We start from the raw sequence: 71,378 nt of genomic DNA on the forward strand, positions 1-71,378 counted from the left end.
TTTCTCTCGGTCTCTCACACACACAAACACACAAAACCTCACAGACTGTCCAGTGTCCACACAGACACTCATCCTCCACCCCCAGACACACACGCAACCTCACAGTCTATCCAAAGACAGACGCCCCCCCACACGCACAGGTCCTCACGGGCCTTCCACAAAGACCCTGTACCTGACTTATGCACCGTCCAATCATTAGCCTTTTCCTCAGCGGCATTACCCACTTTTCTAAAACTCGTCCCTGGTCTTCTTCAGGTCACTTCAGCCCGACCTGGTTTGGTTTGATTCGGTTCAGCCCAGTCTAACCTGCCTAGGCCACTTTATGAAAACCTGTCCTTAGTCCACTTTAGCTCACTTAAGCCTTCATCCCTTCCTGGCCCACATAGGTCCAGTCCAGGTTGGGTCAGTTCAACGCCATTTCACCTGCTGAGGCCAGCTCGTCACCCACTGGTCATCACTCCGCAGCCAACCAAATGCAGTTTTCGCCTCTACATACACTCATCTGCTGTTTATTAGGACCGGAGAGGATTCTGGTGCTTTGCCAAAACAGAGTTTGGTCTGACTCGGTTCTTTATTTACTATTATTTTTTTTATTGTTATTAATGCTGGTATTCATTCTGTACCACGTATTATTATTTTATTTATGTAAAAAAGCAAATGAATTCAGAAGAGACTAGGATAAGTATTTAAAAATAAGTGATTATAACTTTACCATATACGTTTTACCATATTAGTTAAGTTGCAGCTAGTTGATAAGTGTTAAAATCATGTAGATAAACTTTATTTTATTTAAAACTTTTTTATGTTGATTCCAATCCGGCTATACCTGTGCTAAAATACCACCGTATGACCCACTTGCTTCAGCATGGCAAAATAATATCCATGGATTTTGCATGCTAGAATTTCCTGAGCGTGAATGAGAAACATACCGTGTGCAATTAAATTTGCACACGTTTTGTTTCACCAGCCTTGGTAACTTACCAGTAGTGCATTGTAAAAGCTGAATGTGAATTTGAACATCTGGGAAAATTGATACTGGATCTACATATAATATAGAAAATGGATTATGTTGTTGCCCCGACAGGTACAATATAATAACTTCTGAATGAAAGTTTATGTGGAGCAGGTCAAATTGGACTTGGCCTATAGCCATGTGTTGACTGCAATAAACAATATGTCAGGTTTTTACATTCAGTATTTGCACAGATGAAATCCCAAATCTCCCTCAAGTCGCTTTGCTCTGCGTTGGCAGTCTTAGTCCTTGCATTCTGCCCACTATTCCATAAAATAATTAATGGTTTGCATTTAAAGAAACGCATCTTACTGGACAGTGGGTATGTGTCAGATAACAGGTTTGGGTGTATACCATATGTAGGCTATGTTTGTTTTTCTGCGGTGAATAGTTGCTGCTATGCTTTGCTCTTGCCATGCACTGCATGTGGATATGTACAGTATATGGTTGCAATTGATATGTGTGCCTGTTTGTGAAGAGAGTAAGATGTTCGACCCTTCAGCAGAATGTGTGCATCGACACTGCGAGAATTACTGCAATGAACCTTTTGAACTCCTGCCTAAGAGCAGACACTCAAAGATCAAATAAAATAATTCAGCTAAATCTGGGGTGTTTATGTTTACTTTCCAAAATAGCTTGGAACTTCTGGTGATACTGAACATGTGAAGTCATTCATTTGGGGCCTTTCAATGCCTGCCTTCTTTCGCTATTTTGCATGGAGAGTTCTGTTTAGATAGATAGATAGATAGATAGACAGACAGACAGAGACTTTATTCATCCCTAAAGGGAAATTACAGTGTTCCAGCAGCACAGACAAACACAGCATTCACAGATACATGCATACATACATACATAAATTGTTGAAAAAAATATTATTTCTCTCTCTGCTCAGGGGGGAGTCATTACAAAGTGCTATTGCAGTGGGTAAAAAAGTATTTATGTGTCTGTCATTAGAGCTTAGTTGGCGTAGCCTCCAACTGAAAACACTTTTTTTTGTTTGACCAGTAAGTTGTGTAGTGGATGTATTGTCCAATATATTTGACAGTTTGTGCAGCATCCTTCTCTCCACCACCAACTCCAGGGGCTCTAGAGCTGTCCCAAACACAAAGCCAGCCTTCCTTATGATTTTATTCAGTTTCTTATTGTCTCTGGCTGTAATGCTACTGCCCCAACAGATGACAGAAAATAAAATTGCACTTGCAACAACACTGATAAAACATCTGCAACATTTTGCTGCACACATTAAATTACCTAAGCTTTCTCAAGAAATAGAATCTGCTCTGACCCTTCTTGTAAGTAAGTAAGTATACTCTTTTGATCCCGTGAGGGAAATTTGGTCTCTGCATTTATCCCAATCTGTGAATTAGTGAAACACACTCGGCACACAGTGAACACACAGTGAGGTGAAGCACACACTAATCCCGGCGCAGTGAGCTGCCTGCTACAACAGCGGTGCTCGGGGAGCAGTGAGGGGTTAAGTGCCTTGCTCAAGGGCACTTCAGCCGTTCCTACTGGTCGGGGTTCAAACCGGCAACCCTCCGGTTACAAGTCCGAAGCACTAACCAGTAGGTAACCAGAGACAGAGCCCGCAGGAAAAATAGACCAATCAAAATGAACTCAACTAGGGTGACCAGATTTGGGTTTGTGAAAAAGAGGACACTTCAGTGTGTGTGGGGGGGGGGGGGGGGGGGGGGGGGCTGGCCTCAAAAGACTATTTTGAAAACATGAAAGTTTTAAATGTGCAAAAACAATAATTACAATAACAGCAGGGCTGTTGAGCTCTATACTCGCAAGATACATTTGGATGGCGACCCATCTTTAATGTTGCATAGCCTATCTCTAAATTTGATCCAAGGTGTTTCTGATAATACATGAATCTTTTACAGTAGCTCTATAATTTTGAACAATCTGTTTTAGAGCTTAATAGTCCTGACCTATGAAAACAGTTGTGTTGATGGGGACTGTTGTGGTATGTTGTCCATTTTCAATCTATCTATCAAACCATCTATTCAATCATGTCTGGTCTATTATTAGGCCTACCTCTTTTCAATCCATTATTATTAGATATTTCTTTTGTAAAGAAATAGGCCTACATCTATCCCTCATGTTATGCCAACATATTTAATTCACCTGAATATAGGCTGCAGTAGATAGAGGATTATTGACTTCTGCTGTTGTCAGTGTGCAGGCTATCCCTTAAGGCAGTTTAAAGGTTCAGCTAAATAAATAGCTCAGACAATGGCAGAAGTGCCGTTCGTCATGTTACAGTCTATGGTTATGAGGTTATGTGCCATCAAAATGATTTTGGAGACGTAATGTTAAGGTCGAAAAACTGTCACTTTAGCTGATGAGCTCTCACCCCTCGCTGCTTTGCTGAACATTGTGTACCTGTAGGTCGTTGGCACCTTTATTTGCGACCGACGCGTAAGTGCCTGCTTACTCAGCTTCATGTTGATATCGACCGAGACAAAAACATGGAAATTTACGTTTTAATTCGTCCGTGAACTTACACTAAACAAGGAAGTTTGCGCTATTGAGGTGACTGACAGACCAATTAAATGTTTGATATTACTATCGACTAATGACGGTAGCTAAGGTCAGGCTCTACACCCTACACTTTCCACTCAATGCAAAGCGAACTGTAGGGGGAGGCCGTGACTAGTATGTGAACGAAAGACAGATATATCCATGAATGAAAGAGAGAGCAATGCAAATTCGCTGTAAACATATTTGAGGCTAGAATAACAAAATCCCGGACGACTTTGAAATTCCGCCCGGACACATTTTTAGGTTTCAAAAAGAGGACATGTCCGGGCAAAAGAGGACGTCTGGTCACCCTAACTCAACCATGGAGGTATTATATATTCAACATCTAAAATTGTTGTTGAAAACATCTCTCGAAAAACAACCATTCACACGCGAGCCTCTACTGCCACCTGTTGTCAACATGCGTGACAACACTGCAGTAAACAAAGTTAATCTGACGGTCATAACGGTTAAATGAGACATGAGGTCAACATGTTAGGCTACCAAATAGGCATATTATATTACTTAAAAAAAGTTACGCTTTATCAAGTATTTGCTGTGCTGCAAATATGCTCGTTTTCATTCGATGCAGTGGGGGAAGCCAAACCAGTTGGACATGTTACGTAACAAGGGTTTGTGTATGACTTTCCTCGAATACGGGAGTTGTAGTTTATTTTGCACCAGACATAATGGATTTGGATGGACCGAAAGCAAGGGAAACTACGATTCCCATGAATCATTACGAGAGGGTACTCCCACACTAAAATAAACCATCGACTGTAATCCTTCGTTGTGGAGCCAGAGCTGATGCAGATCCGTACAATCCTTCTCTAAACTAAAGCTGCATTTGTAGACACTTTCATCCACGAAAATGGATAACTCAGGCAAAGAGAAGGAGGCCATTCAGTTAATGGCCGAAGCTGACAAAAAAATAACCAAATCCGGCTCATTCCTTGGAGGGATGTTTGGGTGAGAGAACTAATTTAACTGGGATATTAAAATAGCTATCCAGCTGCTAGCTAGCTAGCTAGCTATCCGTCACACGGATACTATTTTGTATGACAAAATGCAGATAGGCGGTGAACGCGTATGTGGATTTTGCTGTGAATAACTTTTAAAGATGTTACTCTAGAAGTGTAATTAGTGTTATAACGTTTGCGAACCTACCTTTTCTCTCGTAGTTAGCACTGCGACGTGTAACGCTAAAGTTAGCTGTCAAAGTAATAGCAGCTACTGATATTGTGGTTGTGATAGCAAGGTTGTCAACATAACATTACGCCTTCATGGGAAAATGGGTCTGCGGATGTTATTCTGTGATTATGTGCACACTGGCCTGCTAATGAATCCGCTTTAACGTTACCTGTTAGCTTGCTAACCTTGTCAAAGATGATGACCCAACATTGTCAGGTTGATCAGATCTAACCCAGTTTTATAAACAAGAACATTTATGACAACCTCTAGCATTAGCGTATTTGCAGTTGGCGATATACGTCGTTAGTTATCGCAAAAGCCTATATGCCTTTACCACAATGAGTAACACCTAGACACTCCTCAATCTAGCAGTGTCTGGCTCGCTCACTGATACCCTTGGCACATTAAATTGGGAACTGTCCGTTTTAAGCAACTAGCGTTTGTTCTAACCATAGACTGTAAAAGGTTCTAACATTGTTCCATCCATCAAGTATAGCTGACGCTAGCAAGCGCGATACAATGATTTCCTGTCGTCTTGAATGTGGACTTTCTATTTAGTTTATGTACACACTCGAAATATATCAACACCAGCCAGTAGCCTAATGGCATAGTTCACTTTAACGTACTTCCATCACTTCGTATGTACACCATGGATATAGTCAGGGGGCCTATGTGGTTTCTGTGGGTTTGAAATGTTAATTTTTTGAAATGTTAATTTTTTAACACCATACATTTCGCCTAAATAACTGGCTATGTTGAATAAAGTTCACAAAACACAAAACAAAAATTAGAAATAAGATCAATAACCAATCAGTTTCACCAAATACACATACTCCATTGCTGAAAGATCGCGAAAACATAACAGAATCACAGATGAGACACAGTCTACTAGACCCTATGAGACACTACACAGTCTAGACCCTATTCATACTTACCTTCTTAAAACTGCTCTCTCCTTCCTGGATAATGTTTTGCTCTAGATTATAAATAATTCAATGCTATCAGGGCATGTACCGCAGTCGTTTAATACATCTGTTATTAAGCCCTCCCTCAAAAAACCTAGCCTTGTATCAATACTGGTCCTCCTGGACCTCAGTGAGTGCTGCCTTTGACACCATAGACCATGACATACTACTTAGGCTTGAAAATTTGATAGGCATCAAAGACTCAGCACTCGCTTGGTTTAGATCATACCTTCAGGTCCATAATAAACCATCTACCCAGATTATGTTAAATACAGGGGCCCCAGTACTGAGCGCCTCAAGGCAGATGATACACAATTATACCTCTCCATAAAACCTGATGAATTAACCCTGTTAGCCAAACTTGTATAAGAGATATAAAGACATGGATGACAAATAATTTCCTTCTTTTGAACTCCGATAAAAACAGAAGTCATGGTTTTAGGTTATAAAAAGATGAGAGATATCCTACATCACAGACTACATAGTGATCTTCCACTGACCTCATCCACAAGTGTTAAAAACCTAGGAGTTATAATTGACCAGGACCTAGCACTAAATAATCACATAAAACAGATCACCAAAACTTCATTTTACCATTTAAGGAACATTTCAAAGATAAGGAAGTCCTTATTCTTACCAGATGCCGAGAAATTAATCCATGCTCTTGTCACCTCAAAGATAGACTTTTGCAATGCTATTATGCTGGCTGTAATAATACCTGTCTAAAGAGCTTACAGCTTATACAAAATGCAGCTGCTCACACACACACAAAAAATATGAACATATTTCCCCCATCCTAGCATCTTTAAACTGGCTACCTGTTAAAAGTCATTGACTTCAAAATATTACTTATATCTCTTGATTGGTTGCCTGCATTGAAATAGGGACACCTCATGAGCGAATCTTAGCATGCTGCAGATGCTCACTGTTACAGGTGGATTTGTAGCAGTTCCTGTGCCAAACTGCTTTGTTCTGTTACAATAACTGCACTGTAACATTGTAATTGTTGGCTGATCTGTGATCACCATCTCCATACTCTCTCATTGACAACAACAAGAAATTTGGCATATGTATCTAGTGATGGGTCATTCAACAGTCCACCCATATCTGCCACTGGATACATAGCCCAAAATCTGTTTCTTTAAGAATATGTGTGCCATCACCTGACTAACAGAAAGACACACCTCAGAATATAACCTAACTAGACTGTGCCACCATGAACTATGAAAATGTGCTTGCTCAAATGTAGAAGGCTAGAAGGTCACTAATATCACCAACCATGAAGGGCAAAGCACTACGTGCTTCAGGTTATTTGATATTCTAAATTCTATAACTGCCAGCTATCAACAGCCAACTGTCACTGCTAGTGTCTCTCTTTCTCTCTCTTACACACACACACACACACACACACTCACCTGTCTGTTTGTCTATCTGATTCTTTTACCCTTTCTTTTCTTCACACTTACATAGGCTACGGAAGGCCTTACAGACTTCAGCTGGTACTAGCTATGTAAAAGTCTATTAAATTTGATTTAACAGAGATCTCTGCACTTTGTGTTCTGAATGGGTGTAGACAAGAACTGGCAGAGCAGGCTAGGCCTACACTCAAGCTCACTAATAGGCATTAATTGATAGTATTGATAATTGAAGTATTCTTTTTTTAAGCGGACAATGCAATTTTGAGCATTTTAGGCACAATTTCTTGTTAAAGAGATCAATCATCAGCCTAAAATTTTTTTATAATGTTGTATTGTTGTTTATATGGTCCACTTTTGCACACTACCTTGTAGAATATATTTGCTTTTTGGCACCAAACCCTATGCTATAATACCAGCCATGTGAGGTTTATGGACAAAACACCAAATTTGACCTTTTCTGAAGTTGAACACATAGTGTTTGCTTCACATAACTTTCATTTTGTTGGCGGTTAATTAATAGTAAAGTGTTTTGACGCATTGATGTAACGTATCAGCAGATAAATTGGGCAAATACTGATACTGTAGCATTTTTCGCCATATAAGAGAATTTCATAATTTGTAGCAAACTGACAATGTGCTGCGGACCCCTGGGGGTCCCCGGACCCCACTTTGAGAACCAGTGTTCTAACTTAAGTCTTACGTTAGATTTACTTACTTACTAAGAGCAGAAACACCGCAAAGTACCCTGACATGTTAGTTATTCATGGTTATTCCCCCCCCCCCCCCCCCCCCCCCCCAGTAAGCTGATAGTGGGACCACCAAACCACTCTGTCCACTGTTAGGATCACAGTGTCTTATTTTTAGAATATTTACAGACAGGAACAAAGACATTGTGGCTTGCTTGACCTACTTGAAATGTCTTCAGGGAGTTTATGATCAAAGTGAAAGAATCTAGGGTGCCTAATAATATCAACATCAAATACTTTGATATATTTATTATTTCAAGTGTGTTTCCTAAAACTTGTGGATTGAAGTCATTTTACTCGAGTGTCTACCCTTGGCTTTAGGGTTTGGGTTGATGAATTGGGTGAATTTCCTATATCCTGCCAGCGACTTCAAGCAGAAACAGCCTGATGACACTGGCAGGTTTTTTTTTAGGTGAAAATAGCAATATGCCCCTGCCAAAACCCAGACCAGATCAGAAGCAAAACCAGAGCTAAAAATTTATCTTTTGAGCCCATTCACCCCCTTGGTTGTGCACTGATGAGGGTGAAGGGTTCCAAATTTTGTAGGCCAAATCAATAACTGATATTGCGTATAGGCCAAATCAGTAACTAATGTAGACTGACAGAAGCACTGGATTTAATTTGCTATGTGTAGAGAACAATCATTTATTCACAGACTGCTGGGGTTAGTCACAGAGAAGGATAGTCAGTCAACCTGTCAATCTGTGTTGGTTCAATGAAACAAATTGTAGACCTGTAGATAAAAAAAGTTATAGGGTAAAAGTTATGGGGTTACAACCATGATGTAGGCTAATTTGGTAAGCATGATCGGGTAATGTTCCCCATTGTTCATTGACATCTTATGTTGCATAGCATACATGCAACCTAATTGTTCTGTTTTGGAATGACATCAGTATTTTTTTAAAACCTTTATTTTACTGTGATAGTGCAGGGCGATATGTAGCAAAAAAAGGTGTTTGGAACATTTCATATAGATTTTTGCAAATTATGTTTTTTCACTTCTTCAGACCCTATAGTTTGCAAAACTACCTGTTTCCAATTTTTTCCCGGACTGCACAGGTCCAAAATCCAAGATGGCGGATATATCACCAAAAATTCCAAATAATCGCCTTTTTAAACATTTTAAATGGATATATGTTAGGTATTATCATTATATACATACATTTTCTAATAAAATTGAATTACTTAGGGAATAAATATGACCATGGGTGACATGAGATGTCATGATTATCAACCAGTGATGGGTGTAACCACCATTATGCTATTTATTGGCATACCCGGAAAAACACATTGACTGATTTAAAAGTTTCCTTCACATAACCTAATAATCATTTGAATTAAAGTAATGTTCTGCACTCACCCCAATAGATTATATTAGAGTAGATTAGATTCAACTTTTTGTCATTGCAGAGTACAAGTATGAAGACAACGAAATGTGGTTTGCATCTAACCAGAAGTGCAAAAAAGGAGAAAAGTGCAATGTGATATACAAAGTATAGACAGGTGGTGCATAGACAGGTCAAGAAATATAGTGCAGTGTTGACAGTAGTATACAGTTGATTTATATAAAGTAGAGAGGTTTAGAGTAATATAAATATGTGCAGTGTATTAGCAGTTACCTTATAAGAGCAGAATATGGCTATGTAATGTAAACAATATATGAACACCATACATGGGGGGGGGGGGGTCTGCCTCCTTGTTGTCCCTGTCAAGGTTGCCATGGTCGTGGACACCTCAACAGGCACAGGCAAGGAGGCATTGGACAGGGGTGGGTGGGGGTGGTTGTCACTGGGATGGAGAGCTAGACTTCAGCTGCAGGAAAGAAGCTTCCTCTGAACCTGCTGTGCGCCTTATGCAAGCATCGCTTGCCCTGGATGGCCTCAATGGAGGGGAGTGAGGAATGCGTTGGGCAGTTTTCACCACCCTCTGCAGTGCTTTTCGGTTGTGGGCAGAGCAGTTGCCATACCAAACTGTGACACAGTTGGTAAGGATACGCTTGATGGTGCAGGGGTATAAGTTCACCAGGATCTGAGGAGGCCGGTGGACCTTCTTTAGCCTCCTCAGATAGAAGAGATGCTGGTAAGCCTTCTTGATCAGGGTAGAGGTGTTGAGGGTCCAAGAGAGGTCCAAGAGATGTGGACACCCAGAAATCTGAAGCTGGTGATACACTCCACTTCAGTCCCATTGATGAGAATGGGTGTGTGTGCTAGCTTTAGACTTCCTGAAGTCCACAATGAGCTCTTTGGTCTTCAATAATTCTGTTAACAGGACTTGCAGGAAATTGTGGGAACATATGAATTTGTTGATTATATGCAAGCCTAATGCTGCCCACTACAGCCAAGTCTGCCTTCATCCATGAATTGTGACTGGTTTCAGAAACAGCATCCTCTGAACAATCTACAGAGAGTAGCTCAGTGCAATTAACACACATATTGGATAGCATCTTAATAGATGCCATGGCTGTTGTGCAGGAGATGGTTGTCAGGAAAGTGACATAAACTGTTGCCAAGATCTGGCAGAATGCTTCTTTGAAAATGTTGAAAGTAAGGCACGAGGCTACAATGACATATACTTATTATTTAACAACTATACCATCACAAACTCCATGAAAGACAGGACGAGACAGGTCCATACAATGGGAAAAGCACATGATAAGGGATACAAAATACAAGACTCTACACCAATCAAAGACTTTAAAGCTTTCCTGGGATCGAAGGAAACCAAAGCCAACCTCATCCTTTACCTTGGTCATAAAGCTGTTGAACTATGTAAACTGCCAGTCACAGTTCACACACACAAAGGTGGCAGTAGCAGTAAGTCATTTTGGCAAAACCCCATATATCTATATGTCACACAGATGTCTTGGTGCTTGCCCTTCGCAGGGTACCAGACATCAACAAAGACAGTCTCATTATCCTGGGCACTGGAGAACGTCGACAAAAGATACAGCCTAGAAATCTTGACGCACCCTAGCGGCAGCAAATGTAATTTGCAGTCAGGGTAGTCTAGCAACTCTCTGTTGGCTTGTGAGGTGGAAAAACCAAACTTCGCTCAGGGCAATCACATCGTGTATAGAGTCGGACCTATCGGGTATCCTATTGTATTGTAGGAAATTGAAAGTCAACCGTTTGTCCCGCCATTTACCGTTTATCCCGTGGGAATGGTGTCATTAACACACTTTGTAGGCTTGTAGTAGGTCCTCATCCATCCGTTTAACACTCTTTAAAGCGCCATGAGACATGTGTAATGTTTTGACGCTCTATAACTGAAATTAAATTGAAATTCTGAGAGCACACAGGCAAGCAAATGTTTGGGCACAAGATACAGTGCCTGCTCCAAAGATTCTTGACTCACTATCACTGGGATGGAGACAAATTGTTGATGGCAGACATCCCAAGTCTCCCGGAAGTTTCGGGAGTCTCCCGCATATTGATAGCGGCTCCCTGATGCCCGCAAATTAGATAAAATCTCCCAGAATCTAGAGCGAGCGAGCGAGCAAGAGCGCGCACGCAAGACCGAGACTTCAAATCACGTATGCATCTGAGTTTAGCGCGCACACGACAGAGAGAGAGAGAGAGAGAGAGGGGTGGTGCGCGTGTGCCTGAAGCAAGACGCATCCTGATTTGCATGTTTTGCTAAATCAACCAATCAGTTTTCAATGTAGTCAGGCTTTTATGTCTTTTATCCTGAACGAAATTAATCAGTTCAATGTATCTAGGAACAGGAGCGTCATGGCAGAGTCAGAGTGCCCCCAAAAAATGAACATTTAAGACCCATTTCACATTAGTGCTGCCGCGATTAGTCGACCTAATCGACCATGAAAATTAGTCGACGGCAATTTTTTTAGTCGAAGAGTCGTTCTACTATTGACCGCCTATTTATTTTTGGTCTCACACGGCTGTAATGTTATATTAACTCTATGTTATTAACTCTTGAAAAGTACAATGACTGTCTTTGGATGTTAAACAGGCTACTAAGACTTTGGCATGTTTTAAACACCACTATGCACGCAAGTGTTAACGCCAGCAGCAAAGCTGCGTGCCTGCCTGCTTTCAGCGCAATTAATTATTAGGCAGAGCTAAGTGGGGGGAGCTAAGGTAGTAGGTTACGCTAGTCCAGACTCTATAATATAGTAGCCTATTGTGGAAATTGAAATAAATGAAGTGAAGTGTCTCACGTTGACAACGCAACTGCATGTCATTACTGTAATTCATTCATACAAAAAAACGTTAAACCGAACATGCCGCCGCCCGTGATATCAACAATCAAGGTGCGCGTCATTTCCCATGGTCAATAAGTCACGACGCATATTTTTTTAGCGTTCAAGCCAACTGATAAAGTGAAGTAACCTATGTGGTAAGACGCGCAAAGTGCCTGTAGCCTACTTGTTTTGAACATGCTGATGTTAGGCTCATTTGCAAAGTCCTCAACTCCTGTCGCCTTTCAAAGTCCAGCGTTTCTCAAACTATGGGCCGCGCGGACCAGCACCGGCCGTAACGTGGACATTGGTCCGGAGCCGCGGAGTGAAATTATTCCCGGGGCTTCGTCTGATAATTTGCTGCGCAATTGATCAAGGAACCGCGGACCGACAGAAAAAGAAAACAAACTTTTCTGCAATCAGTATGAATTACTTGCTAATTTGGTGTCATCAAACATAGAGGCATACAATTAAATGGTGGTATGAGCGTTCATTCAATGCGCGAGAGAAACTGAAACCACTTGATAACGTTGGTAGCAAATCTCCAATTCAACCTATTGGAAAGCTATTTAATTATGAAACTACATTTATTAGAACAATGTGGATTTATGCAACTTCCATAAAAACAGAGCACAGACTATAATACACTATCTAGAGTATTGTATAGTCAAATTTGAATAACGTGGCCAAAAGCTTGTGGCATAATTAAATATGTAAATATTCTTTCCATTTGCCTACCAGTATATGATGCTTGCATGAGGGAAACATCCCAAAACGATGACACCCATATAATTGCTGTTGTTTTGAGAAGTATTTATCATGCAACCATGCAAAAGCAATGGAACTATTCTAATTATATTTTACATTAGTAAAGCAGTCCTCTGATGTGCATGTTTTCAAACTTTTTGTGAACAATGTTAGCACTTTAAACACTGGCTGCTTTGAAGTGCATGTATAACAATATAGCATAACAATAATAATTGTGATGTGATATAATGATAATTTGATGGGGGGTGGGTTCATGTAGGTGGGCCCTATGACCCCAAAGTATGCCATGACCGGGCCTCAGGTCAAAGAAGTTGTCTATGTCGATGGCAACACTGGCATACAAATAAAGTCTATCAAAGGTCTGACATTACTGTAGATCTGAAGGTAGCATTTTAAATGGGTGTTTTTTTTTTAATACATAATGTTTTTGAACAGTTTACTTACAGTAATACAGCTTCTAACAAAAGTAGGGTGATATATATTTTACGTTTTCCCTTTAGTTGAGTTCAAAATAAAAAGTACACAACAAAACACTTGATTTAAAAAAAAAATAGTCGTTTAGATTAGTCGACTAATCGAAAAATTAGTCGAAAGATTAGTGGTAGGAAAATTAGTCGTTAGTGGCAGCACTATTTCACATCAGACCACACGATGTGTAGGCCTACCCTTGTCTCATAAGAGTAAACAATAATGATACTGTAGTTGTATGCTGCACTGTTTGTAACAGTGACTTATTGCCCATGGCAGGTTAAATAATTGCAAAAGACATGTTGAGGTGAGTTGAACAAGTGTCATTTCATGTGCATATTATTCAGGCCTATACTAGATGGCTAGTTGCCAAGGCTACATGCCAAGGCTAGTTCCCAAAATCTACATATTTTATTATCAAAATTCCTATCTATAGGCCTTCCTTATTTGGTGTACTGACTACACATTATTGAACAAACATTCATCTGTATTTCAGTATCTAAGTATACCTATAGGCTACAATAATTCTTTTTTTTTTTCGGGATACCTCCCTGAAATGACTTTTTGCAGGTTGGGATGTCTGTGATGGGCAATGGGCTCCTGTTCTGTCAAAACTTCCACCAGCACCAGAGGCTGTTGTGAAGTGTTGTTGTCTTGCCAGCCAATGCAGTATAAGGTGTTCATGCAAGAGTAACAATTTACCATTCACGCAACTTTGCAGGTGTGAAGGCTCTGAGGAGACGTACACCAATATTAAAAAGACAGTGACAGTGGTGAGGATAAATACTTGAGTGACAATGACAATGTTTTGTTGAAATCTTCAATAATGAAACAAGATGCAGATTTTTTTCTCTTTTTTTCATTTTTTCCATTTTTTTCTCCAAATTTTTTGCCAAATGATGCAATACATCTTTTGAAAATAGTCTGTATCTCACTTGTCTACCTTATTAGATGTATATTTATCAAAAAGTTGACCACTTTAAGCCTTTATATTATTTTTCCGCATATATTGTCCGCCATCTTGAATTTTGGCACTGAAAATGAAGAAAAAAATTGGAAACAGGTTGTTTTGTATTCAATGGGGTCCTAGTCCTAAAAAACACCAGTTGCAAAAATCTATATGAATCGTTCCTAAAATAACACACTTCCCCATACTATGAAGTCTCATTAAGATCAAGAATATCTTTTACAAGAGAGACCGGATCAAGATGTTAGCTGTGCAGACACAGACTCACAAATCATATCAACATGATCAACATGAGTGGTCATTAATAGGAACGTGTAATTGCACAGTGTTTGTTGTTTGATTGTAGCAATCAATGTTATTGATGTAGCTCAGCTACGAGTGGTCAGCAGTAGCAGTAGTGGTCCTAAACCCACAGAGCAGCAGGTTCCTGACCTGGGCCAAATCCAGCACAGATCTGTCCCTGTGGTAGAATTCATCTGGATGGGTTTGTCACTATGGTAACACTCTCTCTCTCTCCTGCTCCCCTCAGCGGTGGCCAAAACCATAAGGTAGAGGAGGCATGTGAAATGTACTGCCGGGCTGCCAACATGTTCAAGATGGCCAAGAACTGGAGTGGTGCGTTCATTTCCACACCACACCATGTATAAATACATAATCAAGCTTGTGTGTGTTTGTTTGTTGACGTGGTACGTTTGATTAGGTGTGTGGTTGATTATGTGGTACTAGGGTTGCACAATTATCGCAATCGCAGTATGAACCAATGCAACTATCTAATCACGAAGGTGAAAAATAATCGTTTGTGCAGTTAATGTTGTCACATTTATGATTTTTATATTTATGTATACTCCTTGACTGCACCACTTCTGATTGGTTAGCATGCCTAGCGTGTGAGAAGCACAGCACTTCTGATTGGTGAGCTTCACAGTCAATCAGGAGTGCTGTGCTTCTCATGCACTAGGCATGCTCACCAATCAGAAGGGGCACAACTTATGTGGAATATTAAACCGAATTAATTCATTGACATTAAAAAACATTTAATATGTGTATGATATGTTTATTTGTGTGTGTGTGTGTGTGTGTGTGTGTTTCAGCTGCAGGCAAGGCTTTCTGCAAGGCAGCCAGACTTCACATGCAGCTTCAGAACAAACACGATTCTGCAACTAGCTTTATAGATGCTGGCAATGCTTTCAAAAAGGTTGATCCACAAGGTAAGACTAGGGGACAAGGACTGTGTTCTGTACACAGGCACGTACACACATGCACGCAAACAGGCTGCAAACCCTTTTTGATATGTGTGTCTGTCTGCATGTGCCTTATGAGAGTATTGAGTTACCTTTGTGTGTGTGTGTGTATGTGTGTGTGTGTGAGAGACAGACAGAGAGAGAAGCTACAAACGGCTTTGTTTTCTTGTGTCTGTCATCCCCTTTTGCGTATATAGTGTGTGTGTTTGTGATCAAGCAAGACATGAACGCGTGTGTGTGTGTTTATGAACGACAGGGAGTGCTCGTGTCATTGTGTGTGTATTTGAGATACTTACTTTTATGTAGTTCAAATTCTAACCTTTGTTTTCTGTGTCTGTCATCCCTTTTAGTCTACACTGTGTGTTTCTTACCAACAGCGAGTGTTGATACAAGAGTGTGTGACTGAGAGGGAGTGTGTGTGTGTGTGTGTGTGTGTGTTAGTTACTTTCCTTTCCTATCCTTTGTGAAGCCCCTATCCCTAACCTAACAGCTTTGTTAGCGTCTGTTCTAACACCCTCCTCCTCTGTTCTCTTAATGCCAACAATAGAGGCAATCAACTGTTTAAACGCAGCGATCGACATATACACAGACATGGTAAGACGTCCAGTGGAAATAGCCCTCACCCCTATTCACGTTGGCACATGCCATCTCTCTGTGCTCGTGTGTGTGTGTGTGTGTGTGTGTCTTTGTGTCCTGTTGACTGACACAAATTGGCTCATAGACAGCAAACCATTGCTGTTTAAGGACCAACCATAACATTTAGATAATTGAAAACAACACATCTACCGCAATCATGAAATTTGAAAGGCACTATGAAGAGAATGTATCTCTGATATCTGATTTTGAAATATCAAAATGTGTACTGAAGGCCTGAAACAAGCAAACATTATGCATGTAATGCACTGGAATCCCACACCCCAATCCCACATATTCTTCTAATTCATTTCACCACATTCACATCCATTATTGTAAAGACAGGAGTGAATATATAAGTGACTGTATTGTACCTGTATCCTTTAACCTGAGCTCTGTAAACGTGCTGTTTGGGGTAGCTGATGATGCTGTCGCTCTTGTGTCCACCAGGGCAGATTCACCATCGCCGCAAAACACCACATCACCATCGCAGAGGTGTACGAATCGGAGCTGGTGGACATTGAGAAGGTGTGTGTGTGTGTCAGAGTTAGTCTGTGGTGCTTGGCTCCTCTGAGCATGGGCCATGTCTGATCTGGGAGGCTTAGCCTCATATACCCTTCACACCTAGAAGACGGAAAATAGCCTAAACACCTGTGTACATTTCATAGTAATTGGATTGTGTGTCTATTCACTTTTTGAATACATTTTCATGATTATGTCTTGCACCTCCATCCTTTGGGTAAACATTCCTTTTCTCGTTTTTGTTTCTGTATTGTTCTATTGATCTGGGAGTGTTCCACTAACTGATCTTTCTGTCATGGTGGGGATGTCTCCTCAGTCTATCGCACATTTTGAACAGGCAGCAGACTACTACAAGGGCGAGGAGTCAAACAGGTAAGATGGATGTGGTGGAAAATTCTGGAATCAGAATCTCAGAAGAACTCTCAGGGCAGGTTCTACATAGTGGGATGAAGCTCGGGTGGAAAGCCAGGGATTTAGCTTCTCAAACACATTGGCATATGAATATTTCTATTCCCTTGATCCATGTCAAAACATGGAATAAGATGTGATTTGTGCAAGTGGGCTTCAGTAGCAGGTTTTGTTCACATCCAACTCTTTCAGAACCATTACATATGTTATCGGCATATAATTGTGTTTGTGAGCTTGTATCCATACGATAGCATCAAGGTTCATAGAAAAGTAGAAAGTTCCTCGAGACAGAGGAACATCACATTTGTATCTGTCCTAGGGTGACTACTCTGTAAAAGGTAACAGTAGGATATAGGGTCTGTACAGATTGACATAATCCTTGCTGCAAATCCCCAACCCATACCCCACTCAATAAGTTAGAATCAGGTAAAACCAGAGTACAGATGTGACAGAAGTGCTGACTCTCTCTCTCTCTTTCTCTTTCTCTCTCTCTCTCACGCTCTCTCTTTCTCTCTCTCTCTCTCTCTCTCTCTCTCTCTCTCTCTCTCTCTCTGTCTCTCTCTCTCTCTCTCTCTCTCTCTCTCTCTCTCTCTCTCTCTCTGTCTCTCTCTCTGTGCCTTTACAGCTCAGCCAATAAGTGCTTGCTGAAGGTGGCTGCGTACAGTGCCCAACTGGAACAGTACCCCAAGGCCATTGAGATCTATGAACAGGTACAGTACATGACTATGCTCTACTACTTTGGTGGGATGTGTGAATTGTTTATTATTATTATTATTATTATTATTATTATTATTATTATTATGGACAAAGTCCTCATTCCCTTGTTCAGTATAACTTCATTATGGATGCTGTGATGCTTATTATGAGGATAATCTTCAGGTATACTATGTCATATCCATATCTATGAAGAGGCACTGCATTTCCATAGCATTGATTTTGTGTTACTTTTGAGAAATGGCCACAGTCGTGGTTTCGCTACTCATTATAAATCAACGATGAATGTTGTAATACATGGACTTTCAATACGTGATGTGTACATCTCTGAATAGATATTATAGATCCATAGAGATCAGAAGTGTACAATAGTTTATTGTGTTTATCTGTCTGTGACCTTTGACCTTCTCAGTCTCAATCCTTTCAATCCTCTCAGTCCTCTCAGTCTCTGTAGCTTTCATCCTCCTCCCTGATGTGATGTGATTTCTTTTGATGTGATTGGTTTGTGTTATGGCATGTGTTATAGGTGGGGTCCAACACTATGGACAACCCCTTACTGAAATACAGCGCCAAAGAGTACTTCTTCAAGGCCTCCCTGTGCCATTTCATCGTGGATGAGCTCAACGCAAAGGTCAGCAGCAGCTTATTATGAAAGTCACATGTTTTTTTTTATGGGATTGGCCTTATTCAGTGGGTTGAACAGTTGAGTAGCTACATTTCATGGATACCTTGCGAAAGTTTTAAGGGCCGTTCACAGCAGGAATGATAACTCTAAAGATAACTGTAACTATCAAGGATATAAGGACACGAGCGTCCACACTGACCTACGATAAGGAAAGTGTCTCCTCGTGTTGATGAATGTGATGTCTAAAGTTTGGTGGATTCTGATTGGCCCGTCAGCTTTTTATTGTTCTCAAAACACTCTCAAAGTGATCCCAGAGGATATCGTTCTTCATGTCGTTGTTTTTTTGTGTGGGCGTTGACATTCATATATGCTACAGCCATCCTTTTTTGCTGTTATCGTTATAGGCATCGTTCTTGGTGTGAACTGCCCGTAACACCTCGATTAGTTACATCCAAGAATTTAACCTATTCAGGGGACTTTCTATTAAACAGCTACTGGATAGTTGAGCAGCCAGACTGGCACAAATTTCCTGGGAATATAGATCATGGCATAGTAGCCAGAAGCAGCGCAGCTGTGTTTATTTGCTGAGTTAGTGTGACTGAGATGCTTGAGCTTTACAATGCGTTTTGATTTGTCTTGTCCTCCATAGTTGGCCGTGGAGAAGTATGAGGAGATGTTTCCCGCTTTCTCAGACTCAAGAGAGTGCAAACTTCTCAAGGTCAGTACCAATTGTTGAGGGCTTATGAGGTGTGTGTGTGTGTGTGTGTGTGTGAGAGAATGTAATTGTAAGCACGCATGTTAAGTGATCAGTGCTATTTTCTTGATGTGTATGTGTGTTTGTCTGAATGAAGATCTTGAAGACTTCCTTGTCTGAATGGTGTGAAGGTCTGCTGCTAACTGTAATCTAATGTCTCCCATAGAAACTTTTGGACGCTCATGAGGAGCAGAACAGTGAAGCCTTCACAGAAGCCGTGAGTCTCTTTGTCTCTCAAATATCTTTAGCAATAATAGCCTAAATGCCCAGTCAAACGCCATCATTAGCTTCAGAGAGATTCAGGGAGATTTTTAATACACAATTATACGATGTGTCTGTATGCTCTTAGACTGTTTTGCATTTATTTAATGCAGCTTCTACCTGTGTGCGTGCGTGCGCGCGCGCGTGTGTGTGTGTGTCATGGTTGCAGTAGAGTGTGTGAGAGTTACCTGCAAATCTGTTGTAGACTTGAGTCTGCTTCTGTGTGTGTGTGCAGGTGAAAGAGTTTGACTCCATCTCCCGTCTGGACCAGTGGCAGACCACCATGCTGCTCCGCATCAAGAAGACCATCCAGGGAGATGAGGGCGATCTCCGTTAAGACACAGAGCACTGGGAGAACAACTCACAGCATGACCACACACACACACACACCCCACCTCCCTACTTCCATCAGCAATCACCCCAACCCTCAACCACCACTCCCCCGCCCCCCCACACCCAACTTCCTTTAACACACTCCCTGCCATTTTTTATTTTTTATGACCTATTATTATTTTTGTGCAATGCCAGTCTTGGTTCAGTCCCATATTCAGTATAAGCCAGTTATGAATGCTGCAACTCGTGAAGAGAATGATGTAGAATTTATTTGAGTACTGAAGCGATACATTTATTCCGTTTTACCAAATAGAAACGGCAACATAGATTATGATTGTAATCTGTCCGTGCTCAGCATCCCTTGAGTCGAGCGCCACAGCTGGGCCGGTAGTCAAAGCCACGCTAAACATCCACAGAGATTATAATTCCTAATTCCTAATGCCATTTACTTCCATTCTCTCAGTTACTTCCAAGCACCATCTCTATATTCCTCTCCCTTTCAGGTCCCAGTCAGTGTGTATTTCAATATGGACTTGGTCCAGATCTGATTCGGGGTTGGGTCATGACTGGAGTGGGCTCTGTGGCTCCTTACCGGCCACTGATGGATCGTTCAGGGATGATGAGCGCTGCATGACTTTACTTTTCTGTACAGTATTTCTCTCCAGAGCATGACGACAGGGTTTATACACTTAACTCTCATCTCATTTACCCCCATAGTTTGTTTTTGTTTTGTTTTAAAGGTGTAATGTGCATTGTTTTAGTTGTTAAAATACAAATCTGGCTCTGTATATAGTTTTAAGCAAACACTAAAAATGAGTTGCCAATATCGTCATGCTTTCTCATTTGGCTTGATGCTTGTGTGGTTTAGTGGCCCATTTGGGTGAACTAGCTCAGATTAAGTCACTTACCCACCAAGGTTTTTATTTGGATACTCCATTTTAGGTCTAGAATCGTTTTTTGAAATTGACAACAAAAAACTACATATTGCACCTTAGCCATGTCATCTCATCTAAAGTGTGTTTTCCATAGTCTGTGAAAAAGAAAATTTGAAATAATTTAATAAGAAAGGAATGAAAAAGGGACAAACAATGACAAACCTGTAATTTCTTATTTCGGAAGCCTGTCCTAAGCGAGATTTCTGCACACACGTCTACACATCACACTCTGCAACCAACATGGTCGTTCATACCACTCACTAAAGCACCAAAGAAAGAGTGAATCCCTCAGACTTGGTTCAGTGGTCATAAAACAGACCAAAAAAGACGTCATTTTTAAATATTTCGCTTATTGATGCTAATATCATCTTTTGTACGGATGTCAGTATTACATTACATGACTTGTTTCACCTTCTAAAAATGTTTCTATATCTTATAAGGGTTATATAAAAAAAAAAAAAAAAAACGAAATACTTTTTCTTGAGTCTGACAGAAGTCCCCATGGCTAAAGACTGAGATGTTTATGTGTATGTGCTTCCTGTGTCAGTGTGCTCTTGTGTATTAGTGTATTGTTGTTATATATGCACACTTCAGGGGGGTATTCCAAGTACGTGGTTTGGAGGCAAACCTGGGTAAGTTAACTCAAGAGTAAGGGGTAAACCTCCTAATAGATATGCTGTATGGTTTCATTGTCCTTACAAAACAATGCCATAGGGCTCTTACCACTTACTCTGAGTTAACTTACCCAGGTTTGCCTTTAAACCACGTACTTGGAATACCCCCCAGGTCTCTGATAGCGTAGTCCCCTCTCCCTCTGCTCATTACCAGTCAGAGCATGTCGTTTTGTGTCCAGTCTTGTGTGGTTTACATATTGTGAGACATACCAGAGGTTTTTATTTTTCTGTTCATTGTGTCCTCATCACTGGAGACCAGCTACATGCTTATCAAGGTTTCTGTTGAAAAGTAGTACGCCTCTTTATTAGTCATAGTCATGTGTTATGTACTAATGTACAGAAATAAATACATATCTGAAACTTAACTACGTTTGATTGAATGTGTCTTTTAACTGCACACACCACTGTCACTTTAAGGTCATTGCAAAGCAGATATTGATTTATCCGTCCCTCTACAAGCACATGGTGACTTGGTGTTTTAAGCCCCCAACGTCGTCTTCCAGGCAGCGCTGCATGGAAGGCACTAGGGATAGGCAAGGGTTAGGTGCCTTGAAGTCGACGGTCGCAGCGCTGCCTTGAAGTCAATGGTGGGGGCTTAAAACACTATTGAGAACTCGCATGCCAACTTAAGAGGTCACAACTGACACACCTCTGGGCCCCAAAAAACGTCATGGTTATGGCATTTAGCAGATGCTTTTGTCCAAAGTGACATACAAATAGCAACAATACAAAGTTAAATTTAACAGTAAACAATTTAAAATGTTGGTAAGAGTACATGGAAAGGAAATTACAGGAAATTAGCAATAATAAACAATGTCAATGCAATCAATAGCCTAATGAAAATAAATACTATAATATACAAACCATAACGCATAAGACATACTTAATAAACTAAGTGCATGTTGAACAGATATGCCTTTAGACCCTTCTTGAAAGACCCAAAACTATTACAGGAACTGAGAGCACTGGGCAACTTATCCCACCAACAAGGAACCACTGAGGAAAAGAGTCTTGAATTCGACCTACCATTTATGGCTGGTTCAAGTTCAAGTTCAATTTATTTCTTTGTCCCAAATGGGCAATTTGATTGCAGACAGGATCACATACCACACGACAAGACACAACACAATACAATACAGACAGATATGCACAAAATAATAATTTAGTTGTGATAAATAGGTCTGACAATGCCTAAAAAGTCAGTAAAACCAAGATAAAACTTAATTAAATAAGTTAGATATAAGAGGAGGAAGTGAATATGGGGGGGGGGGGGGGTCACTGAATGGACAAATCTATCTTTTCCTGTTGTGTGCATTCAGTACTTGGATAGAAAAGGGGATGAAGGAATTTTTGTACCTCTGTTTAAAAGCAATAGGTGTTTTAAAACGCAAGCCAGATGGCAGCAGCACGCTCATCAACAGACGCTCATCAAAAGACCGCAGTGGGCAGTTGGGGATATATATCTTGATCATTGAATTAAGATAGCAGAGAGCAGATCCAGTGTCCTATAGGCCAAAGTGAGAGATTTAAATTTAATTCTGGCCAGTAGCCAGTGGAGAGTAACTAGGAGGTGAGTTACATGTGTCTTCTTCCTAATGTTCAAGGTCTGATCTTCCTGTGTTGTAAAGGATAAACCAACATGATTTTGCAATTGAGGCTACATGCTCAGGGAAGTTAAGTCGGTCATCAATAACGGGGCCGATCTAGTTGGGGTCAGTGAAGATGAGTCAAACTGGATGTTAATCTGTTGGGGAATAGCTGTTTTAGCTGGAAACACCAAAAGCTCAGTTTTTGAGAGATTAAGCTGAAGGTGGCGATCTTTCATCCAGACTGAAATATCCTTAAGGCATGCAGAAATCCGATGGGAAACGCTAGAGTCCTCAGGTGAGAATGATAGGTAAAGTTGAGTGTCATCCGCATCGCAATGATAGTCAAATCCATGGGAACGAATGGTCTCACCAAAGGAAGTGGTGCAAATAGCGAAAAGCAGGGGCCCTAATACTGATCCCTGAGGCACACCTGTGGTGAAGTCATGAGACTTTGATACCTGTCCCTGCCAAGACACGCTAAAAGAAGACCCTTTAAGGTAAGATTCAAACCAGTCAAGAGCTTTCCCAGAAATTCACAGTTCAGATAGTGTAGAAAGGAGAATGTCATGGCTAACAGTATCAAAGGCTGTTATAGATAAATCTAGTAGAATAGTGGTAGTTACCTAAACAACTGAACAGTAGTGTTTAAAAAACAGGTTGCTTTTGCGTTCATAAACATAACGCCTAACCTCTGACGACTAGTTAGCTGCATAAGTCTGAAAAGTCATTAGTCTCAAATCTGTGACTACTCTCAGAGGTTCTGAAGGCACACCAAATATCAAACATTGACTTATGGTTACTGATCATGAAGTATGGCACACACATCATTATAGGCTATAACTCTGTGTTCACTTAGATGCTCAGTGTTTCCCATACATTGACTTATTTGTGACGGCCCACCACAATATAAACATTGACCACCACACAATGATTTTCCAGGTTGTACTAAATTGTGCTTAAAGCTGGTTAGCATCATAACCACGCTGCGCTTATTTGTTAAAAACTGTTGCATTCAAGTTAATTCTGCAAACCTAAGACCACAAATAGAATTCAATTCTGTGGGAAACACTGGATGCTCATATGTTTTCTATACGGTGTTGACAAGCTGAGACCACAGCAATAGGCGTAATGCTCACATGATGTTGACTGCGTAATGGCTCTTTATCACTTTATGGCCACCTAAAACCGTTTTAATTAAGAAAGTAAAATGTATATTTTGTGAGCCTGTATAAAAATGCATTGGGCTTCTCAAAATTCTACGACACACCTCACCTTGCCTCATGGCATACTAGTTGAGAACCATCTGTCTATGCATCATAAAGCGCTTCTTTTGTGATTGCTAATGTGTATGGAAGAAAAAAATACAAATTTCATATCATTTGTCATATTTTAGTTTCCATGAAGGTAAAAAGATTGAATATATATAACTGTACATCAGGTCATAGGTGCAAACCTTTATAAAGCAAAACATGTATTTACAAAGACAAACATATATATATATTATGTAAAAATAATAGTGTGATACTGATATGATGTTACTTTGTAAGGATCGTATACTGTGGTAAATGTATGGTTAAGGCTGGGAAAAGAACATGAAGTTTGGGAAAAGAACATGAAGACACAGTTTGGTCTTGTCTGGTCAAGGCAAATCTCATTATACTGTTTCCTTGGAAACATGTCACTTTGTGTGTATTTGATAATTTGTAATAATTTGTAATTTGATTGAAACTGTTATTCGACACAAGCAGTAGTTCAAGAGAGTTAGTTCAACATGGATTGTCAGAGCAGAGAGAGGAGAGTTCCCTTGATGGTTTGGTGCAGTGATGCAGAACTGTCTCCTGTCTGTCTGTCTCCATGGCTACTCAGAGATGACGCACGTCGTCACCTCCATGGCCTCCATGTTTCCCGTGGTCTCACCCTCCTGGATGTCCCCGGTCACGTCCAATTGGACGCTAGAGCCCGAGCCGTCGCCCGCGGCCTCCTCCGTCTCCCTCACCTCCTCCGTCTCCCCCACCGTCACACACTGGATCTCCCCGGCCAACAACGCCGCCTCCAGGTTCGGTGACGCGACCGTGACTGTCCCCGGACGGTCCGATGCGGTCAGCGCCACGGTCTCCGCCATCACGGTGTTCTGGGACCTGGTCTTGCGGCGGCCCGGCGTGGTGAGGGGCTCCTCTTTGGGGGCGCTCTTCATCCTCTTCACGACAGGCACCCGGGGCTTCTTGACGCTTGGGTCTTCCACATTGTCCTTCAGCACCTTCAGGAAGTTCCTCCACGGTGTCTCCTTGTCGTGAGTCTGAGGAGGACAGGCAAAAGGCCATGTGTTAAACTCGACCATACATTTAACATCGTACAGATTAATGCATTGTACAGATTTCTGCAGACTACATGATAGTTCTTACATTTTACATTTTAACTGGCTCAACTTTATTTGTGACCCTGCAAGGAAAAAGGAGTCGCTTTAATAAAATTGACAAAATTAAGTTATTGTGCTCACATGAACGACCATTAACTAAGATTTCCAACGATATGTATATCGAGGGTATTGCAAAAAGTATCGCTAAGATAACCGCACCCAAAGTTGGCATGGTTCTCCTGTATCGATACGCCAGAAAAGGAGAAAATCACCTTTTTAAGAAAATTGTCACGTGCAATACTGTGAGGACACAGCTATTATTAGCCTTACGGTAGCGTGTCTTTGAAGCGGATGACTGACTATGTCTAGTTTCATCAACCGAGTGAGTGTCTTTTTCTGCCTCCTAGTTAATACCTGGGACGGTCATAGGGTGTCACTATAGAATATAATTAATGAATTTCGGGGGAAGTAAGGGGAGAGGAAGTTCTGTGTACACAGATTGTGTATAGGGCTAGGTTAGGCTACTTTTAAAATGTGCTACGTCAATGGAAAACTTCTGGTTCGTAAAATGACGCCAGGTACGGTGTACATTTTAGGACATCCTCAGCTGTCAGACTCAGGTGTCAGACATCAGATGAAAAGGCATCAGGTCTCAGGAAAACCGCTGTCAAGTTTACGGAATTATACAGTCATGTCTCAGACATCAGATGAAAAGGAGTCAGGTCTCAGGAAAAGCAGTCAGACAAAAAGGTTTCAGATAAAAAGTTATCAGAATCAGGTTTCAGACATTAGATAGAATCAGGTTTCAGGAAAACCGCTGTCAGAAAAAAAATTGAAGATGTGTTGCTGGTATCAAATTCAAAATGAGCTTATATTTTTCATGAAATAGTATAATTCTCAGTCAGTCTCAGTTCAACATTTGATATATTGTCTATGTGCTATTGTTCAATGAAATATGGGTTTACACGATTTGCAGGTGATCACATTCAGTTTTCGTTTACATTTGACACAACTGTGATATAACGGAGTTGCCTTGTGGGCTAAGCGTGCGTGAGCCTCTCACCAGGGCGTGCCGACGCATGGTGGATTTGTCGGTGAAGGTGCGGTTGCAGAGTGTGCACATGTACGGCTTCTCTCCCGTGTGGATGCGCTGGTGCCTCTGGTACGCGCTTAGCTGTGTGAAATTCTTATCGCATACCGTGCATTGGTGTGGACGCTCGCCTGAAAACGGAAACACACACACACACAGGACCGGATACACACACACACACACATATCAATGAGTCATGAGGGCTAACTGAAGCAGTAAGGTTCTATAGTATCTTACCTACAGCGGGGAAAATAAATATTGAACACGTCAACATTTTTTTGAGTAAGTATACATTCTAGTGAGGCTATTTGCCTGAAATTTTCACCAGACATTAGTATTAACTTAGGTAATCCACACATATAAAAAAATCCAAACATTAATGTTCATAAGTAGAGTTATGAGTAAAAAAGTGGAATGCCACAGGAAAAAAGTATTGAACACGCCTACTGAAATGTCTTAAATACTTTGTGGAAAACCCTTTATTTGAAATGAGAGCTTCAAGGCATTTCCTCTATGACGAAACTAATCAGTCGCAGTATTCAGGTGTGATTTTGGCCCATTCTTTTAAACAGATAGTCTTTTAATATTGAAGATTCCAGGGGTCCCTCTTGTAAATCCTGATCTTTAGGTAACTTCCAAAACTGTTCAATTGGATTTAAGTCAGGGCTTGAATTTCCTTTCTCTGAAACCAATTGAGTGTTTCCTTTGCTGAATGCTTTGGATCATTGTCCTGCTGGAAGGTCTAGCCATGTCTCATCCTCATTGTTCTGGTGGATGGCAAGATTCTCCCAGAAAAAATGTCTCCATTCATCATCTGTATGAAGTCTGCCAGTACCATGAGATGAAAAACAGCCCCACACCGTGATGCCTCCACCTCCAAACCTCACTGTTGGTATGATATTTTTAGGGTGATGCACAGTGCCATTTCTCCTCCAAATATGGTGTGTAGTATGACATCCAAAGAGTTAAATTTTGCTCTCACCTGACCAGAATACATTCTCTTAGTATTTCATAGGCTTGTCCAAATGTTGTGTAGCAAACTTTCCATGAGCTTCAACATGTTTTTCTTCAGTAATAGTCATGTGGGGTGAGCACGCATAGAGGCCATGGCGGTGGAGTGCATTACCTATGATTTTCTCTGTAACAATTGAACCTGCTGCCTCCCAGTCTTTCTGGAGTGGTCCTTGGCTTTTAGGCTACACTTCTGACTATCCTTCTGACTTCCTGGTCAGAAATCTTGTGAGGAGATCCTGTGCATGGCCGATTGATGATGCAGTGATGTTCCTTCAACTTGCAGATAATGGCTCCAATACTGCTTACTGGATGATTCTGAAGTTTTGAAATGCATCTGTAACCAGTTCCATTGATATGTTTTGCAACAATAATGTTGCAAAGGTCTTGGAAGAGCTCTTTGCTTTTACCCATCATGACATGTTTCTTGTGTGACAACTTGGTAACGAAAAACCTTTTTATAGCTCATCAAAATGTACTAACCCAGCTTACATTAATTTGCACAGATAGGAGAGATAATTACTCTCTAACTATATATAGATTCCAGCTCGTTCCTTGCCATTCCTTGCCTTTGTGTACTGTTTTTTCTTAGTGTGTTCAATACTTTTTCCCTGTGCCATTACACTTTTTTACTCATAACTCTACTTAGGGACTTTAATGTTTGGATTTTTTAATATGGGTGGATTATCTAAGTTAATACTAATGTCTGTAGAAAATTTCATGCGAATAGCCTCTCTGGAAGTATACTTACTGAAAAAAATTTTGACGTGTTCAATACTTATTTTCTCCGCTGTATGTGTGTCACTTTTAATATGAAGCCAGAAGGTCAACAAATACATACACAATAGGTGACCACAGAAGGTCAGTTTATATAATCACACAACATGTGTTGAGTGTTGTGAACATCTTACCCAATGATTGTGTGTGTGTGTGTGTGTGTGTGTGTGTGTGTGTGTGTGTGTGTGTGTGTGTGTGTGTGTGTATGTGTGTGAGTAACAATACATAAACATCCATGAGTGATGTTTATGTGCAATGTGTGTACCGCCATAGGGAGCTCCTCTGGGCAAAGACCATCATGGTATGTGTGTGTGTGTGTGTGTGTGTGTGCGCGTATTGTGCATTACCTGTGTGTGTTTTCATGTGCTGGTGTAAGGAGTTCATCTGGGCGAAGGATCTATCACAGATCTCGCACTTGTGCGGTTTGTAGCCTGTGTGAAGCCTGGCGTGGTGCTTCAGGTACTCCTTAGAGGCAAAGCTCTTCCCACAGATCTCACACATAAAGGGCCTCTCACCTGTACACACAAACGCACAACACCCTGTCAAAGCCCAAATGGTTTCAACCAACACACTATCCTGTCACTGGCCAGATCAGACTCCACTATGCATGTGCTTACTGTAACTGCATATTAATAGTGCTTATGGTAATGAATGTGTGTGTATGTGTGTGTGTGTGTGTGTGTGTGTGTGTGTGTGTGTGTGTGTGTGTGTGTGTGGATATACCCAAGTAATAACATTTAGCATTAGCCAGTATGTGCTCTCCACATTCGGTTATTAAGTGATGATGCAATAATAGGCTAATACATTTTTTCTTTCAGAAAGGCTCGGTTTTCTCCATAGACAGTAAAATAAATTATTTATTTTCGGCTATTCAGTGCAGCCTTTAAGGAAATTGTCATCCTACAACTCACTTGTTGCCTGAACCTAATAAAATCCTATATAATCCGCTGAAGCCTGCATGTAACCCTTGATTGTATCATCTGGCTGCACAGCTACAGTAATTGCTCTGTTAAAGTTAACCGATTCTTTTTTACCCTCAATAAAACAGAGGTGATGGTGACAAGGTTTACAAGTTGCAAAAAACGTCTGGCTGCGCTAGTAAACAGTTTTTGACCAAAAGCTGTTGGGCCTGCGACGTCGGACTTAACAACCGAATCCCAGTGTGGGATTGGCCTCTCATACTACATAGCCATATATTGCTAAAACACTGCACTATATTTAAGTTATATTACTGTAAACCTACTGTATACTACTGTCTACACTGCACTATATATCCTGTCCTGTCTATGCACCACCTGTCTATACTTTGTATATCACATTGCACTTCTCTGCTATTTGCACTTCTGGTTAGACGCAAACTGCATTTCGTTGTCTTTGTACTTGTACTCTGCACAATGACAAAGTTGAATCTGATCTAATCTATTGTGGTAAGCCAGCATGTGTTACTGTGTGGAGGTGATGATACAACTTTTATCGCATGATACACAGTTCTGATGAGTGTTCTGATTTGATCATCATGTAAAGTTGACCACTGATGTCTATATAAAAAACGGTCACTCAATATCAACAGGAAAGTGTATGAACCATATGGCGATGAGTTTTGTGCACCTGCTGTGTCTCACGTTTGACAGAGGTGCCCTGAATGTCTTGAATTGAAAAAAGTTCAACTCTAAAAGCGGAAGTATTTTTAATTTATTTGCATTGTTTTAAGACAAGTCTCATGATTTACAAATGGCACACCGCCCCTTGTCTGGATGCACTTCAACTGTGGTGAAGCCAGCGTGTGTCACCATGTGCATAACTGTGTGGCAGCGCTTATGGCAAGACAGTATGCATTATGTAGAAGAACTTGTGGTATGCCAGTAAGCATTACATGTGCACTGCACCCATATAATACCGCATATGGGAAGCTCGCATGTGTTATATGTCTACCTGTAATGACTGCGTTACACGACTTGTGGCAAGCCAGTGTATGTTGTGTGTACCTGTGTGGCAGTGCTTGTGGCAAGCCAGTGTATGTTGTGTGTACCTGTGTGGCAGTGCTTGTGGCAAGCCAGTGTATGTTGTGTGTACCTGTGTGGCAGCGCTTGTGGCAAGCCAGTGTATGTTGTGTGTACCTGTGTGGCAGTGCTTTTGGCAAGCCAGTGTATGTTGTGTGTACCTGTGTGGCAGCGCTTGTGGTAAAGCAGCATGTGGTTCTGGGTGAATCTGGCATCACACTCGTCGCAGGCATAGGGCTTCTCTCCAGTGTGGATCCTGTCCAGGCACATCACAGACACAGCATGAGAGAAAAACGAACACCAACGTGAATAAATAACCTCTAGCTGTGTGAAGCACAGTCAATACCAATGACCGTGAAACAATGGACAGCCCATACACGGTCAATCGGGAAGCCACTGGAGGAAAAAAATGGTTAAGATTTAACCAAATCTGGTCAAACCAAGTTGGTCCTGGCCAATTTTTCTGTTTACTATACAAGCTATGATTCCAGACTGTGCAGACTCTGTCTCCAATTGTTGTGTGCAGTCCACAGCTTGTGTGTGTGTGTGCGTGTGTGTGTGTGTGTGTGTGTGCGTGGGCACACACCTCTTGTGCGTCTTGAGGGCGGAGCTCTGTGAGAACTTGGCGTTGCACTCGCCGCACTCGAAGGGCTTGTAGCCGGTGTGCGTGCGCTCGTGCAGCTTGAGGGCCGTGCGCGAGCTCAGCGCCTTGCCGCACGTGGGACACATGTGGCGCTGGCTGCCGCCCTCGTGCACCTGCTTCTGGTGCCGCCGCACATCCTTCCTGCGCTTGAACCCCTTGCCACAGGCGTCGCACAGGTAGCGACGCTCCTCGCTGTGCACGTGCTGCTCGTGGATCTTGAGATTGGTGCGGTTGGCGAAGACGTGCTGGCACGTGCCGCAGCGGTACGTCACCTCGGTCTGCTCGCCGTGGATCTTCGACAGGTGATTCAGGTAGCTCTTCTCGTACAGGAAGGACCGATTGCACGTCTCGCAGATATATTTTTCCCGCAAGACACCCGCCTTGTCCTTCTGAGAGTTGTCTCGGGGGGAAGCATTTGGAGGAGAGAAGGACCATGAGGACAATGACGAGGAGGAGGAGTCGCTGTCGTTGTCGCTGGTCGAAGACTGTCTGACCAACCTACCTTTTTCACTCTGTTCAATGTCCAGTAGGGCTGCTGTTAATTCTGTGCTCTCATTCCCAACCTGGGCAGTGTCGTCGTTCCCTAAAATGGCCAATAGGGCTGCTGTTAATTCTGTGCTCTCGGGCCCAACCTGGGCAGTGTCGTTCTGTTCAATGCCCAGTAGGGCTGCTGTTAATTCTGTACTCTCATTCCCAACCTGTTCAATGCCCAGTAGGGCTGCTGTTAATTCTGTACTCTCATTCCCAACCTGGGCAGTGTCCAGTAGGGCTGCTGTTAATTCTGTGCTCTCGGACCCAACCTGGGCAGTGTCCAGTATGGCTGCTGTTAATTCTGTGTTCTCGGACCCAACCTGGGCAGTGTCGCTTGACCCCTCGTTGGCTTTGGGTTTCCCTCTCCTGGGACGCTTGGCTTTAGGACTACTTGGAGACTTATTGCGGCTGGTGAGCCTGTTGCTCAGTCTCCTGCCTTGTGCCTCCTTGCCATTCTCCCCTACGTCCTTACTCTTCTCCCCTGCGTCCTTCCCTGCCTCCTTACTCTTCTTCCCTGTGTCAATCCCTGCGTCCTTACTCTTCTCCCCTGCATCCTTACTCTTCTTCCCTGCGTCCTTCCCTGCCTCCTTACTCTTCTTCCCTGCGTCCTTCCCTGCATCCTTACTCTTCTCCCCTGCGTCCTTACTCTTCTCCCCTGCGTCCTTACTCTTCTCCCCTGCGTCCTTACTCTTCTCCCCTGCGTCCTTACTCTTCTCCCCTGCGTCCTTACTCTTCTTCCCTGTGTCAATCCCTGCATCCTTACTCTTCTCCCCTGCATCCTTACTCTTCTTCCCTGCGTCCTTCCCTGCCTCCTTACTCTTCTTCCCTGCGTCCTTACTCTTCTTCCCTGCGTCCTTACTCTTCTTCCCTGCATCCTTACTCTCCTTACTCTTCTTCCCTGCGTCCTTACTCTTCTCCCCTGCATCCTTACTCTTCTTCCCTGCGTCCTTCCCTGCCTCCTTACTCTTCTTCCCTGCGTCCTTCCCTGCATCCTTACTCTTCTCCCCTGCGTCCTTACTCTTCTCCCCTGCGTCCTTACTCTTCTCCCCTGCGTCCTTACTCTTCTCCCCTGCGTCCTTACTCTTCTTCCCTGTGTCAATCCCTGCATCCTTACTCTTCTCCCCTGCATCCTTACTCTTCTTCCCTGCGTCCTTCCCTGCCTCCTTACTCTTCTTCCCTGCGTCCTTACTCTTCTTCCCTGCGTCCTTACTCTTCTTCCCTGCATCCTTACTCTCCTTACTCCTCTCCCCTGCATCCTTACTCTTTTTCCCAACGTCCTCATTGTTCTTTCTCCTCTTCTGTGGCGTCTTCTCCAGCCCTGTGGAGACCGGGGGATCTTTGCTCGATTTGCTCGTTGCTCGTTTGCTTTGGGTTGACTTTCTACCTTGAGCCATTGGAGAAGTCGTCTCATAAGGAGATTTTGGTTCAGTCAAGTCATCTGGGTGCAGTCTCTCTGTATCATTAGCCACTGTAAGGCCACTCACTGACTTGCACGCATCAACGAGGTCAACACACTCTAATAACTCCGCCATTTTAAAAATGTTGTGTATCATTGTGTTCTCCACCTCGATTTGACCTGTGTACACGTACTGCAGGAAAGCATCGAAAATGGCGGCGGGCACGTCACACAACAGCGCTTTTTGGACAGAATCCTCTGCCCCGAGGATGCTTTTAAAGTAGCCACTTGATGCGGCTAGCACCACTTGGTGGGCCTCAAACTCCCTCATATCACCCTTGTGGTCCACCTGTACAGTTATGTCACACAGGTGGCCCGAGTTTCTCAGCTGATGCATCTCCTCCAGGAGAGTCTGGTGGTGGGACAGAGATATGATCTGTACCTTCTCATGGCTCATGGTTCTGCCGCTCCTGTTGGTGAACAACAAAACAGGACATGACAACTTTGTCAATTGCGTTGTGACACTCATTGTATTACTCACATTGTAAATATTGGGTTACACTAGTAAAGTACCTCTACTGCCTACTATAATCTGTAAAGTGCTTGAAATTGTGCCTGAATATAATATAGGCTAATAGAATTGTATTGCCGGTTATATTGTTTGTGTGTCTATTGTAATGTTATGTTATGTTAGAGTGACACCAACGGTTGGAACCAAATTCCTTGTGTGATTTTTGTTTCCTTTAGTTTGGGGGTGAGTCTTCACAACTTCTTGTGCTGGAACGCAAATCTGCATGCCAACTGATTAATGTACGCTGAAGGCATGTGAATTGGTGAAGCTTGTCCTACCGTACTGTTAAGGTATTATGCTTATATATGCTTATTAACTTAGCTACGTCAACTAAACTAATCCCATTGGGTTTAATCGTCCTTTAAAACACAGAGAATGGACTATAGTGTAGAATGTTGTGTTGAGTTTAGAGGAAACCTTTGTAATGGTAACGTACCGAGTTGCCTTGAGCTATTTTGAAAGTGGGATCATCACCGACAGTGTTCATTGCAAGTCCATGATATCAGAATGCTTAGTCGTTATCTGACTTAGCAATGTACTTACGCTGAATGAATCGTATCAGGTTCATATCGAGGGTAACTGTCAAATTAGCAGGATTATCCACGTCTATGCAACATTCAGCATGTCTAGTTTCAGTACTAGCCTCTGTACAATATTTGCTCTGTTGGTAATTGTTTTGGATTTGCGAAAGCGACCCAGCTAGCTCATGTAAGCTAGACGACAAAGGTTAACATTAGCTTGATGGTTAACACAAATGCTATAACTCTTTCATTTCACCAATTATTTGATTGATCTCAAGTAAAACAACGAGCAGGCTAGGTGAGACGATGCATCAACTTTGCAGAACACTGTTAGGTCATATTCTTACCGTAAGCTCCGTAAAATGGCAGCCCTTTACAAATGCAGGAGACCGCGAGTCCGCGACGAAAGTATTTCCTGTAAAAATTGCACCCAGCGTTCCTTTCTCTTCCTAGTTTGCATCCATATTAGATTTGAGACTGTGCCGGTTGCGTTGTTAACGGGGTTCACGGTAGGCCTATCACATTTGACAAATAATGACTTACATTTGTTTGTGCACAGATGATTCTTTAATTCAGGCCCATAGCCAAGTGCAGTAATGGGTTTTTTTTTTAAGTGATAAAAAAGAGACGTTTGGCTTGTCATTTAAAAGTATCTTAGGCCTACATATCTCTTTGTTTTTTTGCAAATGGCGAGTAATAATTCACTAACTCTTTGAAAATAAAAGAATGTTCCTCAACAATCCAATATTCTAAAATGCCATGTTAAGTTAGATGGGGTCAGAGCAAAGGTATACCTACAACTCTACCTTTGTGGCTCTGGATGGGGTCAGATATTCTCTAGAATGCTTATTCTACAACATTCTAATTACAGTTTTGTTGGTATTTGCTGAGGGAAAGTGCATAAAACAACCCTCATTTTAACATATTTCCACCAACTGGATTTTCATGGACTTTTACTATGGTGTTTAGACCACCAATTGAAATATAAAAATGTGAAATTAAATTCTGTTGCAATTAGTTTTGGGTGAGACATGACTTTGCCTGGACTAAAAATGTTACAGTCATTAAAATCTAAGCTGTCACTCTGAAGGGCCCGTTATCATTTACTTCAGTGTCAAAGCTCTGATTGGCTATTAGGCTATTTTTTGTATTGCTTAAAGGAGAATTCCGGTGTGATATTGACCTAAAGTGTGTTAAAACATGATACCGAGTGTGAACGTATGTCTCATAGCTCTTCTTGGCTTGTCCCCTGCACTCAGAAATCTGGCGCTAGTTAGCCGATGCTACCAGTTTTTCGATGGGGGTGCCTCGGGCATCGGCCTAGCCATGCAAATAAATCACTGTTTTACACCATTTACGAGGCTCAAAGTAGCTACATACTTCATTGGTATAGACTTCCGAGGGCCTTGACATTTAAAACAAGACATTGAGAATTTTGAGCACTGGTAGTTCATTTACAAGACGATTTTTACAGACAGTACCTTAAGGAAGTTTACCGTTCGCCATCTTGAATTTAGTCACGATAAGTCGAGCGACAAGTACGAATGTACAGGTAGCCTATGATAAGGGATCAGATTCCAAAAGTAATTCAGTGGAAATGCATGGATTCCAGTTGCTTCCAGTAGCAGCAACTGCAATCCATGCATTTTTTCTCGGAATTACTGTTGGAATCTGATCCCTTATTATACCAATGAAGTATAGAGCTACTTTGAGCCCCTTTGTTTCCCGCTTTCTCAGACGCAAACTTCTCAAGGTCAGTACCAATTGTTGAGGGCTTATTGTGTGTGCGTGTGAGAGAGAGAATGTTATTAGTCCAGTGGACAGAAAGGTGAACCCGGAAATGTTGAGTACACCAAAGTTTTATGATGGAAATATATAGTATGGGTTCCCAGCATGCAGAAACTGCCGGATGCTAATTTGCATATGCTGGGCAATTTGTGTAATTGAGCTAATTAGCATAAATTAGCATAATCACCTATATTGATCATATTATAAGAGCTGCTTGGCCAAAATGGACCATGTTAGTATGTTTTTAGGGGTTACTGGAGATGCTGAGTCCATATCCGACATTTTCAAGATTCAAAATCACTATTTAAACTTGGTTTGGTCACATTTTTACTCTCATTAAGCTGATTTTGCTGAGTTTTTGGGGGCGATTTAGACGGATATTTGGAGGATAAAAATGTTCAGTGTTTAGGAATAATTTGGATTCTCAAGTTATTTCTGAATTCCACAATGATTTTGGAAATAGCTATTCACTGGCCCTCTGCTGTGACTCACAATTGAGTAACAAAGAGAAGAACTAGCCTCTACTACTCCTCACTGTCCTCATCCGTTGTCCTGTCGCCATCTTCTCCAGACTCTTCATCCCTGTCCTTCTGCTGTTTTTGCTGTGTATATATATTGCCACATGTAACATCACTGCCTTTGCAGAAACAATAATTAGTACAGGCCAGGCCTGCAGCTGCACAGCTGCACTTTCCAGATACATGTATACACAGTTTTAACCCAGCTTTGCAGTTACAGCTGATAACATCTAACAAATCAGGAGGAGTAACAGGACAGGACAGAATCAAGGGTGGGCAAGTTCCTCTCCTTTCTTCATACCTGTCTTCTAACTCCCTCCAAACACGGATATATCCACAGCCGGTGGATCAGGACGGTCTGCTGCTTTCCAAAGCAGCACCTGTAGATGGGCACGTTTTCCATGGAGGAGCAAGACCTCACCGCCAGGGATGAATTACTGCACGGGCCTACCGGGCCAGGCCCAGGGGCCCAAGGGGTCAGGGGACCCTGAAGCCCAAGCCTTTGCATGAAATCATTGCCTCAATATCAACACATCAGGATGTAGGCTATGAATCCGATTGAATTTAGTATTAGCCATCCCCAAAATGCACCAGAATACAGGAAATCACATCAAACAAATTAAAACATTTCTGAGGAAGGACCCCCAAACCCCCCTGACACATATGCGACAATTAATGGGGGGCCCTTAATACAGAGGCCTTCAGACCTTGAGCCCCTGCCCCCACCGGACAGCTTTAGGCTGGAGTTGGCGGTGGCCCTGGCTGCGGAGCAGAGCAGAGGTGGAGCGGCAAGGAGGTGGTGCCTTGAGGATGGACGGTTGGCGGAGCCTGTTCGAGTCGGCCTGTTCGCCGGTGCTCTTTAGAAAAATAAGGGGGGAAAAAAGTTTGTTGTGTGAAATCTGATGGCACGAGCCAGAGAGAAGGTCTAAGCCTTGGCGCGATCGTGGCGGTGTGGAGCGGCCGGAACAGCGGAGGACAGCTCTGCGACAAGGCAGCAGAGGAGGGACGCCAACGTCGGTAGCTGTAGCCTGATTGCGCAGCGTGGTCCGGCTGCGATGGAACTGGAGTCTGCTGCCCCGACTGGCTTGCGGTGGTGCACACTGCGAAAGTGCGACCTGAGGGCGTTCTCTGAAGGGAGCTGGGGACGAGAGGCAACAGACCAGGTGACTGCTAGCACGCCCCGCATTGGGCCGCTGGTGGTTGTGGTTCCCCAGGGTGAGTAGGGCTCTTGCGGTGTGTGCACCCCACCTGCTGTGTGGCAGTGCCAGAGACTAATTGCTGGACTGAATGTGGGAACGCCCGCGCCGAGGATGGCAATGGCTTGCTGGGGGAGCTGTGCAACGCCAGTGTGCTGGACTGTGCTTGAGATTCCCACGATGTTTCGCGCTGGGGATTCTGGGAGAACTAAATGATCATCTCAATACCAATGTTTCCCAAAAGGCTTGTCCCAAGGAGAACAGTATTACCTTAAACCAGTGGTCGCCAACCCGTCGATCGCGATCGACCAGTAGATCTTTAGGACTTGCCCAGTAGATCCCGAGAATAACAGGAGAATTAAAAACGGTCACCAAATTCCCACATGTTCGCCAACGTTTACAGGGCGTAGCCTACATTTCAGCGTGGGATAGGATAGCGCATGATTTATTCAAGACCTAGCCATCATAATGCGAGAAATTCCTGCATACATTTACAGTGCTGTCTGATAACATTAATCTAATAATGGAGCAGCGTGAATGCGGGACCGAACGAACCAACTTCTGACTTGAACCGAACGTACCAACTTCTGACTTGAACCGAACGTAACCCCATGCAGACACACACGCGCACAGCACCACTTTGCAGGTGCGCTCTCTCTCTCTCTCTCTCTGTCTCTCTCGCAACAGGACTTGTCACCGCTGAAGTCAAAACATGTTAGGTGCTTCTATATCAACTGCTAACTGACAGAAAATAAAAAACAATACAATGCCTGTATAAGGGGGTGGAAGATGTGATACTTTTGACCTGATACATTTGCCTAAATAAAAGACCTTAAATAGAAAAAAAAATATTTTGACGCTAGGTAGATCTTGCCTTTGTTCAGGGCGAGGTTAGGGATCTTGGGCTCAAAAAGGTTGGTGACCACTGCCTTAAAAGGAAAAAAAGGAAACTGAACAGTCCAATCAGTAGACTAGGATATAAGCTAGCCAACTATGCTACTTTGTTTACAATATTTCCAGGCTTCAACCAGACAGCTGAATGTGGTAGAGTGTTAATAGAAATAGTAGGCCTAAGCTATAGGCTAATCTGCATAAAGTGTGCTGTCATAAATATCAGACATTCAGTATTCTCTCTTTTTATATCAGGATATAAAATAATACAGATATATATTACATTGTAATCCTCTGGTATTCTAAGGTAGGCTATGTCTAGCCCCCCCCCCCCCCCCCCCCCCCTCCAAAAAAAGAAAAATCGAGGTTTGTATCAAACCATGGGTCAAAAATCGTGATACGAATCGAATTGTTAGGTTGGTGTATCGTTACAGCCCTATCCTCCAAAAATCTGTCTAAATTGTACCAAAAAACTCAGCAAAATCAGCTTAATGAGAGTAAAATGTGACCAAACCAAGTTTAAATAGTGATTTTGAATCTTGAAAATGTCACATATGGACTCAGATTCTCCAGTAACCCCTAAAAACATACTAACATTGTCCATTTTGGCCAAGCAGCTCTTATAATATGATCAATATGGGCTATTATGCTAATTTATGCTAATTCGCTCAATTACACAAATTGCCCAACATATGCAAATTAGCATCCGGCATTTTCTGCATGCTGGGAACCCATACTATATATTTCCATCATAAAGCTTTGGTGAACTCAACATTTCCGGGTCCACAATGGGGCTCTATGGGCTGTCCACCGGACTTGTAAGTGCGCATGTGAAGTGATCAGTGCTATTTTCTTGATGTGTATAGTGTTTGTCTGAATGAAGATCTTGAAGACTTCCTTGTCTGAATGGTGTGAAGGTCTGTTGCTAACTGTAATCTAATGTCTCCCATAGAAACTTTTGGACGCTCATGAGGAGCAGAACAGTGAAGCCTTCACAGAAGCCGTGAGTCTCTTTGTCTCTCAAATATCTTTAGCTATAATAGCCTAAATGCCCAGTCAAACGCCATGCATCATTAGCTTCAGTGGAAATTTGTAATACACAATTATACGATGTGTCGATGTGTCTGTATGCTCTTAGACTGTTTTGCATTTATTTAATGCAGATTCTACCTGTGTGTGTGCGTGTGTGTGTGTGTGTGCGTGTCTGTGTATGTGTGTGTGTGTGTCATGGTGGCAGTAGTGTGTGAGAGTTACCTGCAAATCTGTTGTAGACTTGAGTCTGCTTTTGTGTGTGTGTGCAGGTGAAAGAGTTTGACTGCAAAGCTGGGCCGGTAGTCAAAGCCACGCTAAACATCCACAGAGATTATAATTCCTAATTCCTAATGCCATTTACTTCCATTCTCTCAGTTACTTCCAAGCACCATCTCTATATTCCTCTCCCTTTCAGGTCCCAGTCAGTGCATTTCAATATGGACTTGGTCCAGATCTGATTCGGGGTTGGGTCATGACTGGAGTGGGCTCTGTGGCTCCTTACCGGCCACTGATGGATCGTTCAGGGATGATGAGCGCTGCATGACTTTACTTTTCTGTACAGTATTTCTCTCCAGAGCATGACGACAGGGTTTATACACTTAACTCTCATATCATTTACCCCCATAGTTTGTTTTTGTTTTGTTTTAAAGGTGTAATGTGCATTGTTTTAGTTGTTAAAATATAAATCTGGCTCTGTATATAGTTTTAAGCAAACACTAAAAATTTGTTGCCAATATCGTCATGCTTTCTCATGTGGCTTGATGCTTGCATGGTTTAGTGGCCAATTTGGGTGAACTAGCTCAGATTAAGTCACTTACCCACCAAGGTTTTTATTTGGATACATTTTAGGTCTAGAATCGTTTTTTGAAATTGACAACAAAAAACTACATATTGCACCTTAGCCATGTCATCTCATCTAAATTTTCCATAGTCTGTGAAAAAGAAAATCTGAAATAATTTAATAAGAAAGGAATGAAAAAGGGACAAACAATGACAAACCTGTAATTTCTTATTTCGGAAGCCAAGCGAGATTTCTGCACACACGTCTACACATCACACTCAGCAACCAACATGGTCATTCATACCACTCACTAAAGCACCAAAGAAAGAGTGAATCCCTCAGACTTGGTTCAGTGGTCATAAAACAGAGCAAAAAAGACGTCATTTTTAAATATTTTGCTTATTGATGCTAATATCATCTTTTGTACGGATCTCAGTATTACATTACATGACATGATTTGTTTCACCTTCTAAAAATGTTTCTACATCTATAAGGGTTATGCAAAAATAAAAAAAAACAACATACTTTTTCTTGAATCTGACAGAAGTCCCCATGGCTAAAGACTGAGACGTTTATGTGTATGTGCTTCCTGTGTCAGTGTGCTCTTGTGTATTAGTGTATTGTTGTTATATATGCACACTTCAGGGGGGTATTCCAAGTATGTGGTTTGGAGGCAAACCTGGGTAAGTTAACTCAGAGTAAGGGGTAAACCTCCTAATAGATATGCTGTATGGTTTCATTGTCCTTACAAAACAAGGCCATAGGGCTCTTGTTGTAGGTGGTTTACCACTTACTCTGAGTTAACTTACCCAGGTTTGCCTTTAAACCACGTACTTGGAATACCCCCCAGGGGCCTGTACTACGAAGGGAGCTTAACCTACCCAGATGTAACCCTGGGTTACTTTGTTAAACCGGGGTTGACAAAACCTGGTTATCTTTAGTGGTGTTAATCGGTAGGCTACTACGACGTTGATTATGAAGTTGATTTGTTGAGCCGGGGTTAACCTCATTGGACTATGTGCGCGTTCACATAAAAGGGGCGGGTTGCAGCGCAAATCACCACTTTCAGTGATGACACGTTCACCTTATTTTACAGATGAGGAATGCACAATTATTATGACACGTTATGAGGAATTAAAACCCACTCTACGACAAAATTCAAATACGTCGGCAGTGAACAAAGCAAGGCAAGGCTGTTGGCAACGTATTGCAGATCGGGTAGCCTAAATGCCTAAAAGTAAAGTTTTATGTCCACATGTTCTTCAAATACGGAGGATTAATAACTTGCGGAATGTATTTAATGAGTTTAAATAATTAAATTGCTTATTTATTTTGAGTTCATAGAAATGCCAACAGATGCAACACAATTTAGAAGTGGGCATATAGATTACAGTAATAAGGATAATTGAATGTTTAAGTAGCCCCATTGACTGATTTAGTGTATGCCTAATCCTGTGAACATTTCAGATGCAACACCATTGCCAAATGCACATGGCAGCAGGTGAAAATGAAACACAAACAAACACATTATTCAGAATAGTGGTTTATATAGTCATAGCTTGCATTAATATTTCTTAATTATGAAAACATGTAGCCTAGGCCTATGCTTATAGCCTTCACTTGGCCTCTGTTTTACAATTAACAAGAAAAAGGTGTCTTTGAACACTACTGTAAGGCACCAGAGTGTTTTACAGTAGCAGAGGAGTTGGCCATCGCAAATAATAGTGGAAGGCCGATTATGGAGGGGGTTGAGGGAGGCATTCGGTCGGATTCTGGTGCTGTGGAAATGTGTAGCCTTTATGTGCAGGGTACAGTAATATGACATTCAATTCAATACGTTTGTAAAAATGGTGATTTTAATTTATTAGGCCTACTATATGTCCGATTTATTCTTGCTCAGATGTTCAGCATACTGTAGGCCTATGTCCGATTTATTTTCGGACATACAGTAGCCTAGGCTATTCTTGCTCAGATGTTCAGCATCACCAATGGAATACATGAATGTCCACGTACGGGCATCATCTGACAAAGATAACGAATTCCCTCGGATGACAATCTATATCTTCAGAGAATATCGTCCGGGTAGGCTATATATATTTTCTGGCGGTCTCTAAAACCCCTCGCCCTGCAAAGAGAGTCCCTCACGATTTGCGCTCCAATGTCGTATGGATCATCCAGGTACACCGACATGTCTCGGGAGAAATTGTTAGTGGAGGGGTGGTACTTATAAAGGGTGTGGTTAACAGAAACCTCGGGTTAACCAAGAACATAACCTGGTCGGAGCAGGTTTGAGATGCAGCGTAAATTGCCATGGCAGCATACCTCGGTTAAAACCTATCCACCTTTCGTACGGGTTAATCGGGAAGTTACGCCACACGTGATCAAGTTACTCTCGAAGTTACCCAGATAAGCCAGTAACCCCGCTTCGTAGTACAGGCCCCAGGTCTCTGATAGCATATAGTCCCCTCTCCCTCTGCTCATTACCAGTCAGAGCATGTCGTTTTGTGTCCAGTCTTGTGTGGTTTACATATCGTGAGACATAGGCCTACCAGAGGTTTTTATTTTTCTGTTCATTGTGTCCTCATCACTGGAGACCATCTACATGCTTATCAAGGTTTCTGTCGAAAAGTAGCACGCCTCTTTATTAGTCATAGTCATGTGTTATGTACTAATGTAAGTGGTGTAAATAGAGAAAAGCAGGGGCCCTAATACTGATCCCTGAGGCACACCTGTGGTGAGGTCATGATACTTTGATACCTGTCCCTGCCAAGACATGCTAAAAGAAGACCCTTTATGGTAAGATTCAAACCAGTCAAGAGCTTTCCCAGAAATCCCCAGCTCAGATAGTGTAGAAAGGAGAATGTCATCGTTAACAGTATCAAAGGCGGCAGATAAATCTAGTAGAATAGTGGTAGTTACCTAAACAACTGAACACTAGTGTTTAAAAACAGGTTGCTTTTGTATCCATAAACATAACGCCAAACCTCTAACGACTAGTTAGCTGAATAAGTCTGAAAAGTCCTTAGTCTCAAATCTGTGACTACTCTCAGAGGTTCTCAAGGCACACCAAATATCAAACAAAATATCATATCTTTACAGTGTTCACAAGCTGAGACCACAGCAATAGGCATAATGTTCACATGATGTTGACTGAGATGCGTAATGGCTCTGTATCACTTTATGGCCACCTAAAACTGTTTTAATTAAGAAACGGGGTTATTAATAATATTTAAAATATATATTTCATGAGCCTGTATAAAAATGCATTGGGTTTCTCAAAATTCTACGACACACCTCACCTTGCCTCATGGCATACTAGTTGAGAACCATCTGTCTATGCATCATAAAGTGCTTCTTTTGCGATTGCTAGTGTGTATGGAAGAAAAAAACACAAATTTCATATCATTTGTCATATTTTAGTTTCCATGAAGGTAAAAAGACTGAATATATATATATATAACTGTACATCAGGTCATAGGTTTAAACCTTTATGAAGCAAAACATGTTTTTACAAAGACAAACACACACACATATATGTATACGTTATGTTACTTTGTAAGGATCGTATACTGTGGTAAATGCATGGTTAAGGCTGGGAAAAGAACATGAAGTTCAGTTTGGTCTTGTCTGGTCAAGGCAAATCCCATTATACTGTTTTCTTGGCAACATGCCACTTTGTGTGTATGTTATTAAGGCTGCAAACAGAATGTGATCTATTTCAGAACGACTTTGTATGCTTGCTGTCTATGTAATTTGACTGAAACTGTTATTCGACACAAGCAAAAATCTATTTACAACCTCTAATACCTGACGTATGTGTGTGTGTGTGTGTGTGTGTGTGTGTGTGTGTGTGTGTGTGTGAGAGACAGAGTTCAACATGGATTGTCAGAGCAGAGAGAGGAGAGTTCCCTTGATGGTTTGGTGCAGTAATGCAGAACTGTCTCCTGTCTGTCTGTCTCCATGGCTACTCAGAGATGACGCTCGTCGTCACCTCCATGTTTCCCGTGGTCTCACACTCCTGGATGTCCCCGGTCACGGCCAATTGGACGCTAGAGCCCGAGCCGTCGCCCGCGGCCTCCTCCGTCTCCCCCACCGTCACACACTGGATCTCCCCGGCCAACAACGCCGCCTCCAGGGTCGGTGACGCGACCGTGATTGTCCCCGGACGGTCCGATGCGGGCATGGGGATTGTGGTTTTAGTGGTGGTGGTAACGGTGGCAGCACCGCTGGTGGACGAGGAGACGGTGGTGGCGACGGCGTGGGACACAGAGATGGGGAGGGAGAGCGGCACGGTGACCGGCACCCCCTCCGCCGTCACCAGAGACTGCAGCTGCACGCCGCCGGGACCCTCGGTCTGGATGACAGCGAAGCCGCTCAGATCACCGGGGCCCACCAGCGCGATGGTGCCATGGCTGCCCCACTCTGCGGTCAGCGCCACGGTCTCGGCCATCACGGTGTTCTGGGACCTGGTCTTGCGGCGGCCCGGCGTGGTGAGGGGCTCCTCTTTGGGGGCGCTCTTCTTCCTCTTCACGGCGGGCGCCCGGGGCTTCTTGACGCCCCGGTCTTCCACATTGTCCTTTAGCACCTTCAGGAAGTTCCTCCACGGTGTCTCCTTGTCATGGGTCTGAGGAGGACAGGCCATATGTTAAACTCGACTAACCATACATTTAAAGGACCCGTGTGTAAGAAATGTATTTCAATTAATCATAAAATGGCCCTGGTATGTCATGTTCATTTCAAATACTTATATCACTGACAACAGCAGTCCGGCCAGGATATTGTCATTTAAAAAGTGAAGTTGCAGCCCTCAACTGATGTTGATGTTGTGTTTTGTCATGTCATGTTGTGTTTTGGCCTGATGCGTCACCCTCTACCTATCTACTAATCACGAAGTCAGTAGTGTTTCCGCATCTGGGTTGGCAACCTCGAGTCAGGGGGGAGGGGTAGGGGATACACCACTCTACAGTAATTTGAAAGTGATTGCAGCACCAGTTTTGGCCACAACATCGTACAGATTAATCCATTCTACAGATTTCTGCAGACTACATGATACTTCTTACATTTTATATTTTAACTGGCTCAACTGTATTTCTTTTTTTTATGTGCTTTTCATAAGAAACAAAAAAACATCCTGGTCTTCAGTATGGCTTACTCTAGGTTTGTTAAGTAAGGGTAATATGAGTTGTCCTTGGTGGGTGAATGTGTGAACTGGGATTGGGGTAAATATGAATTGTCCTGCCCTGTGAGGTAATTGTGACTTGTGGTAAATGAGACTGGGATAAATATGAGCTGCCCTGCTCTCTGTGGGGCAACTGTGAGTTGTTGCAAATTAAACTCGGGTGAATTTGCTGCGTAAATAAAAACAGAATGTGATTTACAAATGATTTAATTGATATTATCACCCGGAGAGAATAAATACTCTTTTCTGATTGGCTGGCGGGGTGGCTTTTAATTCTGAATAATGGGACACTATGAAGTAGATCTGGTAAAAAAAAGTTCCATTCCACATCAATGCTTATGAATGGTAACTATAACAACGATAGTAGGACGACGGTTGAGCCTGAAGGCAGGCTTTGCAACAATGGAATCACTGTAAACAAGCTGACTGTCCATGTTATCGTTGTTATAGGGCCAATGGAAGTTGTACAACAAGCTGAACTAGTGAGCTTCTTTTTAAACGGAACAATGTGTTTCCTTTGCTTTACAGTGGCAACCGGGTGATAAGCGGGATAACGGCCTTCGAGGTGTGTCCAGTTATACAGAATTAATGGACTCGGGCAGAGGCAACTCCTCGTCGGGGAGTTTTTTGCCCCTTGCCCTCGTCCATTAATTCCGTATAACAGGACACCTTGGAGGCTGTTATCCCTTACATATTGCAAAGACAACATATGAATAGTTGAAACAGACATTTATGTTTTTTGAAATTGATGCCAGCAACACGTTTTAAAAAAAGTTGGAACGGGCAGGTTTATCACTGTGTTGCATCACCTCGTATTTTAACAGTTGTCTGTAAATGTTTGGGAACTGAGAAACCAGTTGCTGATGTTTTAAAAATGAAATGTGGTCCCCTTCCTTGCCTGATGCATATTGTCTTCTTTTTTGTATTTTTAGTTTTATGATGCACCAAATGTGATGGGTGTGGACTGCAGTCAAACCATTTTATATGCAGTTTGGCTGAATAATTGAAGGGTTTCCCTGAAAAGGATGTCTGGGCAAACTGAACTATTCTGAGATGTGTTGCTGGTATCAAATTCAAAATGTGCTTATATTTTTCATTAAATAGTATAATTTCTCAGTTCAACATTTGATATATTGTCTATGTTCTATTGTTCAATGAAATATTGGTTTACACGATTTGCAGATGATCACATTCAGTTTTCGTTTACATTTGACACAACTGTGATATAACGGAGTTGCCTTGTGGGCTAAGCGTGCGTGAGCCTCTCACCAGGGCGTGCCGACGCATGGTGGACTTGTCGGTGAAGGTGCGGTTGCAGAGTGTGCACATGTACGGCTTCTCTCCCGTGTGGATGCGCTGGTGCCTCTGGAGCGCGTTCAGCTGTGTGAAATTCTTATCGCATTCCGTGCATTGGTATGGACGCTCTCCTGAAAACGGAAACACACACACACACACACAGGAACAGACACACACACACACACACAGGAACAGACACACACACACATATCAATGAGTCATGAGGGCTAACCGAAGCAGTAAGGTTCTATAGTATCTTACCCATGTTTGTCACTTTTAATATGAAGCCAGAAGGTCAACAATTACATACACAATAGGTGACCACAGAAGGTCAGTTTATATGATCACACAACATGTGTTGAGTGTAAGTGTGAACATCTTACCCAATGATTGTGTGTGTGTGTGTGTGTGTACATAAACATCCATGAGTGATGTTTATGTGCAATGTGAGTGTGTACTGTCATAGGGAGCTTCTCTGGGCAAAGACCATCGTGTGTGTCTGTGTGTGTGTGTGTGTGTGTGTGTGTGTGTGTGTGTGTGTTTTATGCATTACCTATGTGTGTGTTTTGTGCATTACCTGTGTGTGTTTTCATGTGCTGGTGTAAGGAGTTCCTCTGGGCGAAGGGTCTTTCACAGATCTCGCACTTGTACGGTTTGTAGCCTGAGTGAAGCCTGGCGTGGTGCTTCAGGTACTCCTTAGAAGCAAAGTTCTTCCCACAGATCTCACACATAAAGGGCCTCTCACCTGTACACACAAACGCACAACACCCTGTCAAAGCCCAAATGGTTTCAACCAACACACTACCCTGTCACTGGCCAGATCAGACTCCACTATGCATGTGCTTACTGTAACTGCATATTAATAGTGCTTATGTGTGTGTGTGTGTGTGTGTGTGTGTGTGTGTGTGTGTGTGTGTGTGTGTGTGGATATACCCAAGTAATAACATTTAGCATTAGCCAGTATGTGCTCTCTACATTCGGTTATTAAGTGATGATGCAATAATAGGCTAATACATTTCTTTCAGAGCCGCTCCCGCATAGATAAATGATTTTTTCGGCTATTCGGTGCAGCCTTTAAGGAAATTGTCATCCTACTACTCACTTGTTTCCTCAACCTAATAAAATCCTATTTTTCGCAGAAGCCTGCACACATAACCCTTGATTGTATCATCTGGCTGCACAGGTACAGTAATTACTCTGTTAAAGTTAACTGATTTTGTTTTACCCTCAATAAAAAGGAGGTGATGGTGACAAGGTTTACAAGTTGCAAAAACCGTCTGGCTGTGCTAGTAAAGAAATTTTGATAAAAAGCTGTTGGGCCTGTAATGTTGGACTTAACAACCGAATCCTAGTGAGGGATTGGCCTTATACTACATAGCCATATTTAAGGTTACTGTTAATACACTTATATTTATATATATATAAGTTATATTACTGTAAACCAACGTATACTACTGTCTACACTGCACTATACATCCTGTCCTGTCTATGCACCACCTGTCTATACTTTGTATATCACATTGCACTTCTCTGCTATTTCCACTTCTGGTTAGACGCAAATTGCATTTTGTTGTCTTTGTACTTGTACTCTGCACAATGACAATGAAGTTGAATCTAATCTAATCTATTGTGGTAAGCCAGCATGTGTAACTGTGTGGAGGTGATGATACAACTTTTAGAGCTATTTTGTCAGGCAGTCACATGATACTGATGAGTGTTCTGATTTGATCATCATGTAGAGTTGACCACTGATGTCTGTTTCAAGAGAGTTCCATTATCAGCATCATAGTTGATCCAACAAGGCTTCCGTTTTAACATTCCATATGTTATCTTAATGCAGAGGAAGTAGATTGGGAACAAAATAGAACGTTCAAGCATTGTCTTTGTTTTTCTTGTTGAATTGAAAAAAGTTCAACTCTAAAAGCGGAAGTATTTTTAATTTATTTGCATTGTTTTAAAGACAATGCGTCTCATGATTTACAAACGGCACACCGCCCCTTGTCTGGATGCGCCTCAACTGCGGTGAAGCCAGCGTGTGTCACCATGTGCATAACTGTGTGGCAGCGCTTATGGCAAGACAGTATGCATTATGTAGAAGAACTTGTGGTATGCCAGTAAGCATTACATGTGCACTGCACCCATATAATACCGCTTGGGAAGCTTTCATGTCTTATATGTATGTGTTATGTGTCTACCTGTGTGGCAGTGCTTGTGGCAAGCCAGTGTATGTTGTGTGTACCTGTGTGGCAGCGCTTGTGGCAAGCCAGTGTATGTTGTTTGTACCTGTGTGGCAGCGCTTGTGGCAAGCCAGTGTATGTTGTGTGTACCTGTGTGGCAGTGCTTGTGGCAAGCCAGTGTATGTTGTGTGTACCTGTGTGGCAGTGCTTGTGGCAAGCCAGTGTATGTTGTGTGTACCTGTGTGGCAGCGCTTGTGGCAAGCCAGTGTATGTTGTGTGTACCTGTGTGGCAGTGCTTGTGGCAAGCCAGTGTATGTTGTGTGTACCTGTGTGGCAGCGCTTGTGGTAAAGCAGCATGTGGTTCTGGGTGAATTTGGCGTCACACTCGTCACAGGCAAATGGCTTCTCTCCAGTGTGGATCCTGTTCAGGCACATCACAGACACAGCATGAGAGAGAAACATAATAACATAACACGTGAATAAATAACCTCTGCTGTGCGAAGCACAGTCCATACCAATGACCGTGAAACAATGACACGGTCAGTCGGAAAGCCACTGGAGGGAAAAAATGGCTAAGCATTAACCAAATCTGGTCAAACCTAGTTGGTCCTGGCCAATTTTCTGTTTACTATACAAGCTATGATTCCAGACTGTGCAGACTGTCTCCAATGGTTGTGTGCAGTCCACAGCTTGTGTGTGTGTGTGTGTGTGTGTGTGTGTGTGTGTGTGTGTGTGTGTGTGTGTGTGTGTGTGCATGTGCACACACCTCTTGTGCGTCTTGAGGGCGGAGCTCTGTGAGAACTTGGCGTTGCACTCGCCGCACTCGAAGGGCTTGTAGCCGGTGTGCGTGCGCTCGTGCAGCTTGAGGGCCGTGCGCGAGCTCAGCGCCTTGCCGCACGTGGGACACATGTGGCGCTGGCTGCCGCCCTCGTGCACCTGCTTCTGGTGCCGCCGCACGTCCTTCTTGCGCTTGAACCCCTTGCCGCAGACGTCGCACAGGTAGCAACGCTCCTCGCTGTGCACGTGCTGCTCGTGGATCTTGAGGTTGCTGCGGTTGGCGAAGACGTGCTGGCACGTGCCGCAGCGGTACGTCACCTCGGCCCGCTCGCCATGGGTCTTCGACAGGTGCTTCAGGTAGCTCTTCTCGTACAGGAAGGACCGATTGCACGACTCGTTCTCGCAGATATATTTCTCCCGCGGAACACCCGCCTTGTCCTTCTGAGAGCTGTCTCGAGGGGCAGCTTTCGGAGGAGAGAAGGACGATGAGGACGATAACGAGCAGGAGGAGTCGCTGTCACTGTCGTTGTCACTGTCGTTGTCGCTGGCCGAAGGCTGTCTGACCAACCTACCTTTTTCACTCTGTTCAATGCCCAGTAGGGCTGCTGTTAATTCTGTGCTCTCATCCCCAACCTGGGCAGTGTCCAGTAGGACTGATGTTAATTCTGTGCTCTCGGTCCCAACCTGGGCAGTGTCGTTCTGTTCAATGCCCAGTAGGGCTGCTGTTAATTCAGTACTCTCGGTCCCAACCTGGGCAGTGTCCTTCCCTTCAATGCCCAGTAGGGCTGCTGTTAATTCTGTGCTCTCAGTCCCAACCTGGGCAGTGTCCAGTAAGGCTGCTGTTAATTCTGTGCTCTCGGACCCAACCTGGGCAGTGTCGCTTGACCCCTCGTTGGCTTTGGGTTTCCCTCTCCTGGGACGCTTGGCTTTAGGACTACTTGGAGACTTATTGCGGCTGGTGAGCCTGTTGCTCAGTCTCCTGCCTTGTGCCTCCTTGCCATTCTCCCCTACGTCCTTACTCTTCTCCCCTGCGTCCTTACTCTTCTCCCCTGCATCCTTACTCTTCTCCCCTGCGTCCTTACTCTTCTTCCCTGCGTCCTTACTCTTCTTCCCTGTGTCAATCCCTGCATCCTTACTCTTCTCCCCTGCATCCTTACTCTTCTTTCCTGCGTCCTCGTCATCGTTCTTTCTCCTCTTCTGTGGCGTCTTCTCCAGCCCTGTGGAGACCGGGGGATCTTTGCTCGATTTGCTCGTTGCTTGTTTGCTTTGGGTTGACTTTCTACCTCGAGCCATTGGAGAAGTAGTCTCATAAGGAGATTTTGGTTCAGTCAAGTCATCTGGGTGCAGTCTCTCTGTATCATTAGCCACTGAAAGGCCACTCACTGCCTTGCACGCATCAACGAGGTCAACACACTCTAATAACTCCGCCATTTTAAAAATGTTGTGTATCATTGTGTTCTCCACCTCGATTTGACCTGTGTACACGTACTGCAGGAAAGCATCGAAAACGGCAGTGGGCACGTCACACAACAGCGCTTTTTTGACAGATTCCTCTGCCACGAGGATGCTTTTAAAGTAGCCACTTGATGCGGCTAGCACCACTTGGTGGGCCTCAAACTCCCTCATATCACCCTTGTGGTCCACCTGCACAGTTATGTCACACAGGTGGCCCAAGTTTCTCAGCTGATGCATCTCCTTCAGGAGAGTCTGGTGGTGGGACAGAGATATGATCTGTACCTTCTCATGGCTCATGGTTCTGCCGCTCCTGTTGGGGAACAACAAAACAGGACATGACACTCAGTTGTGTTGTGGCACTCACTGTATTACTCACAAAACCCATTTACATGATACTGTCAACATTGGGTTACACTAGTAAAGTATCTTGTGTAAAGCTTTACTGCCTACTATAATCTGTAAAGTGCTTGTTTATTGTGCCTGAATATAATATAATATAGTATACTTGTATTGCCGGTTATATTGTTTGTGTGTCTATGTTGTCTGTCTATTGTAATGTTATGTGACACCAACAGTTGGAACCAAATTCCTTGTGTGATTGTTTCCTTTAGTTTGGGGGTGAGTTATTCACAACTTCTAGTGTTGGAACGCAAATCTGCATGTCAACAGACTACTGACCGCAGTGTACGCTGAAGGCATGTGAATTGGTGAAGGTTGTGCTAACGTATTGGTTAAGAAATTATGTTTAGCTACGTCAACTAAATTAATCCCATTGGGTTTAATCGTCTTTTATAACACACAGAATGGACAAGTGTATAATGTTATGCTGAGTTTAGTGGAAACCTTTGTAATGCTAACGTTCTGCGTTAGAACTACTGAGTTGCCCTGAGCTATTTTGAAAGTGGGATCACCGACAGTGTTCATTGCAAGTCCATGATATCAGAATGCTTAGTCGTTAGCTGACTTAGCAATCTACTTAAGATGAATGAATCGTATCTGGTTCATATCGAAGGTAACTGTCAAATTAGCAGGATTATCGACGTCTATACAACATGCAGCATGTCTAGTTTCAGTACTACATAGACTCTGCACAATATTTGTTCTGTCGATAATTGTTTTGGATTTGCGAAAGCGACCCAGCTAGCTCATGTAAGCTAGACGACAAAGGATAACGTTAACATTAGCTTGATGGTTAACACAAATGCTATAAATCTTTCCTTTCACCAATTATTTGATGCGACCAGGCTAGGTAAGACGATGCATCAACTTTGCAGAACACTGTTAGGTCAATATTCTTACCGTAAGCTCCGTAAAATGGCAGCCCTTTACAAATGCAGGAGACCGCGAGTTCGCGACGAAAGTATTTCCTGTAAAAATTGCACCCAGCGTTCCTTTCTCTTCCTAGTTGGCATCCATATTGGATTGAAGACTGTGCCGGTTGCGTTGTTAACGGGGTTAACGGTAGGCTTATCACATTTGACAAATAATGACTTACAACTTAACAGTTTGTGCACAGTTTGAGTGTTCATTCATTCAGGCCTATAGCCAAGTGCAGTAATGATTTTTTTTTTTTAAGTGATAAGAAAAGAGACGTTTGGCTTATCATTTAAAAGTAGCTTAGGCCTAGGCTTAGCCCACCCTATCTAATTTTCATTTTTTTTTTTTTTGCAAATGGCGAGTAATAATTCACTAACTCTTTGAAAATAAAAGAATGTTCCTCAACAATGCAATAAGTTAAGTTAAGTTAAGTAGGCTAAGGGATAATGTATAGAACGCCAGGTCCCGACAGGGCGAATTCTTTAGAATGCTTATTCTACAACATTCTAATGACAGTTTTGTTGGTGTTTGCTTGCATAAAACAACCCTCATTTTAACATATTTCCACCAACTGGATTTTCATGGACTTTTACTATGGTGTTTAGATCACCAATTGAAATATAAAAATGTGAAAATAAATTCTCTGTTGCAATTAGTTTTGGGTCAGACTTTGCCTGGACTATAAGTTAGTATTACTATATGTTAGACAGTCATAAAAATCTAAGCTATCACTCTGATTGGCTATTAGGCTATTTTTTGTATTGTGAATCATGCACCAACAAAAACATAGCATCAACAAAAATCTTACTTTTAACATCCATTTGTTTTAGAATAATTCCTGTGTTGTCTTTACAGATTGTGTTGATCATCAACACTAGATCATATGGTAAAGATAGATAGATAGATCCTTTTTGATCCCCAAGGGGAAATTCAAAGTATGTATGTAAATATGGTGTTTGACCTACCAGACCTGCAGTTGCCAGTTATTATGTGTGTCCAATATCAAGAATGTCTGAAAGGTGTTAAAAAGATCTAGACATGATAACCAATTAACTTTTAATAGAGCAAAACAGTGATAGATCTGTAGTCTGTAACTTTCTGTTTTTGTAAGAAATCAAAATAGATGTCCTTCTTTAACCCACATCAGGAGTATTTTGTTGTAATTCTTATGAAAAGAAAGTGCGGTATTGCAACAAACAAGAACACCCTTTTATGTTGGGTTCCAGGAGGGTGGACATTGTGGTTGTGGGTTTTTCTTGCCTGTTGTAGCTTATGACTGTTGACCAGAAACACACACACATACTACACACACACACACATACACATACATGAATACTATGCATACATTGTGCACACACACACACACGCGTGCACACACACACACACACACACACACACACACACACACACACACACACACACACACACACACACACACACACACACACACACAAAGACACGTGTGCATACACACACAAGGAAAATGCATAAAACAACTCTCATTTTAACATATTTCCACCAACTGGATTTTCATGGACTTTTACTATGGTGTTTAGATCACCAATTGAAATATAAAAATATGAAAATAAATTCTGTTGCAATTAGATGATTAGGGGTTAGGACTATTGTAAGGGCCCAGCACTGACAGGGGGCCCCCAGAGTGCCCCTCCGATAATACTATATATTACAGAATTATTGTCTGTCAGAGGGCCCACATTTTCTAGCAGCGCCCCTGCCTAGAACATAATCCTGAGAATTCCAGGAAATCTTTCTGTCATACCTTCAGCTACCACATGGTGGCAGTACTTCACACAAATGATGCAAATCCTCCTGGGACACTCCCACAGACATTCATTCATAAGAAAGCCAGGAGAGAGGAACCTAGAAACAGACAGAAGCCTCTCCCATGGGCCTCCTTTCTCTCTCTGCTCTGTAGTTTGAAACAAGACACAGCACATAATCTGTATTTTCAACCTTGTCATAAATTCTTCTTGTCTGTCTTTCAAACACAAGGATATGGCACAGCAGATATAGGCTATAGCATTGTCTGCCCCTCATACAATAAGATATTCTTGTTACAGTTTTCTCATTTGCTTTGGCGCATTTCTAAGATCAAAATGACAATTCTCAAAATTGTTTGTTCAAACTCTGTATCATCTTATCACTTGTGCACATCACTGAAGCAGTTTCTCCCCATCTTGAACAAATAGCACATCCATGCAATTGATTTTGTAAAAATTTCTGTTTTTTTCATATCATATTTCAATGGCTAATGGCATGTTGGTCAAAATGCACTATACTGGTTCCCTGCTGAATAGTCCTAGCCCATAAAACAAATTGGCCTTATTTTATCGCTTGAGTTATAATTAGTTGTCATAGTTTGTTTAGCATATACATATGTGACCTGACAGACAGGAACAGCAAGGAATAAAACGAGTGGTGCACAGCTCTGACCAAGGGGTGTTTTATGTTATATTGGTCATTTTTCAGTTGCACAATGTTGTAAAAGCATTATTATCTTTTTTCTTTATATAGTCACAATGGCTGTCAACAGAAACACTTTGAAACATATCCATGTTTTTGCAATCAACCCCCACCACACACAATAATGTGTAACTTTGTAGTTTGGAAATAGAAAACAGTGCTGCATTGTTAGAAAATACATATGAGTAAACTGTCATATTGACAACAACAGTTTGACTTACTTGATATAAACAATGGCATCATGACTTGCCATTTTGATTGCACTGACCGTTTTAATGGCATAAATATTTGCTTTTGTGGCATAAACTAAGCATTTTGAGCAAGATATGTGCTTTTGGTTATCCACTATGCAGTGCAGTTTGCACTAATTGCTTTGAGAAATGCATTTAACTGTTGCGCAAATGTTCATTATGATTCGAGATATGCACCAAAGCGATTGAGAAAAACTGTAAAACTGTAAAAACTGTAAGTCCCGGCATTTATAATAAATTCTTCCATATTTTGGAATCGTATGTTTTGTTGTGACCTGCATGAGCAAGTGTAACGGATTCTGTGGGAAACTGCTGACTTTGGGGCCCTTCGTCTCTTTCTCTGTCAGCAGTGGAACAGCGGCAGTGAATGTGTTTGTCAAATCTGCTGTGTCAGATCATGCTTAAAGAGGCTCATCTCCATCTGAGTGTGGAGCTGGTTTTGAGACCCGTTTGTGACACCACATGAGATGGATATTTGGTTTGTGTAGGCTGATATTGATGTGTATACTGGATGTTTTTGGGATGGGGGGGGGGGGGGTGCATGCACATACTGCCGGAAATTACAGTTTGGAGGATGGAGGGCAGTGGTTCACAGGTTCATCACTCTTCTGTAAACATAAACATGTCCAACAGCTACAAGCCAGGCACTCTCAAACCAGATCCAGACCAACTCACACCAGATCCAGACCAACTTATCTTACCGTTGAAGAGTCAGTTTAGGACTAGGCCCACTTCACTGTATGCAGCCTGTCAACATCTATCCTGTAAAAATGAACACCAAAGTAACTTTCCCCCTCTTTCTTGGCCTATTTTTTAGTATTGAATCTATCTATCTATCTATCTATATGAATTGTTTTTCACTCTCCTAATCCAGGATGCTTTAGAGAACCAGGCAACCAGGCCACATAAGTTAAGAAACAAAAAACATTAACTTGACAACTTTTCTCTCTTTTTTTGATTATTTAGCAAATTCTTTTTCACTCTCCCTATCCGGTGACCTAAATAAGCAGCATTCATCCATCTACTGTAAGGGCAGTCGGCTTGTGAACTGACTGCTCCTATGGGTCTCCTTGGGCTGATTTGGACTCTTCCCCTGCTTGCATGCATGTCTGAACTGAGGCTACCTCTACAGTCAGGGGGGGGGGGGGGGGTCACTGCTGTTGTTGCTGCTTCTACACTAGTCTGCCAAGTCTCTGGTTTTATTGACAGGAGGAAATCCATACGCCTCGCGTTTCCCTTAATGACTTCTGCAAGTGCGGACAAGAGAGAGAGAAAGCGAGAGAGTGAGAGCAACAATGAGAGAGAGAGAGAGTGCATTAGAGAGAGTGTATGTGGAAGAAGGACAGAGAAAGAAAATGAGAGAGAGGGGGGATACTGAGAGCAAAGGGGAGACTGAGAGAGAGGGGGGGGGGGAATGGAAGCATGAGTGAGAGAGAGGGAGAATGAGAGAAATGCATAGGGAGAGGGAGAATGAAAGAGAGAGAGAGCGAGAGCAGGAGAAAAAGAGGGGGAAACAGAGGGAGAGAGAGGGAGAGTGGTGTTTCCTGTGACTCATGGTGCACTGGAGGACCGGAGGCTGTGGTTTTCAGCTCACCACTGGAGCTGTGCCATGGTGTCTGCATGTCTGCACCACAGTGGACCCCAGTGCACACACACATACGCACACACACATTCACACACACACACACACACACACTCATTCAGACACACACACACACTCATTCAGACACACACACACACTCATTCATACACACACACACATACAGAGATGTGCTCATGCATGCAAAAACATAGGTTTACACATGCACACGCCCATGTATACATGCACAAGCCCTTTATCTCTCTCTGTCACACACACACACACACACACACACATTCACATTCACACACACATTCACATTCACACACACACACACACTCATTCAGACACACACACACACTCATTCAGACACACACACACATACAGAGATGTGCTCATGCATGCAAAAACATAGGTTTACACATGCACATGCCCATGTATACATGCACAAGCCCTTTATCTCTCTCTGTCACACACACACACACACACACACATTTCACAACATAGCACTTTCTCAGCACAGTCAAAAGGAACATTTCAGCTGATACAAACACAAGCTTACACAAATGCAAAAGCATTGATGGAGGAATCTAAATGTTCCTAAACATTTAGGAACAGAACCATTTGTGTGTTAGCCTTTGACAGTGCAACAGTGTGGTACCTAAAAGTTCCTAAACTTTAAGGAACCCTTTTTGTGTATCTTTTAATAGTGCAACAGTGTAAGAGGAACCTAAACGTTCTTAAACATTAAGGAACCTTCTTTGTATATCCTTTGATAGTGAACAGTGAAAGAGGAACCTAAAAGTGATTAGAGGAGAAGAGGAAGAAAATCCAGATAACAACTGACCCTGGATCAGATTTAGCCTTCATCTGGCTCTCTTCTGGCCCTCATCTGGCCCTGGTTGGAGTCCGTGCTGTGGTGAGTTAGCGGTGCTGGGTGGTGCCTCTGGGCTCCTCTGACCTGGCATGTCCTTAAGTGACCTCCGCGCTCCTTCAGGTCACGGGCGAGTCATGGCCCAGTCACCGGTCCAGCAGCAGCAGCGAGCGGTGGTTACTGTGGCAACGCCTGCAGCTCCAGACCACATGGCAGTGTGCTCTCCCTGCAACATGAGACCGCACCGAGTTAACCCAGTCCAAAAGAACACGCACACACACACACTTACTGACACACACACACATACACACATAAATATGGACATTCAAGCACACACAACCACACTGAGCAAAAAAACAAATAAAACATTTCAAATGGTTGGGCATGCACAAACTCAAACACACACACACACACACACACACACACACACACACACACACACACACACACACACACACACACACACACACACACACACACACACACACACACACACACACACACAACCACACTGAATTAAAGCAATCCAAATGCACACACACACATTAAACATCCACAGTTCAACCAGTCTAAAATACACTCACACATACACACACACAAACATGAATGCCTGCTACACAAAAATACACACATAGCTTACTGTATAGAAAATACATACATGTGCACATATAGCCACAAAAATGCATAAACACAGACATACACACAAGCATGCATTTTGGCTCAAACCCTTTGACTGAGATTAATTTCAGCCATTAACACATGCATGCCATGCTCACACGCACAGACAGACATAGACAGACACACTCACACCCACATACATACACACACACACACACACATACACACAGAGAGAGAGACACATACACACACAATGAAATGAAAACAGTCTGAACAGCCTCAGTGAAAGTGTTTATGTCCGCGTAGCTAATAACCTGTTTCGTTTTTTCAGTTGAGTTCACTTTCAGTGACCTCACACTAAGCAGATTGTGTTAGAAAAGTTAGACCCTGGGCTTTGTCTGGACTCCTGCACACTGGCTGAAGAGCTTCAATTCCACTGCCTCCTAATGAGAAACACTTGGGCTAAATATGAAAGATTGGACTCTGAGATCTTATAAATATCAGCACATGGCTTGGATACGGCCCTGGCTCATGCCAAAAGAAGGCCAGATCGGTGTAAGACGTGACGTCTAAGCTGAAATGTCTTGGTTGGAGGAAATGACTTGTATGTCTTGGGTAGAACGAGATGACTCTGCTTTTTGCCTTTGTTTGACAGTTCAGAGCAGAGATTTTCTTAAGGGGTAGATCTTAGCAATTTTAGCAGTTTTCCAACTGCAAAAACATAACAGCAAACTACAGTAGGTTTCGCTTGGGTGACATGTATCACCAATCCACTTTATCCATCCACAATCCATACAATGCGATTTGTTCTCTGACGACATGAATTTATGCATGTATAATAGGGCACGGTAGTCAATTCTCTCATAAGATTCCATTAAAATTACCTACTGTAGCCTTTGAAGCTAAAGTCCCAGAATCTGGCTTGTTTGTGAAAATGCAGGAAGAAATGGCTACATTTTTGATGCTACTTTTAAAGATGGCGACAGCACTGAGTATATGTTTGGCTGAATTACAATGCCTATAAAAAGATAGATAGATAGATAGATAGATAGATAGATAGATAGATACTTTATTGATCCCCAGGGGAAATTCAAGGTCTCAGCAGCATACAGACAACACAAACACATTCTTTAACAGCAGAAAGAGTAATTAAAGTATATAATATAAAAACACAACTAAGCAATAAGGACAGTAGAAGATAAAGAATATGCTAAATATACTAAAATATAAATTATACTAACACTTAATCTAAATCAATTCTAAAAACAGTATCCACATAGTAGTGATTAATCAATCAGAGGCGCTTGCAATGACTGAGGCAGGGACTGAGCCTGTGATTCTCTGTGCATAATAAGGTAAGGTAAGGTGCTCTGTGTGAGTGAGTGTCATGGTGATAGTGCAATGGTGATAGTGGTCATGGTGATAGTGCAAATGAGTAAGTCCAACAGTGCAACAATGCAGAAATAAAGTAAAGTTAAGTCTATATATCTATATATTTAACTATTTCAACTATTTTAAAAAGTCTTCAGCCCCATGCTAAAGTTGACTAAAAAGAGGAATAAAAAAAATATCTTTTGGAAATGGATCTTAATGCATTAATTAAAAAAATTAGGAAATATCCAAACAATTTTCTTTGTAAATGAATACTGTACCGTAAATAAATAAATGTTCTTCATTAAAATACAGGGTGCATCAGTATTCATACCCCTATGTTAAACCTATGTTGAATTCCCATAGAGGCAGGCAGATTTTTTTTTATTTTTAAAGGCCAGTTATTTCATGGATCCAGGGTACTATACATCCTGATAAAGTTCCTTTGGCCTTTGGAATTAAAATAACCCCACATCATCACATACCCTTTACCATATCTCACGATTGGCATGGGGTACTTTCCATAATATCATCTCTCAATGCAAATCAAACCAGCTAGGCTAACTGAAATAAAAACCATCCCAATCTCTAGGTATGTTATGTCAAGGAAAATGGGTTTTCCCAGCATTCTATACATTATCCCTTACATAATGTAGATGCATGAAAGAGTGTGTGCAAGTGACTGAGGATGCGAGAATCAGAGTGTGTGTCTGGATGTTAATGTTTGTGTTTATGGTATTTGGCAGATGCTTTTTTTCATCCAAACTGAATGGATGTGTGAATGAGAGTCTGAGAGCAAAGAGTCTGAATTGAGGGTGATCTTCAGGTCTGTAACAGCCCACTTCTACTCCAGGCACTTGCAATTGCTATCAAACAACGTTGCGCAAGTGCTGCAGTCAATGTTTTGGCCACTGCAGAGGGTGGCCATTACAGGCTAAATAAACGTTGGAGAAATATGTCACACGACAAAGATAAACTATAAATCTCAACTTTTGGGGTGACAAGCAGTGGTGTAGTAGTAAAATAAGAGGTGGGTACCCAGCTAGCACAGTTACGTTGCCAGTACGTTGCTGCAATGTAACTGAATGACCCAAAATACATTGCCACAACGTCGTATCCAACGTTGCCACAACATGCAAAGTGAAAGGTGAGAATTCGTAACCGCAACGTCACTCCCCAACGTTGCCAATCCGTAACTGCAACATTAAGTGACGTTGCAGCAACGTGGAATTGAAAGGTGCCGTTTCGTAACCGTAACGTAAGTTACTGACGCCACCAGTCCTGTTCAGCAACGTTGCCACAACATGCAAAGTGAAAGGTGACAATTCGTAACCGCAACGTAACTCCCCAATGTCGCCACTCCGTAACCGCAACATCAGGTGACGTTGCAGCAACGTGGAGTTGAAAGTTGCCGTACCGTAACGTAAGTTACCGACGCCACCAGTCCTGTTTAGCAACGTTGCCACAACATGCAAAGTGAAAGGTGACAATTCGTAACTGCAACGTAACTCCCCAACGTTGCCACTCCGTAACCGCAACATCAGGTGACGTTGCAGCAACGTGGAGTTGAAAGTTGCCGTTCCGTAACCGTAACGTAAGTTACCGACGCCACCAGTCCTGTTAAGCAACGTTGCCACAACATGCAAAGTGAAAGGTGACAATTCGTAACTGCAACGTAACTCCCCAACGTCGCCACTCCGTAACCGCAACATCAGGTGACGTTGCAGCAACGTGGAGTTGAAAGTTGCCGTTCCGTAACCGTAACGTAAGTTACCGACGCCACCAGTCCTGTTTAGCAACGTTGCCACAACATGCAAAGTGAAAGGTGACAATTCGTAACCGCAACGTAACTCCCCAACGTTGCCAATCCGTATCTGCAACATCAGGTTACGTTGTAGCAACATGGAATTGAAAGGTGCCGTTTCGTAACCATAACGTAAGTTACCGACGTCGCCAGTCCTTAACAACAACTTCAGGCAACATTGCGGCAACGTCGCAAGTGGAAGGTTTCATTACGTAACCGCAACGTAACTTGCCAATCTGTAACCGCAACAATAATAAAATTATAGTATGTGCCTTACATGACAACTACCCTTCTTACAGCACTTGTACATAGGCCAATTAATACCTGTAGGCACAGCGAATGCTTTGATCCGGGTGATATTACTGTTACTGTGGGAGAGAGACAACCTATGTAACATCAGATCACATGGTTATCCATTTTGCTATTAATTACATACAGTCTGGAACTTACCTTATGTGTGTAGCTGATTTTCAACCATTCAGGCTTATGTCCTCCAACAAGATACACCATGGAATTGTCAGCTGGACTTTTATACTGGGTTAGAACTAGTAGTTTCACGTCCACGGTTTCTTTTTTTTAAAATAAACTATTCAATTTATTGTTCAAAACATCAGTAAGAGTTGAGCCTAAGCTAAACTGTTTCAACCATATTGTTTCAAAATCAATAACAATAATAGCCTATAAACGAGGCAACTGACTTGCAATGCATGCTGGGAATCAAACCTCAACATGAAATAAGAGACACCTTAGGCTACATTAGTTCCCCCCTCATTATGAAATACTTTTTACAGTTTTTCACCGTTTTTCTCAGTTGCTAAAACACTAAAACCCATTGGCTGAAGAAGGTTCTCAGTTGCCTGAACTCATTTAGCTAATTGTTCAGTCTTTTGTCAATACCTTAAACCATTTCACATGGTAAAACACAATTTGCAGATCCCACTTACACTTTTCAGCAAAACTCTAAACACATTTGCATTCTCAAAACACATTCTGAACTCTAATGCACATGTCAACCATACTGGCAAGTGACAAAAATTACAGTTTTTTTCAATTGCTAAAACACAATTTCTGAAACCATGCTCCATTTTCTTAAAGCATTAAACACAAAACCCTATTTACAAGCACTATTTACAAAACCTCTGACTCCTCTTGCAAAATCAAACTTTTGCCTCAAAACAGGAAACATCAAGTAGAAATTACTACTTTGCTTTGCTCTTTGCATTTTTTTGTTCTTCCTCCTCCTTGTACCTCTATTTTTACAGTATCCTGCATCTCACAAACCTGTCCTTTGATTCTTGTTCTTTGTTGATATGAACTTGCACCAGTCAAAATCTATTGAGCAGTCAGTACTGTAAACAAATGGAAAGCACAATGTTCAGGGCCATACGATTTGTTTACAGTATTGTACAGTATACAGCCTACAATGCACTGTAGTACAGTGTCCAATAAAAATCCTCTTTCTTGCCATCCTCCCCTTCCTCCTCATCCCCCACTTTGCATATGCACTCGTCTTCTTACATAGTTTCTTCTATCCATTTTAATTCCCACCTTCAACAACCTGTTTGCTCTCTGAACTGGCGTATATTGGTTTTATCACATCATTTGAAACAAGTGAAATCAATTTTGAGTGGTTGTGTTTAATCGATGACATGTGTATGTCTATTTGTATTTCATTTTTGCCACTTGTGTTTACCAGTATGGATACAGTACATAAGCATTAGTGCAGAATGTGTTTTAAGAATGAGTCTTTAAAGTTTTTCTAAAAATTGTGTTTTACCATGTGAAATGGTTTAAGGTATTGACAACAGACTTTAGCTTAATGAGTTCAAGCAACTGAGAACTTTCTTCAGCCAATGGGTTTTAGTGTTTTAGCAACTGAGAAAAACTGTAAGTACTCATATATTTTAGATGTTACATGTACTGTACATATACTGTATATACTGTATCACCACATATGTATTGTGCATACATTGTATGTGCATGGTCTCATATATGTACATATATTGTGCATATACATATATCTTTACAAATATTACCAATACATTTCCCCACATACATCTGAATACATTATGGTGGATATTTCTAACTAATTTGGGGCAGTCATGGCCTACTGGTCAGGACTTGAAACCGAAGGGTTGCTGGTTCGATCCCCGACCAATAGGTAAAATGCTGACCTGATCATGATGTTGTGGCACCATTCTTCATGGTAGCAAATGGCAACATCATCAGCTGACCAGTTCACAATGTTGTGGCAACATCACTCACAATACTACATGGCAATGTCATTGGCAGACGTCGCGGAAACGTTTCCCACGGCACCAAATGGCAATGTCACCAGCTGACCTAATCACAATGTTGTGGCACCGTTCTTAACGGTACCAAATTGCAACATCATCAGCTGACCAGGTCACAACGTCGCTGCAATGTTACTAATGGTACCAAGTGACAACATTGTCTTGCAAAGTAGCTGTGACGTTGCAACAACGTAGCCAGAAGGTAATGTCGCTGTGACCAAATGACAACTTTATGGCGACGTTGCTGCAACGTCATGTGTTAGCTGGGTAAACTATGAATTCTGTGATCACGGTGGGGTAGACTGGGCCTTGCTACAGGCCGATGGGCCTCATCGGATTTTTAAAAAAGGCATTCAGAACATGTTTGATGATGGTGGAGGTTATTGCGCAATGTTCATAACAATACCAGTGGTATTAAATGGTTCCTTGAGTGTTGATGTAGAGGTGGATAAACTGCGTTTACTTGTGTTTAACCTCCACTTCAACCCTGGTGACAAGTGATGGACCATCAGCAATGAGTGAGTCACTGGCTGTGTCTACGCAGCTTTAGTCCTGCACAGAGCAGCCACACTCCTTCATCCTGCAGCTCACTGTCACTCATGTGCTCTCAGGTGGGAACACACATACGCACACACACACACACACACACACACACACACACATACACACTTTGCTGCACTGATGCCATGCTTTTACAGCTTGTCTCAGAGACTACAGTGAGTTGGCCTGTTTAGAAAAAACACAGTTGACAGACAGATTTCACACTCAGCACTTCCATATACTGTATATATATATGCACCTTCTTGCATAACTCTTCTACTGTATCTATCCTCTCTTTTAGCCCTTTGAATATCATATTTATGTCTGAAGTAAAACTATTAATGCTGAAGTGTCTTGCATATAGGAAATTAACTCAGTGACTGGTTTCACGTTGGCTCTTGCTGTCCCAGGTTCTTTTGAAGAGAGAAACTGCAGGGCTCCTCATAAAACCTGTCTTTGAAAACTGCAGTAGCAGCAGCAACAGCAGCAGTGTCTGACGTGTACAGTTACAGAGTGTGATGACTCACCCACACACACACACACACACACACACACACACACACACACACACACACACACACATAGCTGGGGCACAAAGGCAGCCTATCACTCCTCTCTGCTCTCAGGACGCTGTACTGTCATTGGGACGCTTCACTGCACATTAACTATGGACATGGTGGGTTTCAGAAGCAAGGCAGGCCAGAGGGGATGAGGCGAGGGGGGATGGGGGGGGGATGGGGGGGGGGTGGTGGTAGGGGTAAAAGGCAGAGACACAATACTCCTCTGTTGGCTTGCGTCAAAGTGCAAGTAAATGGTGTTTAGTGAAAGATCCGGTGCCGCTGGGTGGAAATAAATGCACACACTCCCATATGCACACACACACAAATACACGCCCAAATGCACATGCACACACACACACGAGGAGAGGAGAAGAGAGTGCTTTGGTGCAGCTTGGGGACACCTACACATGTGTGCATGCACACACACACAAACACACACACACACACACACAGACAGATGAAGGCCAGAGAATGCTTTGGTGGCCCTAGGGGACATAGCACATGTATACACACACACATATGCATACACACACACACACACACACACACAAGAGGAGAGAGCAACAGAGATGGCCCCTGGGGCAGGTGACCCTTCGTCTGGCCCGTTTCGTCTTCTGCTCCGATGGACGAGATGAGAAGAGAAGAGAAAGGGAGGGGAGAGGAGGTGATGAGAGGAGAGGAGAGGAGGTGAAGAGAGGAGAAGAGAAAGGGAGGGGAGAGGAGGTGAAGAGAGGAGAGGAAAGGAGGTGAAGATAGGAGAGGAAAGGAGGGGAGAGGAAGTGAAGAGAGGAGAGGAAGTGAAGAGAGGAGAGAAGAGGAGAGAAAAGAAGAGCAGAGCGTCCTGACTGAGACATGTTATGTGTCCCTCTGAGAACAGCTCAGAATAGCCATCCAGGGAAGGCTGTGTCCGTATGTGTGTGTGTGTGTACGTACAGTAATGGGTTTGAATGTTGCCAATGAGCTGGATATCTCTCTCCCATTCACAGATAAAGAAAACAATCATTCTCTCTTCCAAATTGCCTAACGCATTCACAAACACTGACAGAAGTAGATAAACACACACACACACACACACACACACACACACACACACACACCACATACACACACACAGAGGGATCTATTTCCACCTGTGCAGCCATCGCCCTTCAGTCGACCTTGAGGTATTTCTGTAGTGAAACACAACACAGCTCTTAGCACCATAAAGACCATCCCAAGGTCGGCCGTGGGCCCTCATAATGGTTATTAATAGGCCATTTGTCCCTGAAGGCAACGCCATCTGAACATGCGATGGAAAGGATGAATAGAAAGTGACGCAGGCCTTGCCGGTTCCAGACGAGTAAATCCACGCCCCTTTAGTCTCTCTCTCCTCAAGTGTCGCCATACAACCCATGACTTGTGCAGAACTCTCTCTCTCTCTCTCTCTAAAATAACAATTCAATGAGCTTTATTGGTTTATCTGTACAGCCAAAGTAATATGAACTGTATATAATACAACATGAAAACTATCAAAAAAAAAACTATTTTACTCTCTCTCTCTCCCTCTCGTGACAAGTTCAACCATTTGAACACAATCCAAGTCGTGCACAACTATCTCTTTATCTCTCTCTTTCTCTCTCTCTCTCTCAAGTCTAACCATTTCTTCACAATCCACGACTGGTGGACTCTCTTTATCCATTCTCAAATCTTGCAGTTTCTACTAGAGCTAATCCACACATGGTGCAGCACTTTTTATATTGTGTTTCTCCTCAAGTCATGCAAAGCTCAGGGGTCTAATCCACAAAGTTAGCTCACTCCGTGATTGGTTTTGGCCCTCTTCTGGCCCACAGGTGGTGTTTTGGGGCAGCCGTGGCCTACTGGGCTTCGGGCTTGAAACCGAAGGGTTGCTGGTTCGATTCCTGGCCAGTAGGAACAATGTGGGCGGGGGAAATGGTTAAGCACTGCTTTCCCATGCCCACATCCACGGCTGAAGTGCCCTTGAGCAAGGCACCTAACCCCTCACTGCTCCCTGAGCATCACTGTAGCAAGGCAGCTCACTGCTCCGGGTTAGTGTGTGCTCATTGTGTGTTTCACCTCACCGTTTGTTCACTGTGTCCTCTGTGTATCCAAATTCCTTGGATATGCAAGTATACTTGGCCTATAAACCTGATTTACATTTTACATTTACACAGTCACACCACAACACGACCGGAACCACTTCAGAGTAATAGGTATGCTGCTGAATTGAACTCCAGTATGAATATCTCCACCACTCTGGGTTCAGTGACAGTCTACTGCTGTGCACCTTGCCTTTGTGTTGGTTTGTTTGTTTGTGCATGTATTTGTTTTGTTTATTTCAACTTGGGATGAGTCATTCAGAAAGTCGGCACGAAGCACTTTACCCATTCAGCCATGAGACAGTCAGCACTGCAGCTCTCCCTCTCACAGAGAGCACTGTTGGAGAGTCTGTGGGTAGGTGTTTGAGTGAAGGAGAGAAAGGCAGGAAGAGAGAGAGAGAGAGAGAGAGAAGAGAGAGAGTAAGAAAGAGAGAGAGGGGGGGACAGAGAGTGAGTGATTTTCCAGTAAAACCTTTTTTTCCCTCCCCAAGAGCACTTCCTGTGGTGTATGTTTTAATTGAACGAACATGACATTACCTCTGCTTTGCTCTACGTAACATGATCCTACACAGAACACCGGGCTTAGGAAGAGGAGTTGTCCTTGAGTTCCTTCTAGAGGCAGAAGGTTCAACATTCAATGATTCAACACAAGTTTCCTCTCAACGCTGTCTTTGACACGTACAGTATAATCAAACAGACGAGGACCTACAAGTAGTGTTTCCAGTGAAAAATATCTTGTTTCTGAAATTATTATAATTATTAAAGGCTAAAATCTACATTTTGGCCGTGTAATTTGAGAAGGGTGTGGATACAAAAATTATTTGTAGTTTCAGTTTTATCTCACAGGTGCCTTTGTGTTTCTCATGCATGCGAAGTACAAGATGCAGCACAAAAGACACTCAGATATTAAAAACACGCAAGAGAATCTTTCTTGTTACTCTCCGGATGGTATGTAAGGATGGGAGGACTCAGTGTTTCAGTAGAGTGCTGTAGTTTAGCTCAGGCCGATGCAGAGGGCGCCTAACGCGGTCTCTCAGGACCTGTGGCGGTGCTGTTGGAGTCTCCAGAGGGGCCGGATGCTGGAGGGCTCATTTAGGAGCACAGCCCAACGGATATCTGTCAGCACATTCCTGAGCCCGACCGAAAACCAGAGGGCCCACACAGCACACCTACCTCCCTCCTTGTATTCTTTCTTTTTTCTCTCTCTCTCTCCCACTCTCTCTCTCCCACTCTCTCTTTCTGTCTTTCTTCTTTCCTTCCTCCTCTTTCTATCTTCCTTGTCTCTGTCCTTCTCCTTCAGCTGTGTGAGGGAGGGCAGGATGGGCAAGTCATTTTTAAGATATGACTTAGTGGGTCTCTGGACTGTGATGTCTACACGTGTTTAGTTTGACAAAATGTGGATTTCATTGTTTTGATCGTGGATTTCTCTCTCACACACTCTTTCCCTCTTCCTTTTCTTTAACTTCCCCTCTTCTCCCCTCACTCTTATCTCTTTTCCCCTTTTCCTCTTTCTGCCTCTCTTTCTTTTCCTCACTCCTCTCCTCTCTTCCCCATCCCTCTTTGCTCCTCTTTTCCACTCTTCACTCATCTTCAAGCCAAAATGGTGAAACAAGCAACTCTAGAGGACTAAACGATGTCATTCAACAACAGGTTGTTTGTCTCGATCCTGCTCTCACAGTCACAGAAGGTCATGCCTTCAGAGAGTGCCGTAGATTGTGTTCTTTGAAGGATGCTACCTCTGAAATGAGACACGTCATCCCTCTCTTTTCTCCTCTCATACCTTCCAGCTCCTCCACTCTCCTCTCCTCAGGTCAGTTCAGTTCTATGTCACTGTCACTTGCAACTGACCGAATATGATCCTTTAACACAAAGCTGTGTTGTCCAAGCATACAGCACGGAAACACAGAAACACATCAAACTACAGAAACACAGAATCTAGGTGGGAAAATGCTGCTGCCTATGTGTCCATTATCACGCAAAACCCACCGCGCCGTACATAGCCCATTGATTTCCTATGGAGAGCGGCAAGGCGTAGTTAACGCATCCGCAATGCACCTCCTGCACACCGGGCGGTGTGGCCATTCAAGCAGAAGTGGTGCGTTGAGAAGTTGGGCTCTGCTGAACTTTATGCAAATGAAAGCGGTTAACACGAGGTGGTTAGCCAATGAAAGTATACATCTTCGGTAAACAAGTTCTCTCCTTTGCTCTAGTTGACCGGTCCGGAACAATAACCTGCCAGAATTATTTGTTCCGCCTGATAATCATCTTGGTTTAATGAAAATATTGTAGCGATCTCACCCTCAGACAAGAATCACCTTTGGCCAGGACGGCCATTTACAGGCAGACTCAAACACAATCAGGCATACTAGGATAGGGCAACACAGGGGTAGTCTCAGCCGCACATGCAACACACAATAAGGGTTTACCACACACATCAACACGGGGATAAGCACATGAGGTACAACCAAAGAGACTAACACGCTAACAAATACACAACATGGTACACGCAACTACAACTATTATAACCGACATTACACATTCTAGCATTCACTCGCACTGCATTCTGGGAGACACTCATTCAATGTTAGACATGAACATCCACCGACGCTACATAACCCCCTCCCAAACCATTGTCGTCCCCGGCAATGACAGCTCAGCTCACCGCTCGCGGCTGCATCGGTGTCAGTCCCAGTGCTTAGTCCAAGTGACCGGAAAGCCTCCGGCTGCAAATGAAGAGTCCAAGGTGGCCGTAGCTTCTCTGTAGACGTACGATCCCCAGGCTGTCAGTGGCCCGCTCTTGGCCACTACGACCCCAGGCGATCAGTCTTTGGAGCAGCTCCCGTAGAAAGGCCCGGCATTCTCCAACGATAACCCCTCCCGACTGGAAGGGCTCTCGGCTGCCTCTGTCACGTCAGTTCTCCCCCGAACAAGCACCAGAACCGGCCAGACGTGGGTCGTGGTGTTGCTTGGGCCCTCAGTCTCCTGCCGTGCAGCTGCGCTACCTCAAACAGCAGCAAACAGTCCCACTGCAAGCCGAACCCTCGGATACGCTGGAACCCCTGGACGTTCGGTAGCCCCCTCTGGCTACTGTGACAGCTCGTGGCCGTTGCCACCTGTCCACAGTGTGCCGATCTCCAGGCGGTCAGCAGTCCACGTCGAGGTCCCTCCTCGCGCTGCCCTCTTGTAGAACTTTTGTCGGCTGTCTCTCGAGCACAACGATGCTCCACTGTGGCGGGAAATGGAGACCCCGACCCTCCCAGCAGGCTTGGGACACACAGGAACTCACACACAAAACATGAAAAACATTGCGCAGACTTGTGTCGAACGTGCGCACTTCAAACTTCAAACAGTCCACAAAACGATAGCTCCCAAGGCTCTACAGGTCGACGTTACCCTCTTGGTCACTAGCTGGAGCACCGCAAGCTCCCGAACTAGCAGCTATGACTCCATCACACTCTCGACTGGCAGCTGGCGCTCTGGAAGTTCTTCAGTAGCTGGCGGTGTAAACCCGGCCGCTGTGGTCGTGTTCCAAGGTCGTCAGAGAGTTTGCACTCTTTATGGATGAGATCCTCGGATGACGGCAGCATCGACATCGGCGTCGAACCGGGAACTCCTTGCCAGCCGCAGACATTTCCGCGACATCAGCCGGGGCCGCTTCCTCCAGCGCTGGCAGCTCTCGTCGGCTGTGCAGGGCTGGTCCCGCTGGTCGCCTGCACAGGTCCTCCATCCTCCGCAGTGGCGAGCTCAGCGTGCTGGCTAGTCCTTAAAAGGACCATTGGAACATCTGCTGAGGTTCACCGCTATCTTGCTGGTCTGATCTTCGGCCTTCTTCTCCATCTTGATCTGGCGTAGATCTTCACGCCCCGGGAGGGGCCCATCCCACTTCTGACACCAATGTAGCGATCTTACTCTCAGACAAGAATCACCTTTGGTCAGGACGGCCATTTTTTGGAACAGGCAGACTCAAACGTAATCAGATATACTAGGATAGGGCAACACAGGGGTAGTCTCAGCCGCACATGCAACACACAATAAGGGTTTACCACACACATCAACACGAGGAAAAGCACATGAGGTACAACCAAAGAGACTAACACGCTAACAAATACACAACATGGTACACGCAACTACAACTATTATAACCGACATTACACATTCTAGCATTCACTCGCACTGCATTCTGGGAGACACTCATTCAACGTTAGACATGAACATCCACCGACTGCCTGTAGGAAGAATATCCCACTTGCAAGTTCGGTGTATCCTACCCGCCGACCGAAGCAGGATCAGTTTACAGCACAGGGGCAGGCTAACGAAACGCTAGAGATTGTTGCAAACGTGTGTATAATGGCAGAGCCGGCGAAGAAGCAGCGAAAACCCTTGACGGAAGACACAAAGAAAAGGAAATGAGCTTCAGACCGAGCGAGGGGGGGGTTTCGTAGAGAAAAAGCATCAGGCTTGCCTGGTGTCCCTTTAAGTTTAGAACAAGCTCACCTCTGCACCCTATCAAAAAGACCTTGTTAGCGACAGAAGGTGCTTGGAGGAGCATGTCAGTGATATTTGTAAGTGTTTCAATAAAATATATAAAAATTCCTTGGTTAACAGTATTAATTTACGTTTTAAGTATAGACTACCTCCACGTAGGCATTGTGTAAT

General features: G+C 42.9%; 4 protein-coding genes and 1 long non-coding RNA gene across 13 annotated transcripts in view; 3 read left to right on the forward strand and 2 right to left on the reverse strand.

The window, feature by feature from the left end:
• The window catches only part of gpcpd1 (glycerophosphocholine phosphodiesterase 1), a 25,768-nt gene extending 24,153 nt beyond the window's left edge, over positions 1-1,615 (forward strand). For all 3 annotated transcript variants that reach the window (XM_076273073.1, XM_076273074.1, XM_076273075.1), the window contains one exon: positions 1-1,615. This exon is cut by the window's left edge and continues 492 nt beyond it. The gene's annotated coding sequence lies outside the window, so the exon portion shown is untranslated.
• Positions 1,616-4,312: 2,697 nt separating this feature from the next.
• napbb (N-ethylmaleimide-sensitive factor attachment protein, beta b) lies at positions 4,313-21,724 on the forward strand. Of its 2 annotated transcripts, none has more exons than XM_076272270.1 (11): positions 4,313-4,507; positions 14,789-14,874; positions 15,351-15,467; positions 16,048-16,094; positions 16,584-16,661; positions 16,972-17,027; positions 17,689-17,773; positions 18,304-18,408; positions 19,052-19,120; positions 19,323-19,373; positions 19,653-21,724. In XM_076272270.1, exons 1-11 carry the CDS (start codon positions 4,410-4,412, stop codon positions 19,752-19,754), a joined length of 894 nt encoding a protein of 297 aa, XP_076128385.1. In that variant the 5' UTR covers positions 4,313-4,409; the 3' UTR covers positions 19,755-21,724. The 2 variants fall into 2 exon arrangements, with proteins under 2 accessions (XP_076128385.1, XP_076128386.1); XM_076272271.1 differs by lacking the exon at positions 4,313-4,507 and adding an exon at positions 13,761-14,065.
• Positions 21,725-24,219: 2,495 nt separating this feature from the next.
• On the reverse strand, positions 24,220-34,240 carry LOC143110482 (uncharacterized). 4 transcript variants are annotated; one of them, XM_076273392.1, is made up of 6 exons: positions 34,192-34,240; positions 30,769-33,222; positions 30,344-30,438; positions 28,530-28,697; positions 26,368-26,525; positions 24,223-25,244 (listed from the first exon to the last, which is right to left on the reverse strand). In XM_076273392.1, the coding sequence occupies exons 2-6, from the start codon at positions 33,207-33,209 to the stop codon at positions 24,807-24,809; spliced, it is 3,300 nt and encodes a 1,099-aa protein (XP_076129507.1). In that variant the 5' UTR covers positions 33,210-33,222; positions 34,192-34,240; the 3' UTR covers positions 24,223-24,806. The 4 variants fall into 4 exon arrangements, with proteins under 4 accessions (XP_076129508.1, XP_076129507.1, XP_076129506.1 ...); XM_076273391.1 differs by lacking the exon at positions 34,192-34,240 and adding an exon at positions 33,867-34,174; XM_076273390.1 differs by lacking the exon at positions 34,192-34,240 and adding an exon at positions 33,760-34,174.
• On the forward strand, positions 33,536-44,080 carry LOC143110485 (uncharacterized). 3 transcript variants are annotated; one of them, XR_012984168.1, is made up of 3 exons: positions 33,536-33,613; positions 39,190-39,240; positions 44,023-44,080. It is a non-coding gene; the product is annotated as an uncharacterized LOC143110485 (long non-coding RNA). The 3 variants fall into 3 exon arrangements; XR_012984167.1 differs by lacking the exon at positions 44,023-44,080 and adding an exon at positions 43,920-43,985; XR_012984169.1 differs by lacking the exon at positions 44,023-44,080 and adding an exon at positions 39,685-40,759.
• LOC143110484 (uncharacterized) lies at positions 43,410-52,471 on the reverse strand. The gene is made up of 6 exons (XM_076273394.1): positions 52,234-52,471; positions 49,469-51,244; positions 49,029-49,123; positions 47,103-47,270; positions 46,499-46,656; positions 43,410-44,674 (listed from the first exon to the last, which is right to left on the reverse strand). The coding sequence occupies exons 2-6, from the start codon at positions 51,229-51,231 to the stop codon at positions 44,015-44,017; spliced, it is 2,844 nt and encodes a 947-aa protein (XP_076129509.1). The 5' UTR covers positions 51,232-51,244; positions 52,234-52,471; the 3' UTR covers positions 43,410-44,014.
• Between the last annotated feature and the right edge of the window lie 18,907 nt (positions 52,472-71,378).

Source organism: Alosa pseudoharengus, unplaced genomic scaffold, assembly GCF_046254945.1.
Source record: "Alosa pseudoharengus isolate Yale_2024_CS ecotype anadromous, Long Island Sound unplaced genomic scaffold, YU_APseudo_1.1 YU_APseudo_1.1_scf_7, whole genome shotgun sequence".
In the NCBI taxonomy this organism is placed as follows: domain Eukaryota; kingdom Metazoa; phylum Chordata; class Actinopteri; order Clupeiformes; family Clupeidae; genus Alosa; species Alosa pseudoharengus.

What these genes read in the sequence shown, in the direction of transcription:
- napbb (XM_076272270.1), top strand. Translation starts at nt 4,410, where the DNA reads ATGGATAACTCAGGCAAAGAGAAGGAGGCCATTCAGTTAATGGCCGAA. An exon ending in CCATTGAGATCTATGAACAG is followed by an intron (nt 17,774 to 18,303) that starts GTACAGTACATG and finishes CATGTGTTATAG; the next exon opens with GTGGGGTCCAACACTATGGA. An exon ending in TGGATGAGCTCAACGCAAAG is followed by an intron (nt 18,409 to 19,051) that starts GTCAGCAGCAGC and finishes TGTCCTCCATAG; the next exon opens with TTGGCCGTGGAGAAGTATGA.
- LOC143110482 (XM_076273392.1), bottom strand. Translation starts at nt 33,209, where the DNA reads ATGAGCCATGAGAAGGTACAGATCATATCTCTGTCCCACCACCAGACT. An exon ending in CCACAAGCGCTGCCACACAG is followed by an intron (nt 28,698 to 30,343) that starts GTACACACAACA and finishes TTGTGTGTACAG; the next exon opens with GTGAGAGGCCCTTTATGTGT. An exon ending in GCACATGAAAACACACACAG is followed by an intron (nt 26,526 to 28,529) that starts GTAATGCACAAT and finishes TTCCGTTTTCAG; the next exon opens with GCGAGCGTCCACACCAATGC.
- LOC143110484 (XM_076273394.1), bottom strand. Translation starts at nt 51,231, where the DNA reads ATGAGCCATGAGAAGGTACAGATCATATCTCTGTCCCACCACCAGACT. An exon ending in GCCCTCAAGACGCACAAGAG is followed by an intron (nt 49,124 to 49,468) that starts GTGTGTGCACAT and finishes GTGCCTGAACAG; the next exon opens with GATCCACACTGGAGAGAAGC. An exon ending in CCATGCGTCGGCACGCCCTG is followed by an intron (nt 44,675 to 46,498) that starts GTGAGAGGCTCA and finishes TGTCCTCCTCAG; the next exon opens with ACCCATGACAAGGAGACACC.